General features: G+C 46.3%; 4 protein-coding genes across 12 annotated transcripts; all 4 read right to left on the bottom strand.

The window, feature by feature from the left end:
* Positions 1-96: 96 nt before the first annotated feature.
* On the bottom strand, positions 97-3,498 carry LOC133114068 (far upstream element-binding protein 1-like). The gene is made up of 6 exons (XM_061223264.1): positions 3,144-3,498; positions 1,437-1,548; positions 1,000-1,059; positions 817-853; positions 519-574; positions 97-221 (listed from the first exon to the last, which is right to left on the bottom strand). Exons 1-6 carry the CDS (start codon positions 3,267-3,269, stop codon positions 97-99), a joined length of 516 nt encoding a protein of 171 aa, XP_061079248.1. The 5' UTR covers positions 3,270-3,498.
* A 1,849-nt stretch (positions 3,499-5,347) lies between these two features.
* slc25a23b (solute carrier family 25 member 23b) lies at positions 5,348-20,649 on the bottom strand. 2 transcript variants are annotated; one of them, XM_061224988.1, is made up of 10 exons: positions 19,588-20,649; positions 14,010-14,136; positions 13,357-13,444; positions 12,954-13,065; positions 12,365-12,523; positions 11,726-11,878; positions 11,387-11,500; positions 10,719-10,886; positions 9,469-9,619; positions 5,348-8,992 (listed from the first exon to the last, which is right to left on the bottom strand). In XM_061224988.1, the coding sequence occupies exons 1-10, from the start codon at positions 19,786-19,788 to the stop codon at positions 8,811-8,813; spliced, it is 1,455 nt and encodes a 484-aa protein (XP_061080972.1). In that variant the 5' UTR covers positions 19,789-20,649; the 3' UTR covers positions 5,348-8,810. The 2 variants fall into 2 exon arrangements, with proteins under 2 accessions (XP_061080972.1, XP_061080973.1); XM_061224989.1 differs by having other exon boundaries at positions 14,010-14,133.
* An 8,520-nt stretch (positions 20,650-29,169) lies between these two features.
* Positions 29,170-34,973, bottom strand: LOC133115099 (methylthioribose-1-phosphate isomerase-like). 2 transcript variants are annotated; one of them, XR_009705598.1, is made up of 7 exons: positions 34,577-34,973; positions 33,188-33,411; positions 32,632-32,801; positions 31,520-31,696; positions 30,257-30,481; positions 29,803-29,998; positions 29,170-29,768 (listed from the first exon to the last, which is right to left on the bottom strand). XR_009705598.1 is itself a non-coding variant. In XM_061224830.1 (6 exons), the coding sequence occupies exons 1-6, from the start codon at positions 34,706-34,708 to the stop codon at positions 29,865-29,867; spliced, it is 1,062 nt and encodes a 353-aa protein (XP_061080814.1). In that variant the 5' UTR covers positions 34,709-34,972; the 3' UTR covers positions 29,170-29,864. The 2 variants fall into 2 exon arrangements, 1 of the variants encoding a protein (XP_061080814.1); XM_061224830.1 differs by having other exon boundaries at positions 29,170-29,998; positions 34,577-34,972.
* Positions 34,974-36,245: 1,272 nt separating this feature from the next.
* LOC133114629 (coiled-coil and C2 domain-containing protein 1A-like) lies at positions 36,246-61,358 on the bottom strand. Of its 7 annotated transcripts, none has more exons than XM_061224173.1 (29): positions 61,163-61,358; positions 59,761-59,847; positions 58,102-58,231; positions 56,415-56,542; positions 55,956-56,153; positions 55,110-55,350; positions 53,765-53,874; positions 53,381-53,453; positions 52,376-52,453; positions 51,974-52,092; positions 51,341-51,413; positions 50,957-51,087; positions 50,718-50,823; positions 50,287-50,459; positions 50,029-50,151; positions 48,757-48,815; positions 45,895-46,011; positions 45,044-45,117; positions 44,004-44,062; positions 43,637-43,688; positions 43,014-43,113; positions 42,395-42,485; positions 42,052-42,183; positions 41,887-41,942; positions 38,759-38,837; positions 38,282-38,408; positions 37,579-37,655; positions 37,434-37,481; positions 36,246-36,443 (listed from the first exon to the last, which is right to left on the bottom strand). In XM_061224173.1, exons 2-29 carry the CDS (start codon positions 59,815-59,817, stop codon positions 36,408-36,410), a joined length of 2,847 nt encoding a protein of 948 aa, XP_061080157.1. In that variant the 5' UTR covers positions 59,818-59,847; positions 61,163-61,358; the 3' UTR covers positions 36,246-36,407. The 7 variants fall into 7 exon arrangements, with proteins under 7 accessions (XP_061080157.1, XP_061080153.1, XP_061080156.1 ...); XM_061224169.1 differs by having other exon boundaries at positions 51,974-52,095; positions 61,163-61,357; XM_061224172.1 differs by lacking the exon at positions 61,163-61,358 and adding an exon at positions 61,025-61,151 and having other exon boundaries at positions 51,974-52,095.
* Between the last annotated feature and the right edge of the window lie 3,163 nt (positions 61,359-64,521).

Genomic DNA, 64,521 nt, shown 5'->3' with positions numbered 1-64,521 from the left:
AGACCCGAGTGTCGCAGTCCGCAGGACAGACGGCTCCCCGTCATTTAGAAACCCCCATCACCCCCGCCCACAATGCAACTGGGCTTTCCCCCCTGTCTAAATGAAGTGGAAAATAAGAAATATGAACTTGCCTCTCCCAGCTCTCTTACCTGGTGCAATCTGGACCTTACAGCCAGAGTCCTGCTGGATCTTGTTGATCTGTTCTCCTCCTCGTCCAATAACTGTGAGGGAATACAGATAACGGTGGATAAAATAAAGTCCCTTTCTCATGAGACAATGGGCAGCATGGGACATGTAGTTTCACTGGAACAGGGGTAATGCCAGGATCAAAACCTGGAGTAAACATACCAATTACCCCTTCAGCACGGTTTTTGTTCTCTGAAGTCGAACATTAACTCCATTTACTGTCAGGGTTTAATTACCACTTAATGAAGGCTAAGCAGCCAGGCTAGATGCCAGGTGCAGTCAAAACAAAGACCTGAATGCTGAAAGGTAGGAGTGAGAGAGTAAATACTCACTGAGTCCAACCATGCCATCGGGAACACTGAACTCCTCTGTGGTGGTTGTTGGCCGACTTCGGGGAGAGGTGGAAGGAGAGATGGAAATCAGTGAACTGAAGTCGACCCTAATGTCACGTAGATTGGAGTGACTGCAGACTGCAGTGGGGGAATGCTCACTCCACTGAAAACAGAAACAAGCCCCTCGCACCTTCCCCTGTCATCCTCCAGATTACACAAAGTACATAACCAAATGAATAAGCTGTCCCGTACTCTATTGTACGCGGTTGTCATGGATCCCAGTGCAGGCAGTGCTTACCTCTGTTGGGCCAGGGCTGCCAGCTGGGCTCCAATGGCTGTGAGGGGAGCAGACAGGAGAGGGGTCAGATTACAGACGCTAGGGAGGCCAGCGACAAACAGCGAGGGAGAGGAGTGGAGGGAGAGGAGGGAAAACTGGGAAGAACAGTGGGAAAACTGACGGGCACAATATGAACACGCTTACACAGAGCGGTGGCAGTGTCCCGGTCACTCTGAGGGGCCATTTTCTTACTGTCTGGCTGTTCTGGAGAGAAACAGGGGGGGGGGGGGGGGGGGCACCAAAAAGAAACAAGTCATTGATACCCTCCAAGTCCCACAAAGTGTACTTTAACACACCTGAGAAGTCATGGCCAAAAAAACCCCCCCCAAAAAATACACAGCACAGCGTTCAGGTCAGTGAGTGCGTGTTGTGTTGTGTTGAGGAGCACAGTGTTCAGGTCAGTGAGTGCGTGTTGTAATGAGGAGCACAGCATTCAGGTCAGTGAGTGCGTGTTGTGTTGTGTTGAGGAGCACAGTGTTCAGGTCAGTGAGTGTGTGTTGTGTTGTGTTGAGGAGCACAGTGTTCAGGTCAGTGAGTGCGTGTTGAGTGTGAAGGGCACAGCGTCCAGGGCGTAGCTTCACCTGCGTCCTCCAGCTGGCGTTTCTGTGCTGTGAAGGGGAAGCTCTCAGCAGGACTGCTGTTATTCATGGGAGGGGGCCCCCCTCCCGCATCACCACCGATCTTCGCCGCGATCTGAGGCGCACACAGACACCGAGGGGAACCATCACCAAAAGCACAGGCGAGAACAAGCCGTGCACTGAACGTCTCGAACACGAAAGAAAAGGAGCCCCTCAAAAGGTTCCCTTGGTGGCCTTCTAGTTCCTGTTCCACGCTCTTCAAGCAACTGCACAATCTCCTCATTCAGAAACTGGAGTGTTGCACTGGTTAAAATCGAACCACAGTCCTGAGAAATCCTGCTTTTCATGGCCTTAACTGAAGATAGCATTTTGAAAAATGGAGGAAATGGAAGAATTAAAAGGCTAAAGAAAGCTCGGATGCTTCCAGTACATCTTAAGCCAGTTAAGGCAAAATATCCACTGGACCAGCTAGCTACCTCAACTAAGACCACCCTGACAAAAACAACTTACCGACACCGACGATCAGTACACGTCTCATTATCAACTAAAGCAATTAGTGACGACAAGGGTAGGAATTTAACCTGACATAACGCAGAAGGAATGCGAGTCCTCGCCTTGCATAAACAGTAACGTCATCAACAATAATAAAACTCGCTGCGCATGCTTTACTACTTTACACTAGACCGCGCGTGGTTGTGGTGCTTTCCAAAGTTCGTTTGGGTTCAAGATCAAAACTTTCCCTTTGTTATATAAATGCAGCTAGCTATTGTAGCTAACTAACTTAAGTGACATGATCAGTCAGATTTTACAGATGTAGTATGTTGCTCAGTGAGATACGCTGTAGGCACAGCATTAGTTAGTTTGCTGCGGCGATATTAGCTATCATTTCAAATAGCTAATCTTGAGTAGACAGCTACTTCAGAGGTGCAATCGCACTCAAGCTAGCAAAAAAAAAAAAAAAAATCCACAAAAACTTCCATTTTCAAGTGTGAATTGACAAGCCGGTGACTAACGGTTAGCTAACGTTACAGCTGGATACGTGTAAACAATCTGTTGTGTACCGATTTGGTAACATTGGTGACATTTATGATCTAATGTTACCATTTTCAGGTTGCTCTTAAAACTGCTCGCTAGCCATGCCTGGCTGATACGCTTTAGCCTTGTCTAATTAATTACAGTCCCTGAGACATTGTCCCGGTAGCTGATGATTGGGAACCGGGAACAGTTAGTCTAGTTAGCTAACGTTAAATGGAGACGCAAATGGCCTGTTGTATTTACACACACCCAGGGTTAGTTAGCTATTGGTTTTCATTTGGTCGCACCACCGAAGCACTGCATGCTAGGCACATCTTGTCCTACGACGTGTAAGTGCTGTGGCTAGCAGCAAGACCCCCAACGCTAGTAAAACTGATGGACATACTGTCATGTCAGCCTGCTAGCTAATTAGCACTGCACAGGCCTCGAGAATCCGTATCAGCTAGCCAGCAAACTTCCCACATAAGGGTTAATGAGGATGCCAAAACTACAATCAATAGAAAACTAGAAACGTGTGATTTTATTGGGGAGATATCAGATAACGTTATACACCAGGAATACATTTTGCCAGCTAGCCATGCACGACGCCGGGTCCATTGATTCAGCTGTCAAACACGTTTTGATTTAACTTTAACGTTAGCCCTAACGTTACTCACACGCCGTCCCCGTCCTCACCTGGCGCGCTCGCTGGACCGCGTCAGCAAAGGCATCTTTCTTTATCCCGCCACCGGCCCCCAAGGCTGATTGGCCACCGAGAGGTGCTCCAGCCCCGGGCGGCGGCACCGTGCTGTATTCCGACATGCTAGCCGTGTTGCGAGCGAAGGCTGTCGAGTCGAAGCAGGCAATTTAGGCCAGGTCGAGGTGCGCAGAAGCGGGAAGACGAAAACGCAAGAGTCGGGGAGGGGCGAGGAGGTTGTGATGGTGGAATGGGGGGCGGGAAGAAAACCCAATGCCTCTTGAGTTTATTTGGGTTTCTCCAGTGGGCGAAGGGTGCAAACTCAAATCCTTTGGTCGGCTTCCACCTTCAGCAACAAGCGTATTCGAGAAAAAACCATTTAAAGCACATTTCAGTTAATGCCACCAACCCACTTACGCTGCTAAAAAGAACCAATCAGATGTTGAGACGTCATCAAAAAACCAATGATTCTGCCTACTACTGATCTTCCTACTACAGAAGTTTCATGTTGATTGACGGGTAATAACGGCGTATAGAAGCGTGAGTCAAGTGCACGGGTTTCACGTTTTGTTGAACATGGATTTTAGGCCGATTTCGCAAAATGTCTTGCCTCGTGAAGAGCATAGCTCTCTGAAGTAACCACACAGGGTGTCACTGACGGTGCGGCTCTGTGGTATTGCATACAGTACTTTAAACAGGGCACAGTAAAACATGATTTTACCCAAAGTGAATTTAATTCAGGGGACTATGGCACTGTAAAATGTTTTATTCCGAAGTGGTGATTTAAATAGCTTCATCACCGCCATCTATTGACCGTATGCCTTGGTGAAATGTATTTTCTCCGCAATATCTTTTTGTTCCCTCTCAATTATTAATGTCAATTTCTATTTTAGGCCTTTCTCATATTTGCAACACATAATTACAATACTAGTATTGGCAATAGATTCTGGAGTGTATCTAAAATGTGAAATGTGAAAAGTCTTAATAGTAACAGACATCCAAGTGAATTCAAAATATCTTTATTTTGAGCAATGTGAGAACAGAATGTAACTCTCAAACAATATAGATACATTGCTTACATTTATAAATGCACATACACATGGAAATGTTTTTAAGTAGAATGACCTTATCCAGGAAACATTCAGTTAATTTGTTAGATTAACTACTATAAGAGCAGGATGACATGCAGCTGATGTTAGTAATCAGATGACAAAAGACCATGACTGTCATGAATTAATAAACATAAATATTATGTGAATAAAGCATATCATGGCAACCAATTCCAGTGCAATAACCACAGCATAACCAGTGGGGGAACCTCAGATCAGACAGTTAAGAGTTAGAGAAATCACCGCCTGGTCCTGAGGAAGAAGACACAGAGCAGCCCTTTAAAATGTGGGCAACAGCACATATGATAGTTCCCACTTGTCTCAAGTGCACCACACGTGGACCGGACCACTGCAGCATTTCTTTAAAAACGATCTGGTACAAAGTCATTGGCTTTTCAGTCCTGGGCTGGGGTGGACTGCTGCCGTTTAGAAACCTTAAAGATAAGCCGGTATTGCACTCTGCACTCATACACTGCAATACCGACTCTGCACTCATACAGACTCTGCACTCATACACTGCAGCACAGGTTCCGAAAACCTTCTGACTTTGCATTGCACGTCATGAGATGAGCGTCATGTCTTGTTAAAATATTGCCTTATGTGGTCAAACACAGACATCATCACGTGACCCCCCCCCCCCCCCCCCTCCCCCCTCTGCTGCATCATTATAGTAAACCATAAGTTAGGTGAAGGTTGTGCTAAAATAAATGCTCCATTTGAACATTTGAATTGGCAGGTGTCGGGTGCCACAACAGAACTTTAGCTAAGTTTCTACCAAAGTATATTTAGATTGAAATTAGCTGCTGCTTTGCTCAAGGTACTGGTTGAGCAGTGTATCTTGGACAGAAAACCAGACTATTTCCTTTCCTTCAATAGGGGCGGGAAATCTCAGTGCATGGCCACCTTTTGTGTGTGTGTGTGTGTGTGTGTGTGTGTGTGTGTGTGAATAGCAGTAATGTAACACATTTGGTATCTTAAAAATCAAGTGACAAAAAAGACTACGCCCTGCTGGTGAGATGCAGACCATGATTGGCAGGGGAGGCTCACCCTGTTGGGGCCGCGTGTTCCAGTGCGTCCACAAAGGGCCAGCGTGGGGGCAGGCGTTTGTTCCAACCAAGCAGAAACATGCACGACTCTACTCATCCAGGCCCTTTGCAAAGACTGTAGCGGTTGATGAGTAGAATCAGGTGTAATAACATAACTGATGGTTGGAATGAAAGCTTTTTGGGTAGGATTGGGCTGGTGTGGGTGCAAGGGCCCATTGGAGGCACCGCTGGAGGGAGCTGCCTCCCTTGTTGACTGAAGAGAAGTGGCGGTGACATGAAGCAGGCCGCATGCTTGTCTCTCTTGAGCAGATAGCGGAAGTTGCCACAGTGTTTCAGTGCGAGTATGAAAGGGCAAAACAGATTGGCGAGGAAACAGGAAAAAAAATCATTCATGAACATTTTTTTTCTGAGCTCACGACAAACCATCACATGAAATGTTAAGAATGATAGCAATTTTGCCCTTATTTAAACCCCCAAAGTGAATGAACTGCTTTTGTAAGCTCAAAAAGGTTTGTGCTTTTGAGCACATGCGTGTGTGTGTGGGGTATACCTGCAAAACATTTTTGGATCATCTACTTAATATTAGTTAAATTTGCTAATTTCAAGAGTAAATGGTCTTTTTTCCCCACATCTTTCTCCCATGTACCCTGTACCCAAGTGGAAGTTCACAGTGAACCATGGTGCACACCACCTGACCTGACTAAAGAACTAAGCAGGAACCACTGCTGTCACCTGGAGAGGGAGACGTCCCCCGAAAACAGATAAAATGTGCCAGTCATACACACCCAAGACAGTCCTGGCAGTCTAAGCAGTTAAAAAGCAAGACTATAATATTTTCTTTTTATTGAAACATGCACCTGTCATGCTGGCAATGCACACTAATATTCAAAAATATAAATCACCTTAAGCAAAACCCCCACCCCCTCCACAAACCCCACCTTCATGCATTCCACTGGCATGCCCCATTCACTGGAGAATAAAGATTAACAACCACGGTTTTCAAAGCAAGCATTCACAGTCCTGATAATATAACATAGATAATTCTCCACCATAAATACTATTCAGTCAGCACAAACATTCATATACATGTTCAAAGTACAGCAGTTCCAATGAAATAAGATAAGAGAATCCAGGAAGATGGATCACTCTCTCACTGAGCCCATTCAAGTCATCAGGTTGTCCTGCCAGAAGTCATTGCTCCCTACATCTTTCTTTTAACTCTCACACACCCTCCCCTACCCCCTTCTTCTCATCATTAATCTATTTTTCACTCATTTTTCCACTCTCCTCCCTGTCCCTCCATGTCTCTTTTCCATAAATGTGGATACATTGTCATTTTTGCTTAATACATTCTGTTGGTCATATTCCAATGCATCACAATGAGCCCATAATTGGCAATAAGAGGTATATTTAGCAATACACCTCGATATAATATTCAATACATCTCTCACTATCCCATGTGTTTCAAGCAACTTTTTGACAATTCTATAGGCCAGTGACATGTCCTGATATCACTGATATGTGTATTTGTGAAGGCTCAAAGTATTAACAGGACAGTCATCCACTATGTTGTCATTCTTCACGTGCCATGGCAAGTGGATCTCCATATATGGGGAAAAATATATTATTTTTGTTGCAAAGGGAGACGTGCCGACTGAATGGCTTTAGTAAACTTTAACAGTACTTTTAAAATTGCTGCAATGTTTTTGGAATTGCAGTTTGTAAATCAGCTTTGCAGCCCGTTATACAAATCAAGTGGTGCAGCTGAACCGGAGTCAATGTCACTATTGTCCTGAACACAGAGCGCCGTCCCACACCGGTGAACAGCTGCAGAGTGGATGTGCACACTTCAGGTATGCCTGAACAACAGTGTTTGCCAATCCCGACAGGCCTGACTACCACAGTGGCGCACGGTCACAGCGGTCCAGCAACGGTCCTACAGTACGGCGATCAGTCTCTCGCTCCGTGCCTCACGCCTTCCAGGCTTCCCAGCCTCACATGCCCGGGGGCGGGGCTGACGGCATGTACACTCGCGGTCAGAGACACAGCTTTGCATTCGCTGAGGCAATTCAGGATGGAGCTTTGTCCGAGATTAATTCAAGTGCCCGGATATGGGATTAAAACCTCAAGCCCTGCGGTTCCAGGTTCTGTTCCTACAAACACCTCGGTGCCACACCTCATCCTCGAAGTCCAGTCGAGTTTGTCCCTCCGGGGCGGACAGGGCAGGGATATTCTCAGGTGGAAGGTTCCAGTCGATGTCAAGGCTGGGAACACCCTGTGTCTGCTGGTGAGAAGCTGAATCTGACGATTCCTCACATACCGACGTGTGTACAAAAGTCACGTGAGGGTGGCAAGTCATCCAGAACTTCAGAATTCTCCCAATGTGTTGTTGTTGTCTGTGTAACTGATGTTCACGCAGCCATTGTCATTGTCATTGTCAACAGGCACAACAGAACCTATTGTAAAATGTTCCACTTTGTTCTCTCAGCCACAAAAAAAAAGAAACATTTCCGACAAAAACAGCCAGAGTCCTATGAAATGACAGATTTCAGTGTCTGCAAAATGTAATAATGCAATCATGCAGTGCATATTCAGTAGTTACCACTTTGCAGGAACAAACACATTCACTTTAAAGAGTGCAAATCCAGCAAACTGGGTTCAGTACATGTTCTGCATGTCATCTCACATCCATTCTGGACCTGAATGAGTCCCCTTGAAATGACATTACGAAGCATATAAAGATGTGCAGCAAATATTAAAATACGTATAAAGTTTTACTAGCTTTATACAGAACCTGTAGTTTCACGGTAATTTCCAAGAATGCATTGTAAAATTATTAATTTTAAAATGAAAACTGTAGATGTACATACTTCATATGAAAGTGTTTTTATATAATTATTTTTATAAAACAATAGGTATTGGGTAGAAACACCTATTTCTACCCAACCAAAATATATGATTTTTTTTTTGGCTTCATCATTCAAAACATCGCAACATATCATGAAGGGATGCTTTGGTTTCAGGTTTCCCTCTAGAGGATCATCATCCACGATTTTGCACACATTAGTTTGAAAATTCACATTTCCTTCGGGCTCAAAGTCAGCTAGAGCACACAGAATTAAGGGTCGTTCTCACCACTTGGCCAGTCGGCAGTTGAAAACGTTTTTGTTCTCTAATTTCTCCTGTACGTGACGATGTCAATAAAGTTAATGTTACCTGTTCCTGAGGTGCAGGGGTAACGACCAGGAACACAGGAAGTGTGTCTTAAGTCTGGCCCACATATTTGTTCTGTTTGGTACAAAAAGAACAAGAAACTACCGCGGATCCATCGATCCTCGGATGACAGCTCAGAAAACGTGTCCCTTTCTCTGTGAACATGCTGCTGGACCAGCCTGCGTTCGTTTCAGGGTACTAGCACAGGGATTGGGCCAGGGTGCGGGAAACCCCCTCCCTCACATTCGCCCATCCCACAGGGGCTCCTCCGCTCTCCTCCTCCTCCTCCTCCTCCTCCCTAAGAGCCCACGCCCAGGGCCCTCTTCATGTGCTCGTACACCACGTAGGAGATGCTGACTGCGGGGATGACCTTGAGGAAGTTGGGGGCGATGCCGCGGTACAGCCCCGGGACGCCCTCCTGGGAGACGATGTGCTTGAACTGGCCCACCATGGAGAGCTTGGGAGCGCCGGCCACAGAGGCTGCGGGGGGGGGGGGTCCAACAGAGGTCACCGCTGGTCACAGCTTCTCCAACACTCACACTGCATCTTTTATTCTGTCTTCTCTCTCCTTCTCTCCTACCATTCTCTATTCCACCCTCCTGCGCTCTCTCTACCTCTCCTTCCCTATCTCTCTCCTGCCCTCTCTCTACCTCCCACCTTCCCTCTCTCTCTCCTGCCCTCTCTCTACTGCCCACATTCCCTATCTCTCTCTCCTGCCCTCTCTCGACCTCCCACCTTCCCTATCTCTCTCTACCTCCCACTTTCCCTCTCTCTCTCTCCTGCCTTCTCTCACTACCTCCACCCATACCTTCCACCTTCCCTTCTCGCCCTTTCTCTCTCCCCTGCTCCATCTCCCTCCCTTCTTCCCGCCTTCTCTGCCCCCTCTCCTACACCCTCCCTCCCTCTCTCCCTCCCCCAGATGGCTCATTTTCCCACGATGCCTCCTGTGCTCTCACCTTGGGCCTGCATGCGGGTCCGGACCAGAGCGAGTGGGTAGCTGGCCAGCTGACCGCAGGTGCTGGACACGGTGCCACAGCCCAGCAGCACCAGAACCCCGGGGTCTGGTGAGCCCACAGAGTACCGCTGCAGCCAGGCATTCTTCAGGGTCTGAGAGAGAGAGAGAGAGAGAGAGAGGGAGAGGGAGGCAGAGAGGGAGAGGGACAGAGGGAGGGAGGGGAGGGAGGGAGGGAAGAGTGGGGGGAGGAGGGGGAGAGAGAGAGAGAGGGAGAGGGACAGAGGGAGGGAGGGGAGAGTGGGGGGAGGAGGGGGAGAGAGAGAGAGAGAGGGAGGCAGAGGGAGAGAGACAGAGGGAGGGAGAGGGAGGGAGGGAGAGAGACAGAGGGAGGGAGGGAGGGAGGGAAGGAGGGAGGGGAGAGTGGGGGGAGGAGGGGGAGAGAGAGAGAGAGGGGGGAGAGGGAGAGGGAGGCAGAGAGGGAGAGAGACAGAGGGAGGGAGGGGAGAGTGGGGGGAGGAGGGGGAGAGAGAGAGAGGGGGGAGGGAGGGAAAGAGGGAGTGATAGAGGGAGGGAGAGGGAGAATGAGAGTGAGAGAGAGGGAGGGCAGGAGGGAGAGAGGGAGGAGGGGAGCAAGGGAGAGAGAGGGAGAGTGAGAGAGGGGGGTAAGGACAGGAAGAAAGAGTAACAAAGTAAACAAAGAGAGAGAGCAAGGCAGAAACATGTTTAAATGAGGACAGTGAAAACCCTGTCTGTGCCTGTGGTGGAGAGAGAGAGCACACAGGCTGTGTTTGCTGTAGTCGGCTCAGGAGGATGCTGTGCACAACTCCAATGAGAAAGCCAGCCTAGTAATTGCAGTCATCTGGAGCACAGCAGTACAGCACACTGACACCCTCAAGCACAATCTGTCCACCATTTTACCCAGGCCTCTGAAGGAACAATGCATGTACTCAGAACATGGGACTCAGAACATTGCCTACAGAGTGAGGAGAAGAAGAAAATGAATAGATAGAAATAACAGTAAAATTAAGTTAAAGAGAAGAGAGTTGCTGTCGGAATCCAAATTGGAGGTTGTTGACTTTCAAGGCTCTCACACTCACACACACACACACACACACACACACACACACTCTCACTCACTCACTCACTCACTCACTCACTCACTCACTCACTCACTCACTCACTCACTCACTCACACTCACTCACACTCACTCACTCACTCACACACACACACACACACACACACACACACACCTCATAGACGGCAAGGTCGATGCCAGCATAGGGGATGATGCCCAGGGTGTTGGGTATGTAGCCTCTGTAGAACGCCAGCACGCCCTCGTTCAGCAGGATCTTCTTGGCGCAGTCGCCCATGCCAGAGAACTGGCCCGTCTTGCGCAGGGTGAGCCGGGTCTTCAGAACCTGGGTCCAAATGGCAAGTCACACCTTTCAGCAGGCCATGGCAAGACTGGTCTCAACCACCAGACGCCCATCTACCTCCCCTTACAGATTTGTTTCCACTAAATATCCGGCAAATTTCTGGCTTGAATTACTGTATATTAACATGTATATTTACGTGTCCTATATTCTTCATAACAATATTTGTTCACACCGTCCTATTTTTCTTCAGTGCCAACACTGGTCTGCTGAACCAAAGGGAGCACAAATCCCCTGAAACGAGTGCCCTTGCTAATTACACCATCTGGACATCTATTAATAGCTTTTTTCCCATAACTAGTATTACATGCACGATCGTGATAGCCATTTGAACTTTGAGTTTAAAAGTGGAAGAACATCCACATGAATGGACAGACTGACACAGGCAGAGAAAGGAAGAGAAGATCGACAGAGGAGGCTGGAGACGAAGCCGCAGGGCATCATGGGACGGGCAGCGGTCGCTGACCCAGGGCGTGAACTCTGACCTCCATGGGGTAGATTATGGTCTGGGCTGTAGCTCCGGCCAGTGACCCCGCGATGAACCTCTCCTGGACTTGAAGGGATGCATTCTCCTTGTTGCCTCTCATCAGCCGTTTAATCTGGGCAGACAGAGAGGGGACGGGGGCGGGCGGGGCGGGGGTGTGAGGGTGTGGATGACGGAGGTGGGGTGAGAAGGTCAAGGCGAGGGAGTGAGTCACGTGGCACGTTGAGGGGGCAGAACATTTCGGGGTGTGGGGGAAGTGACCTAAAGACGAAACACACAGGTGGCACACGGAAGCCGGGGAGAGGGGTGATGGACAGACGGAAGGACAGACTGAACTCACCTGCTCGTAGGCCATGAACTTGATGGCGGACTCCGGGGCGATCTTGAGCACATTGATGCCATTCCCACGCCAGAGGGAGCGCAGCCCTCCCTCCTGCACCATCCGACTCAAACTGGTCCACAGGTTCATCCGGGGGGTCTTTGAGCCGTGGACCTGAGGCACAGCACAGGGGAACAGGGGGTCACAGGTTAACACGGATTACACCATCTGTGCCAGTCAATGTGTCAGGACCAATGTAGCAATTGCACTGTGGCAACTGCCAGGACATGTTCGGCCCTTGAGCAAGGCCCTTAACCCTGCATTGCTCCAGGGGAGGATTGTCTCCTGCTTAGTCTAATCAACTGTACGTCGCTCTGGATAAGAGCGTCTGCCAAATGCCAATAATGTAATGTAATGTAACTAACTAGCTAACTAAGGTACACTTTAGCGGTAGGAAAAGGTGAGCGTTGCTGGGATGAATATCCTGTTCTTGTCATTATGTTACGATATGTTAACTGCACTGAAAACTTTGCCAATAACACAACACTGATTTACTGCAGGCTTGCTGCGCTGATAACCCTGCACTGGTGATAACATTGTCAGATGCCTTGGCACGAGCAGCTCAGCATGCATGTCCACCAGTGACAAACACGCGCTCACCTGTAAGAAGACCTTGAGTCGATCCAGAGGGGCCGTGCCGGTACGCGACACAGCCCCCGCCATCGCCCCCGCCATCAGCTGCCTCCACACCACCCCAGACCTCCTCTCCCGCTCCGAAAACTCGTCTGGAACGGTCAGAAGCTCACCAATGTCGAGCATCTAACAGAGGGAGGCAGACAGACACAATGAGAGAGGTGGGGGGGGGGGGGTGAAGGAGACTTCTAATTTGGCTCATAAATGACTCACAATGGCTCATAAAAAACATCCTAAAATTACTTTAACTTGCAATCGAACAATCTTTAATCGCTGACAATCGAACAATCGCTCGCTGGTTTGACGGTTTTTTTGTTCCAGTTGGAATGAAAATTGCGCCGAAGTTATCGCTTATCGGCAGAATGATTTAGTTTCAGGAAGGAAACATCAAAAATGACCTCATCTTATGATCCAATTCAAGATATTTACTTGGCACAAGTTTCTTGTCCTGGGCAATTAAAACAGCGTTGTTGTGCACACACGGTTAAATAAACCCCACACCAATATGGATAGTTGAGTGGGAATGAGCAGGAATCATACAGGTGTGCAGACTGACCAGAGAATGTTTCCAGAAATGGGCAATGTCCTCCATGTTGTGGATGGGGTTGAACAGGAAGTGATCTCGCCACTCCTTCCAGTCGATGGTCATGGTGCCATCCTTGTCCATGCTGATTGGAGAAACTCGGGAAAGTTAAATAGAGGCAGTACACTGACAATATCCCGATAACAGATTAACATGTACACACAAAACACTGATACACACACGATATGAAACACACACACACGCACACACGCACGCACGCGCACGCACACACACAAACACACGCACGCACGCACGCACGCACACACACACACACACACAAACGCACACACGCACACGCACGCACGCGCATGCACGCGCATGCACGCACATGCACGCACACGCACACGCACACACACGCACACGCACACGCACGCACCTCTGCAGTATTATGGAAGCCTGCTCCACAGATACATCCACTCCCAGATCGTGCAGACACTGCCGGAGTTCCCCCAAATCTATGTGACCTGCAACACAGCCCCAGCAGCAACGTTCATATCAGCACAGCAGGGCTACACTGCTAACGGAGCTATGGGTTCACACACCCGCAGTCCAGTACTAACCAAACACGGGTCTCTATTTGAAACATTCTAATCCTTTAGACACCAGTAAAATCCCTGCAGCATACTGCCAATTTTGACACCTTTTTGAGGAATAGTCACAGAATAATTCTTCATACCATGATAGGTTAGGCTTTGGTTAGCAATGTAATATATCAAAACTTCTCAGAGGTCTTCAGGAGAGGTTAATACATTAAAAAATAAAATATAGTACATGGCGACCTGGTCTCAGATATATTTATGCATATATTTTCCAAACATTCATTTTCCAGAAAAAATGTTATGTTAGTGAAATGTGTGCATTATGCATTAAGTCTGCAGAAGAACTGTAGCAAGTTCTTCAATGTGTTTGGAACAACCAACCAGCTAACTTTCTTTTCAAACTGTGAGTGCACTGTGCTGTATGACCTGTGAACACAGAGCTCTGTGAGTACACTGTGCCGTTAGTATATATATATATATGAACACTGACCATCGTTGTTGTGGTCCAGACTGTGGAACATGAGCCGCAGTTCCTTCTCATGGGCTCGGAGGTATTCAGTGAACTCCTCAAAGTCCAACTGGCCATCTTTGTTTGTGTCTCCCGCCTGTACTATCTGCTGGGGAGGGCAGAGAGATGGGGGGGGGGGGGGGGGGGGGGTGCCACACGATTAGGAAAAGGACAAGACAGGAAGAGGAGAAGAGCAAATGCCACAAAAGGAAAAAAGTGGCTCCAAACCAGCAGAGCCAATCAGGAAATATGCCTGCACCCACATAGACTGCCTCTCTCACTCTCACTCTCACACTCACTCTCTCTCTCTCTCTCTCACACACCCTCACTCTCACTCTCACTCTCAGCTCCACTTATTTGGCAAAATGAATCCTCATCTGGCCTCATTCTCTACATCTTCAGAGGGAGAGATCGCCAAGGCTTTTTCAATAAGGTTAAGCAGACAGCAGATCGTTCTGTTTGAAGTAACACCACCTGCCAAAAGAGACTCCTGTGTGGGTGTCCCACGGTTACAGCAGATATATGCAGAGTAAAAACTGACATAAAAACCTCATGCAGCCCTCCACAGGTCCTGTGAAAATTGCCTTTTTAATTAATGAGTGGATCAATTGCACTAACATGCAGAAATCAAGAAAATATATTTTTCTGCCAGCATGGGGATTGTTTGCAGACTGAGGTATGGATAATGTACCTTCTCTTTAAAAAAAAAATAAACTGCCTGTGAAATCTTTGAATTTCAGATTAAGTTCTCCTGAAGTGGCCACACATACACGTACTGTAAACAAATACTTAAGTCAGTCTTAGCCAGCTGAGAACGTTACCCTTTTAACCAAACAAAAAGCGACTGATAATACCAAAGAGAGCCCCAATGCGCTTCAGGCCGGTTAACAGCCAGGACAATACAGTAATAAGGACGCCTTACTTCACAGGGGAGCAGCCCCAAATAAGGAACACCAGAGCACAGGAAGCCCAGAGCCAAACACACTGTCTACACCGTCTTCCACAGAGACTCAGAGCGGGTTTTACTCTGATCTTCCTCTGCTCCAGCGCTCTTTATTTCGGGCTATTCCCCGTGACGTTGTCCAGGTAAGGAGTCCTTATCATTGAATTTTTTGTATTTCTCAAAACAAGAAACCTTTTCTTCTAAAGAAACACACACATACACACACAGACACAAAGAGGAATGGAAAACAGAAACACCGAAGCTTTCCATCTAAATATGTTAAAGGTCTCTTCACATTTCAGAGGTGAATGCCCTGTAACACCAGGGATCACAAGCTCCTGGAGCCATTGCGTCTGCTGGTTTTTCATACATTTAAGTGCTACATTTCAGTCGTACGTTGGCTAAAGCGTCTGGGCACCTTGTTCCCAAGGCCTACGTAAATAAGAAATCACAGAGTTTTTCAGACAGCCGTTTCACACCGTTACTGAAGGAAACCTGATCCTGGGCCACAGAAACATTATCGGGAGGAGCTGGCATCAGACGCAGTAAAGGGTAGACATTACTACCCACGCATAGACGCACATGCCAGGTAGGATACGACAAATGTCACGGGTCACGGGTCAAGCCAGGAGACACAGCAGGGCAGGCGTGGCCACAGCTCCTCTATTTGAGGTAGGTAATGATCCTAGTTATCATTCAGACACTCATTCAGGGCTCTACGGTGCTGCCATTTTAGGCGCATTGGCTCCTGAAAATTGACGTGTCCCAGCTGGAAAACCGGAATTTAGGATCGCGTACTAACAGGGGTGCATTAGTGTGCACCTAAAATGTTACTGCAGAGCCAAGATATTCCTGCTTCTGTTACTGAGGGAAGAGCCAGGGAAAGATGGGGGCTGGGAAAGGTTACGAGTAATATAGTGAAACTGATATTTCCAAAAAAACAGACTCGACTTTTGTTTTTGTTATGAAGGTCCCCCGTTCCCAAGAAAAAAGGGAATGTTCAGGGGAATTCTGAATACTATTGAAATCTGCAGATTATTTTTAAAATACAAGCCTGATAAAGGCAAGCCTGATTTCCAGTTGATTGTATGAATATCAACTCATCATTTACCTACAGTGAGAGTATCCAGCACTTGGATATCTGCCTGCCAGGAAAAAACACCCGACTAGTTCCGGCCTCTACGACAGGACCTGGCAAGCTGTTCCAAACACTAACAACTTAACTTTACAGTTGACATACTAGGCACTTTCTTTGATCCTGCTGTTGCGTAAGGTTAATAATTACCATTTATAAACTACTCTCAATGTACCATGCCCCTTTCAGCAAGATTGCACTGCCTTGAGTCGGTTAAGAGGTTTGTAAAGGAGTTCCCAATTATTATCATATTACTGAAGACAGAAACAAAAACATGTTCACTCAACTTTATTTCATGTAAATAAAAAGAAAAGAAAACTTTGAAACAAGACCTCCATTTGGAGAGCCAGCTCAGCTTCCTTAATACAAATAATTTAGCAGTCAGTGATATGGCCTCAATTAAACATCTCACTGTGCTGTCTAGTCACTGTGCTGTCCAGTCACTCTACTGGAGATCTCTACTGTACTGTGCTGTGCTGTGCTGTCACTCTGCTGGAGATCTCTACTGTACTGTGCTGTGCTGTCCAGTCACTCTGCTGGAGATCTCTACTGTACTGTACTGTGCTGTGCTGTGCTGTCACTCTGCTGGAGATCTCTACTGTGCTGTGCTGTGACTGCTGGAGATCTCTACTGTACTGTGCTGTGCTGTCACTCTGCTGGAGATCTCTACTGTACTGTGCTGTCACTCTACTGGAGATCTCTACTGTACTGTGCAGTCACTCTGCTGGAGATCTGTACTGTGCAGAAATCCCCACCCGCCTGGGTCAGGCTCTGGCCTTGCTGCAGCAGCACTGGCACAGGCAGGGATGGATGTCAGAGGTTCAGCTCAGTGCACTAGCTTGCAGCCCAATCAGCACTGCAGTAACAGAACAGGCTCCATTAAAGGGATTAAATTGGCCAGCTAATCAATACACTCACTCACAAAGCAACTTGGGCAAGCAGAGGAATAAATAAGACCGACTGCTTCCTCAGCCATCTCTGCCATAGCTGCTTTTCCCTTGCAGTCGTGAGGTAAAATATACTCCGCGACCACTTTATTATTTATTACTTATTTTTTATACTTATTGGTCTTCTGCTGCTGTAGCCTGTCCACATCAAGGTTTGGATGTGTTGTGTGTTCAAAGACGCTCTTCTGCATGCCACTGTAACACATGGCTATTTGAGTTGCGGCCGCCTTACCGTCAGCTTGAGCCATTCTCCTCATAAACAAGGCATTTTCACCCACAGAACAGCTGCTCACTGTGTGTCTTTTTCTTTTCTTTTTTTAACCATTCATCCCACTGTTGTGTGTGAAAATCCCAGGAGATCAGAAGTTTCTGATATACTCAAAGCATCCAGTCTGGTACCAACAATCATTCCACGGTCAAAGTCACTTTGATCACATTTTTCCCCATTCTGCTGTTTGGTCTGAATTGACCGTGTCTGCATGCTTTTATGCATTGAGTCCATGCCTCGTAATTGACTGATTTGATATTTGCAACAATGAGCTGGAGTACAGGCCTATCTAATAAATTGGCCACTAAGGGTAGTTCTTATTGCCATACAACTCCTGCATATAATTATTCATTCACTAACTTTGGCCTGCATGCAAAAATCACTCTGCCTTCTTTTTATAGTGATAGTATGAAGGCATATCCTGATGTGATCTCAAGGGACAGGTATGTGTCAGAACTTAGATAGCTTTGGCCCACATCTTGATAATTACAAGCCAAAAATAAATGTTCTGCAGTGATGAAATACTGGTTCCACAACACACAGGGACAGGATTAAGCTAGCATCAAGCTAATACATTTTTCTTTCCATTGGGAAGAACTGTAGTGTACATTAACATCCGGCCTTCAGTGATTCTGCTATATAATGTCCCGATGCACACCAGAAACAGACTTCACAGCTGCGTCCCACTGTACAAACTGACAATGTTCTGTTAAAAAATAAGAATAATAATAAATACATAATTAATAAATAATAAATACAAGATCTTCAGTCATGTTCACTTCAATCTCCATCTTTTCATACACGGCTTCCTTTAAGTTTCTACTTTATGTTTGAGGAGTGCCAACCCTGCAAGAAAAAGCAATACCAACCTGAAAAACATATTTTTTTATGAATTAGGAAACACTGTTTGATAGTGGTAATTTAGTACATTCAGTCTAGGTTTTGAGACGGTTCAGTCGGTTAATCCCTGCCATGTACAGCATTTAACAGTCATCATCAGACACTTGCTGATTGTCAACAGGTTACCACAACACTTACTCTACAGATGTTATTCATGAAATTATTATATTAAATTACAACACATCCTGTGTGTGTGTTTGTGAGTTAAGGGGAGCAGATGCACGTAATAACAATATAATATTCGCTGAGACCGACAACGGTGCTGTTTTCACCTGGCGATCGAACCCATTCATTAGTGCCGTTGCATCGACATTATAATGTACCACCACCGCAAATTCTTATCAGAACAGAAGTTCCACCATTTTGCCGCTTCTTATCATTACCATTGAACGATTTAACTTATTTATCTTTAAGTACATTCAGATTTTTAATCTTTTTTCTGACACACACTTGTTGAACTGTTGACAGAAACACAGTCCACATTTATTACCCAGTTAATGCAATGGTAAAGCCGTTTTATCCCACCAACGACTTGTGATATTACGATAACAGCTCCACTGCAAGCCCAATTTGGCGCAAAATGATATATCTGTCATAGCTTATATCTAGCATAGTTCCCGCTTCACCTGGGCGGTGGATGTGTCTGCGACTGCGTAGGATAGAGTATTATTTCTGCAAATTGGTTGCGTGTTACAGCATTTGACAACAGAGCACTAAAATATTTACTTTACTTTGCCGAGGTTTCTGTAAATGAACACCAGGGTCAACGGAGAAACCAGCGCTTGCCAGAGTTTTTAGCCTAATGTAGTTCAGTGAAACATTGTGAAACATTAGCTAGCAATAATCTTTTTATCTCATTCTTTTTAGTAGCCGATAGCCAAATTGCAAGGGACATACTGTGAACTTTAGAGACGGAGTAAAACGCTAACCCTGATCCTAACTGTGGCGATGACCTCACTATCAAAAATAGAGCGGCCTTATGCTTGGTTGAGATCACACGGCGGTCTGTGAGCATATCTACAGCACAAACAACGGGCTTATTTACCAGAGAACCAGAGCTCTCCCTTTTGCATCCCAAGTGACTTCAGTTGCAGGCTACTATCAGTAAGATATAGCCTATTGTATTGATTGGGATCAACACAACGTTATTGGACCCCTGAATCTCCGGACAACTGTTCAGCTGACGCAGTGGCGCCCTAGGAGAAGTGTCACCACGCGATTTCACTTTCCCCCCACACCTGAGAATTTAGGCATGATGTAGGGTGATGCTAAGCTACTTAACACCAGGTCAATCGCTGTGTGATGAAAACACCAATGACTGGTTAGCTACACATTTTCGAGTTTTAATTCTGACTATATCGTCTTACCTCCTCCACATTGCCCCGAAGGAAACCCCGAGCCGCCAATCCGGTCCTCAGCTCGTTGACGTCTATCCGCCCGTCCTTATTCAAATCCAGTTGCTCAAACAATTCAGCCCATCGTTTCTCCCGTTCAGGGTCAGCAGCGCCGTTGTCTTGACAGCAAGCCCGCGTCCAACCAAGACAATACCGTGTCCTGGTATCTCCCATGTGAATGCGTGAGTTTTTGAAAATTGTTTTTAAGACAACTGAGATCAGCGAGTACCACTGTAGCCCTATACATGAATGACAGCTGAATGACAGCTGTCACAATCCGGTCAACCCGTGGTGGCACTATCCACAGTAGCACCGAGGTAGGCTAAACGGGCGAAGGAACTGCGAAGTTAGTGGATGCAGAAGTCCGTTTCCACAACAGAACACCCGCTGACCGATCAAGCCGGCTCTTCTTGATTCAGTCCTTTGGAGCTTCGTCGAAGCAAAACCAGCAGGCTACGAAATCATGGAGTAGCCAAGAATTAAAATATCTGGTCCCCTTTCGTGCCTCTGCTGCGAGCGCGAGGTCTAGCTAATCAGGCCAGCATTACATATAGTCACTACACCGCGTGAGGAGAAAAGGAGCTCCCCCATATTAATATTAATCCCCCTATCCGTTACATTGCCCGTGATAATAGCAATAGCTCCACTCCATGAGCTCATGCAGAGGAATCGCCTCTTCCGTCACAAAGTAGCCTTGCCAGTTGTGCTGTTCGGCGAGTTACAGCGCATCGTTACGAATATGACAGTCTGTCATATTTAGGCTACCGCATTACAGTGCACCGATTAAATAAAAAAATGTGCCGGGTGGTAGCTTACTTAAACGAACCGGCGGAAATTCGCGTCTATCCCAAGGAGAAAATGATTTCCGGTAGTGCGCGTTTGACTCTCAATATTTGAAAATGCAGACATTTACAATAGGCTACATCATGTTTCTCCTCATTTTTCTTCCTCATTCCTCATCTTTAAAGATCGCGTCAGCTTCGAAGATGAACAGATAAAATATGTTTATCTCGAGTCTCCACCGCACTGCATGCAGCAGCAAGTGGGCTGGTAGCGTAGCTTCCTAAATCTGCGCTATGCCGTGCGTGTCCAGTAGAGTGCTCGCACTACGCGCAATTACTGCAATATCCTGCTGCTGTGTTGTTGCCTATAGCAGTGCGTGTTTAGGTAATCGTAACCCAAAGTAAAGCGAATTGATTGCAAGAAAATGTAGGCCTATTGAGATTCTTATTTTTTATTGGCGGTAGCCCGTATGGATAGGCTACATTCGAATTCTATTTAACGCAGTTAGGCGACTCTCTTTCTCCACAAATAACTCACACCGACAGCAAAAGAAATCGACATGCCAAAATTAATATGAGCAAATTGATACAATTGATAAATTGTTGATGCTGCAAAAATTTTTTTTTAGAGATTAGACCGTTTTCTTTGTTCATTTGTTGTTATCCCGAACAAGCACAAGTTTCTTCGTGAATCTTACAAGCACTGTCTCCTTAAACTAGTCAATAGTTCATAATGCTTTCTAATTAACGCTTGAAATTTTGTATAGGACATAGCGTATGCTTTGTATCCGATATGCTAAATAAACGGCATTGTAGATGGTGTCCTTGTCAAGTCTTAAGGTAACACGGATCAGACCTACAATCAAGTGAATAACCGTTTGAAAAGAGTGCTTTGTTTGTACAAGGATAAGCACATTTGCTTTCTGCCATTTACACGAGCATACCGTTTGTTTGCAAGTAGCTCGAGGGGCCAGTACCGTAGCCTTCAACCTTCCTACTGGTTTATCATCCTACAGGACCTGCTAATGCAGGAGTAGAGCCGTTTGCTAACCAGTCTAGTAATCCAGTCGCACATGCTCCGAAGAGCCGTTTGAGTGCGTGTGCTCGTCCATGTATACAATGGAAAAATGTAAGCAACCAATTTGAAATGGGTGCAGTTCACCAGTGTTATTATATTAAATTACAACACATCCTGTGTGTGTCTGTGAGTTAAGGGGAGCAGATGCACGTAATAACAATCATCCACTTATTTGGTTTCAACCACCTTGGTTTGCGTGACTCTTCAGCCAGGAGGTAGATCTGTCGACTGGCTGAGTTCATGGGCGGAAGAAACACATGGCAGGACATTTACTGTATGACCCCATGACTTTCCACCTCTGGAAATTAAGAGGGAAGTGATAAAGCACGATATGTAGGACTAGTTCACTGGCTGGTTATAGCCTACCCTGTAATGACAGAAAACTATCCTTCTTCGCACAAGAGTGAATTGCTTCTTATCGCCTAGACGATGGTGAAGATTGAACCATAGAAGATATTGCAGTAGAAGTCAATCGCTATTTAAGTGTAGTTTCCTTAAAAAATGTGAATGTAGACTACTACATGTCAAACATCACAACGACCCAACTACAATTATATGACTGGGGCACGAGAGGTCAGGGTATAGCACCAATATACTGTATTCATGGCGAAACAGTGTTGTTAGGCGCAATGCTTAGGTTGTCGTCAGGTTGGGTGTTTGGGTTACGTACATTTGTGAGCATTCTTTTGGGTCGCGTCAGAAAAAGTTTCGGAGCCCCTGGTGCAGTCTATCTGCTGTGCTGCTGAGGAGAGCGATGAGTGAACGGGGTCACCGGTGCATTGCAGGCCATTCTCTGTCGCAAAGGTGTGGAAACTGCACAGAGTGCTCAAAAGCAAACAGCAATGGTCGTGTCCACTGGTCTCCCTCGACACCTCAGACAATTGTGTCGTTTAATTAATTGTGCTGCGGATGCATTTGGACTATTCGGTGTTTATGCGAGAACACTCGTCCGTTCTGCGCTGCCCTGCCAGTCCCCTGCCACTGAATGCCGGAGTTTTATTGGGTATTAAGGTGTGACACGCTAGGACTGGAAACAACGCAGTCAGCATGCGGAGGATACAGTGACCGCTGGCAGATTACACCGACACTCTGAGGAGACGCTGTAGTTCAGAATGAGCTGAAAATAAGGGGCTATACTTGTCCCGTTCAAAGGTAGAAATGTAGGTATAAAATTAATAAGTATATTAAACTCCAGAAGCTTTGAATGTCTTCATACATAGCCCACATATATGCACAATTTTCACAGAATCATTTGTATGTGAGGTGATAGGTTTGAGCCATTAAGATTAGATTTTTGTAATCCTTATTGACTGTTTTATTCTGATGAAGTTTTTTTTTTTTTTTGGTTTAACATTTTACACACACACACACACACACACACACACACACACACACACACACTACAACAGCCCTCCTACTGTTACGGACAGCTGGTCACATACTGGACTGTTGTTTGAAAGGAAATGACAGGAATCACAGATCAATGTCACCAGCAGCAGTCCAAATGGGGGACAGCAGGAAATATATACTCAGTGAGCATTTTTTAGGTATTTAGACTTATTTTTTCGACCTCTACTGCTGTAGCCTTAGAGTTATGATGCGTTGTGTGTTCAGAGATGCTCTTCTGCATACCACTGTTGTAATGTGTGGTTATTTGCATTCCTGTCACCTTCCTGTCAGCTTTGACCAGTCTGGTCAAAGGCGTTTCTGTCTGCAGAGCTGCTGCTGACTGGATATTTTTTTGTTTTTTTGCACCATTCTTTGCAAACTCTAGAGACTAGTGTGCGTGAAAATCCCAGGAGATCAGCAGTTTCTGAGATATTCAAACCAAATTGTCTGCCACCAACAATAATTCCATGGTCAAGCTCACTTAGACCACATTGTTTCCACATTCTGATGGTTGACGTGAACATTAATTGAAGCTCCTGACCCGTAGCTACATGATTGCATGCATTGCACTGCTGCCACACAATTGGCCGATCAGATAATCGCAAATGTTCAAAAATGTTCCTAATAAAGTGCTCGGTGAGTGTATAATCCTGAATGTTTACGCATAAGATTTATTACACCTCTGACCAGGCTATTTAAACTCTGACTTGTGTGATTATTATGCTGAGATTTGGATGGAAGGCTTTGTGGGACCCAGCTCTTGTGAATCTCACAGAAGCTTTTCAAGTGGAAAGTGGTCGTCAGTGTGTTGCTTTGCCGGCTCAAACTCGATTCCCCAGTGGGAGTAGATTCCCAGCAGTGGATGAAGCAATATATAGCACAGTAACCACACATACCTGTTAAACTGCACGTTGGCAGTGACATTTGTACTTTTGTAATTACACCCAAGTGTTTTACATGTATCTTTCTATTTTTATAATTTCCAATATATTCCTACAGGGCCAGCTCTGAATTATTGGAGTCGATGAAACACTTTTTTGGACATACCTTTAATATGAATATGGTTCTGCCGTCATTGGAAGTGTTATTTATAATATGCTTCCCATGTCCGTTTCTAAAAGTTGGAACTATTTTGAAACAATAATAAAAGACATTGAAAGCCTGATGTTTGTATCAGGTGACCATTTATTTGTGTACGTGTGGCAACAAAACATGTTTGGTTAAAAATGATGGAAATTATCATTAAAATGTAATTCAGTAAGTCATTTATTAATATCTAATACAGACACACTTTTAATTGTCATAATGGAACATTTTAATGAGATGGAAAATAAAATGAATGGCTCACAAAACAGCTGACTTTTCTTTCACTGAAGTAAAGGGTGTGCACGGGGACACACAGACGCACACATTTTCACGTGTGTCCTAACACACAATTAAACGTGTTCAGGGGGACAAAAACACAAACACAAACGTACACAAAATGATACGTGTGTATGCTTGCATAAACACGCACAGAACCACACAGACAGACAGACAGACAGACAGACAGACACACACACACACACACACACAGAACCACACAGACAGACACACACACACACACACACACACACAGAACCACACAGACAGACAGACAGACACACACACACACACAGAACCACACAGACAGACACACACACACATACACACACACACACACACACACACACAGAACCACACAGACAGACACACACACACACACACAGAACCACACAGACAGACACACACACACACACACACACAGAACCACACAGACAGACACACACACACACACACACAGAACCACACAGACAGACACACACACACACACACACACACAATCCCTCGCCTCACTAACTGCTTTGGAAGCTTACGCTCCTCTCATTGCCCCAGCCTCCTGTGGCAGGGGACCGTGCTGTGAGCTGGAGCATCTCCTTGTTTGTGTCCCTGATCCACAGCCTAACAACACGGCCAGTTAATAAACCCTAAGGCAGTACACCCTGTCCTGACTTCCGAGACCCTGGTTATGTGAGGGGGGGAGGGGGGCTGTTTGTGTTACCTGTCTGTCTCAGAACAAACACCCAGTGAGTCCCCCAGCAGAGGAGCATGAGTGAATGGCATCGTGGAGCTGACACTCCACTGATTCAGGCACGTGTAATAATAAAAATAATAAAAATCCAGGTTGGCCATTGCAGTCTTATCTGCTGCTTGTGCTGCTTGGTTTGCTGCAGAGTATTTAACCTGCTCTGGACAACGGTGCCTGCTAAGCAAGTAAGCAATGTTTGTAATATCATGGGGATGGGAGAGGACAAAATGGACAGATTATTAGAGCACCCATATCGCATACAGATCTAAGAGCAGGCCTCAGGCCCCCCAGTGGTGGAATAACCTCCCCGCTACAGTGAGAACAGCAGAGCCATCTCTCACCCACACCCGTTTGAACTGCACCTCAGCTCACTTAATGCTGAGCATTTAGCATTGGGTTTACTCACTGTACCCACACTCAGTTTAGAAGAACATCCCTTAGCCACTTGCTTCCTAATAACACACTACGTTCTGCATATCCTTCATGCGCGTTCTGCAATGTTTAGAGCACATCGATGCACTGTTTAGAACAGCAATGCGTCAATAACAAAAGCCAATGGTCTACATGCTCTCTGTGTTCTGAAAGTCAAAGAAAGCAACCCTTCCCACACCACCATTTGCATCTCCTTATTTTAAATTGCACATGGAAACACTACACCTCCCATGGCATCTTATCTTCATGTTGTCAGATAATGTATTGATCACCACAATAGGTGACTTAAAATGCTCCTATTATAAGTGACTCTGGATCTAGCCGTCTGCTAAATGTGTGAATGTAATCTGATATGATTATCACCCGGGCTACTGAACGGCTCATCCAGGGGGAATGGAGAGCTTTAACGCTCCTGGCCAACACTGGCCATGCAATGCTACAGGGTGTGTGCCATTTCTTTGGCTTCTTTTAAAATGACCATCAATGAGGGGCCCCTGAGAGTTGCGTTTTATTCAGCCAATTTCACATTTGGCTGAAAATAATGCCATCGTTCACCTGGGGTTTGGAAACACGCCTGGCAATCTGTAATGCAGTGCCTGGACAATGGACACAAGCTGTGGACATGTTGGCTGCTGTCTTCACAGCATTGCGAGTGGCCAAGGATGTGCCTGTAGAGACCTGCACAGGCATTGCATTGGCAACATTCTTGCCTTCAAACAACGCTTGGGGGGGAATGCCTGAATTTCGGAGCCATTTACGGTTTTGTATTTGGACCGGGTCGGGTCTCTCAGCAATGACTGGCCCGTGTCCCAGAGCACACAGCAAGGAGCGGGGAAAGACAGTAGATAAATCCAAATCCAGGCTGGAGAGAAGCCCAAGCAAAAACGCATTAAAAATTTTTTTTTTTTTTTCTTGCCGGTCGTTTACCAGGTTGACTGGAGAGCAGCACGACTCTTTAGAAGTACGGGCGACCGAATCCCTGGGTGAATGGCACACACACTCGGGTTGCTCCGGGTGACGTTGACGGTAATACGTACTGACAATCCCTGTACTCAAGACAGCGGAGGCAGGAATATCCCTCCTGAATGCAGGACGCACGCAGCGACAGGACCCCTGAGCACATCACAGGGTCCGCTCCACGCACACTGCATCCTCTTTGTTTTCATTCGTCCGCCATTTTCCCATCGCTCAAACGTACGGGCGCACAATGAAACCTTCAGCGGCACGGTTAGTCTGTCCCGACCACTAGCTCTGCTGGCCCCGTCATATGTCTCCGGCCTGACAAATACATCTGTTTACAGCCACGCTCTATTCTGGGGATAATCTTGAGTGACCAAATATAGCAAATCTCCCCTGTAGTAAGAGTGATTCTCGTTGCATAGGGGGCAGATGGATGATAGGTAAATGAGGGGGGAGGGCATTTAGCCCAGGTTTGTGCGCGGCCGTCGACAAGACAGCGCGCGACTTTAGGGATTAGCAGAGCACCTGGCCCGCGGCTGTGCTGGAGGAGGGACAGCTGTGTCACGGCTGAAGTGTAGGAGGAGCTGTGGTCTGTCACCAGCTTTTAAAAAGGGTGTTTTTAACGCACGGTTTTTCTGGCCTGTGTGGGAAAGAGTCACCTGCACACACTGTGTGTGTGTGTGTGTGTGTGTGTGTAGTGTGTGCAGTGTGTGTGTGTGTGTATTCCTAAAACATAAAGCTGATTTGCAACTTTTGTGGTTCTTGCCTTGGAACAAAAATGGATGTTGAAACCTTCCCCATTTCAAAACAAGTTCCTGTTTTTTGGAACGTACCAGTCTGAGGTGTTTACCAAAAGGCGTTCCTTTTGAATAGCTCCCCTATGGGTCTCAAGGGCAGGTCGGGTAATGAATGCTTTACAGAATATTTACATGTTTTAGGACAGCAAACAGGGTGCCCAAAACTGACCTGTCATTCATAATAATGGTGGAGACTAAACCCATCGCACTAATCCCAGGCGCAAAGCCTCCTGCGATGCACGGCAGAACTACTCCATCAGGTGGCCAGAAACACCAGCACGATGGGGCAGGCATTATAGAGCGGCATGTTTAACAGAATCATATGAAACGCCCTGGGGATCAGTCATGAATCTCACAGTTTAAACACTGGATGTTTATAGAAGGGGGATTTGGACACCCCTGCGTCTTCCGCCCTTAAAAATATTAACATCCAGCGCTCCACACCACTACATTACAATACAGGCCTTTAGCAGACGGTAATATGCAGAGCTACACAGCTTTTGTCTTTTATAGAATTTTATACAGCTGGATATTTAATGATGCAATTCACGCTAAGCACCTTGCTCAAGGGTACAACAGTCCTTTTACAGTCCACTTCCCGAGCCTTTAAGCTGCACTGCCTGCCTTGTTTTTGACACAATGCTGTGGCAGCTTTGTATAAAGAGAAATCAGCAGTATATCACAGAAAGAACAAAACATTCAAAGCTAAGGAACTGGAGTCAGGATAGTGACTAAAGCCACTTATCTTCCCATTAAACTAAACAATCCACTTTGCGCACAGTGGCAGGCAGCCAGTGCATTATAATTCACATTTGTCCTTCATTCCTGGGAACAGTACTTTCTCAAAAACAAAAACATTTGAAAACTGAGGGAGCTCTGCTCACATTTTGATAGGTCTCCACTCACAGTTCTGCTTGTGGTGGGTGCCTGCATGCAGACGGGCACGCTCTGAGACTGCAGCCTGTTATGAGCTCCTTTACCGAAAGGTCAAGGTCTGCGGGGAAAACAAAACACCAGTGAAAGGGGCAGCACGTGCGGAGTGCAGAGCGTAACCTGTGTGTCTGTCTGAGCCCGTATGTCTGTCTCACCCTGTGTTTCTGTCTCACCCAGTGTCTGTCTCACTCTGTGTTTCTGTCTCACCCAGTGTCTGTCTCACTCTGTGTGTCTGTCTCACCCTGTGTCTGTGTCACTCTGTGTGTCTGTCTCACTCTGTCTCACTCTGTGTGTCTGTCTCACTGTCTCACCCTGTGTCTGTCTCACCCTGTGTTTCTGTCTCACCCTGTGTCTGTCTCACTCTGTGTTTCTGTCTCACCCTGTGTCTGTCTCACTCTGTTTTCTGTCTCACTGTCTCATCCTGTGTCTGTCTCACTCTGTGTCTGTCTCACCCTGTGTCTGTCTCACTCTGTGTGTTTGTCTCACTCTGTTTTCTGTCTCATCCTGTGTCTGTCTCACTCTGTGTTTCTGTCTCACCCTGTGTCTGTCTCACTCTGTCTCACTCTGTGTTTCTGTCTCACCCTGTGTCTGTCTCACTCTGTGTTTCTGTCTCACCCTGTGTCTGTCTCACTCTGTCTCACTCTGTGTTTCTGTCTCACCCTGTGTCTGTCTCACTCTGTTTTCTGTCTCACTGTCTCATCCTGTGTCTGTCTCACTCTGTGTGTCTGTCTCACTCTGTGTCTGTCTCACTCTGTGTGTGTGTCTCACTCTGTCTCGCCCTGTGTGTCTGTCTCACTCTGTGTCTGTCTCACTCTGTGTGTCTGTCTCACTCTGTCTCGCCCTGTGTGTGTCTCACTCTGTCTGTCTCACTCTGTCTCGCCCTGTGTGTGTGTCTCTGATCGTGCGGGGGGGCGGGGGAGAGGGCTCATGGCACTCGCTGCTGCGTGTGGGCTGGCGTGCCGCCCGTGAAGGCGGAACGAAGCACAACACGGCAGCGCCACTTCAGCGAGGAACTTCATCTGTGAATGAATCACCCTTCAGTTACAACTCAGTCTATATGAGTCAAGAGGGACTAACTCAACAGAGTAAAAATGTTTATTTAACATAGACATTTTACTGTGTGTACGGTGTAATCGAAGTTATTAATCTAAGTTATTAATATGATAATGATTATGGTCACCTCTCCCCAGGGTTGTAATACATTTACCTGCACACTGGAAATTGAGACTTTAGAAGGAAGTGTTATTTAATCTCCATAAAACTATTCTAACAAGCTTTTCACATCAGTACGAGAAAAAAAAACATTGATATAAAATCAGTATAAAATGGCAAATTTGATGGTTGCTTGTATGGAGCTACTTATTTTAGCCCGCATCTTTTAACATATTTCCTCTGTGTTATTATGTCAGCTGGCAGGCTGTGCTTGCATGTTCTAGACATAAGAAGAAGATTTAGTAACTACTTTTCTGAGCCATTCACAGCTTTGTTGCTTGTAAATAGAACACTTCACCCAGAAAACATTAAATCTAGATGGGGGTTTAAAATTCTCCTGCACCAGAAAGGGAACTGGATGACGGGATTTCTTTTTATTTTCTTTATTTTTTTGACGGGATTTCTGATGGAAAGGGAGAAGAGGGAAGGTGAGAGATACAGTGTCTGTGTGTGTGTGTGTGTGTGTGTGTGTTGATTGGAGGAGGTTATGTCTGGGAGGTTTACTGGAGTGGTGGGCATATATGGTCCATGCAGCTATAGTCTGTGGCAGGCAGGGGGCCCTAGAGGGCAGTGAGGCGCCCGGTCAGCGCAGCCTGCAGCTCAGAGGGGAGGAAGACGCCCAGCTCTGTAATGATGCCCCCTGTGATCAGCTGGTGCGGGGTGACATCGAAGGCTGGGTTCCACACCTCGACACCTGCAGAGAGAGAGAGAGAAAGAGAGTGAGCAAGTACGAGGGAGAGAGAGAGAGGGGGCAGAGAAAGAGTGAGACAGAGAGGAGGCAGAGAGAGAGAGAGAGAGAGAGTGAGAGATATGAGTAGATGCATTCCCAGTCTTAGGTCCTCCTTGATCTGCCCCACTCTCTTCTTCTTCACTCCTTCACGCCGTTTCTCCCCGCCTCCTTTCCCCTGGTCCTCTCTGTCGAACATTTGGCGGGAGAAACTCCAGCCCTTACCTGGAGCAGCGCAGGGCAGGCCGCCGATACTGGTCAGCTCCAGCGGGGGGCGCTCCTCGATCACGATGTGCCTCCCGCTCCGCAGGCTGAGGTCACATGACGTGCTGGGGGCCACCACGTAGAACGGGATCCTGTGGTGCCTCGCCGACACGGCCAGCTGGTAGGTGCCAACCTGGTGGGCGGTGTCTCCGTTGGCGACGACCCTGTCGGCCCCGACAACGACCGCTGCAGACAGAGGGGTCGACACAATCGCTATCGCTATCGCTTTCTCACCCCACTGGCAAATCTTGAAATGAAAAATGAGAAAGGCACACCTCATTCACCTGCTAGAGGTCTCATTGAGCTGTTAAATGGTCCAATCGGGTGTGCCAAAATTATGGTTGGAGTGAAAACCTACGCTCTCTAGGAACAGGGTTGCACAGCCCTGACATAAGCTCTCGCTGGATATGAGCGTCTACTTAATGCCTAACCCGTCTTGTATTGAAGGAATGAGGATATTTTATCCAGGCTTGACAAAGTAAGTGGCGGTGCTTTTCGAATGAGATCAGCATTGCTGCTTCCGCTGTTTCACAGAAGCCACGTCAACCACACACGGCCGACACAGGCTATGACGACACAGGCTGTGTAGGCTCAATACTTTACTGGTATGAATGTTGTTCATCACTGAGTGTTGTTGCTGTCTGAAATATATTCATATTTTCATATTTATAGATACCAATTTATATTTATAGATACTTGCAATACTTTACTGGTATGACTGTTGTTCGTCACTGAGTGTTGTTACTGTTGTGCACTTTAAGGTGAAGCTCATTTTAATCTCCTTGTACACTGTATAATGACAATATAGGCTTTCTGTTCTATTCTATTCTATTCTTTATGCTGTGATGCAGTGAGGGCACGGAGAGGCACACGGGGAGGACCCTGCGTTACAGAGAGCAGGAAGCGCACCTGTGATCTTTCTATTCTATTCTATTCTACCGTTTTCTTTACGCAGTGAGGGCACGGAGAGGCACACAGGGAGGACCCTGCGTTACAGAGAGCAGGAAGCGCACCTGTGATCTTTCTATTCTATTCTATTCTATTCTACCATTTTCTTTACGCAGTGAGGGCACGGAGAGGCACACGGGGAGGACCCTGCGTTACAGAGTGCAGGAAGCGCACCTGTGATCTTTCTATTCTATTCTATTCTACCGTTTTCTTTACGCAGTGAGGGCACGGCGAGGCACACGGGGAGGACCCTGCGTCAGAGTGCAGGAGGCGCACCTGTGATGGCCCTCTGTCTCATGGCGACGGCGGCGGCGCTGTCGGTGATGAGGGTGGCGGGAAGGCCCTCGCTGGCGGCCTCGTGCGCGGTCAGACGGGCGCCCTCTCCCCCCGGCCGCGTTTCGGTGCAGTAGACCCGCTTCAGCCGCCCCAGGGCCTGCAGCGACCGCACCACGCCTGCCGGGCGACAGAGGAACGACGGTCACGCGGCCGCGCGCAGAGGGGAGAGCGCCACGCGTCACAGAGAGACGCCGTCGTGCGGCTCGGTCTCGCCACGCTCTCCTTCCGATCACAAGACCGCTCGCCGCTGTGAATCTGCGGAAATCTGCGGCACCGTGAGTTTAGCACCCTACCACTGCGCTGGGAAGAGTTTGTGACACTGTTCGAGTGTGGGAAGACAGTTAACATTAGTCACATCATGAACAGATGGTTTGCTGTTTTCACAACGCCTGGCAAACAGTTATTAGCATACTGGCAAACAGTATGCGTCGTCAAAGCATTTTAAAATATAAAATGGCAAGACATCATTTCTAAAAAGAACATGTAATTCGCCTTTGATAACCGAGATGTCACTCCTCTTCACTGACTTTTAATTTATTTAAGTTGACTATTATGTTCTGCCGGGTTCGTAATACATTTACCTGCTCACTGGAAAATGAAAACTTGGGAGAAAGTGCTATTTTATCTCCATAAAACAATTCTATTAAGCTTTTCATATGAGAAAAAACATTCAAATATACACTCAATATACACAAGCACTTTATTAGGAACATTTTTACTTTATTACACCTACTTATTCATGCGATTACCTAATTGTGTGGCAGCAGTGCAATGCAAACAATCATGTATATTTATATTTATATGAAAGAACAGTGCTTTGATTACAAGAGTGAATACAATAACCAAAAAACAACTTGTGTAGACTTTGTATACACAACTACATTACATTACATTATTGGCATTTGGCAGACGCTCTTATCCAGAGCGACGTACAACAAAGTGCATACCCATAACCAGGGACTACTGTCTCTCTCCTCCTTTCCCCTCTCTCTTCCTGCTCTCTCTGTCTCTCCCTCATGTCATTTCTCCCTCTCTCTCCATCCCTCTCTCACCCAGCGCGGTGCCATATCCCGCTGTTGCCAGGGACCCTGTGTTGCCGTGCGTGAGGACGGTGACCGAGTCTCGGGGAACCCCAGACAGGATGTGCTGCGCCCCGTAGTTCCCCATCTTCTGGTTGTCCTCGACATCCCGCTCCAGCATGGCCTCGATCCAGCCAATCACGCTGCGAGGCACACAAACAAGCCATAATGCTGGGACAGGTTATGTCATAATGCTGCACTGGACTTAGTCAGCACTGATACTGAACTTCTCATAAGATCATCTTCACAAAAGAAGGGAAGTTGTGTGTTAAATTATGACACCTCTTCACTCCTGGTCTCCCTCCAGTTAAATTCAGTTAAATGTTTTGCTGGTAGGACAACCAAAGCAGTGTTACAAAAGCTTATATAAATTGCGAAAAGTATATTAACACCAGTAACTAAGACCATGCTAAGTGACAGATAGATATGCCTAAACAACATTACTGCAACAGCAATAATAATTATTGCCATTATTATGATAATAAGGTGATAATACAGGTGAGTGAAATAATAAATGAGCAAAGTGTACCTCTCCCTCAGCTCTTCTGCTGTCCTCTGTGTGCTCTCTCTCTCTGTGAACTCCAGCAGGTCTCTGGCCGCCCGGGCCAGATTCACGGCCGTGGGCCGGGCGGAGGCCAGGTGGGCCAGGGACTTCCGTAAGAAGCACAGCAGGCCGTCGCCTCCGATCCCGGCCCGGAGCTCCACGGCCAGACTCAGACACCCCACGATGGAGATGGCTGGAGCCCCACTCACCTGGGACAAGGGGTTAAAGCGCTCTGTGATGCCTCGACTGGGGGCCTGGCCAAATCATAGAAACAAGCTACATGGGGGGGTGGGGGGGGTGCAGGGTAGTCCATCCTGTTAAAGGTGGGCCCTACGGTCTGGTATCAAACCTGCAGGACAACAGGTGTGTTTCAGTTGGCCATGAGTGTTTCATTGCACAACAGCGACCTCTATCGGGAAATTGCTGTTTGTCTGCACATGAAGCATGAGAGCATCTTCCTCTGGCTCATGAACTGCAGTGTGATAATGAGGGGCAGCTGAAATTGTGTGCTTGGAAGGTGTCTGTGCTCAGCGAATGTTGCAACAATAAACGCTGATGATAAACACAATTAATTCAAATGTTTTGCGTTTGAATGCGGTATTTTTGTGCAGTCCAGTTAGTCTCAGACATACAAAATGCATTGGTTTCATAACGGAGCGAATTTCCGCAGCGACACTTCACACAAATGCGTTACAGAACCGTAGCCGGCCAATCCAAGTTGTGCAAATGCGCATTTTAGCATGGCTTATCACTTTAAGGTCAGTAACTTCATTGTTGACTGAAGTTTTCTTCTATCGACACTCCGTCCGTGACGAAACCGACCGAGGATCAGTACAGGAGATCCGCTAACACACAATGGAGTCAAAGAAGTACAAAAGGCGGGGCTATTTTCTTTCTGAAATTACAACAGTCTAGTCCGCTAAGTATTAAAAATCAGTACCTTCAGAAAGGCAAGGAGTTTCTTGGCTTATGCCGTTAGGATTATTAATAATTTAGCCACGATTGTAGCCCCATTCGTCAGTAGCCTACACGTCTCTCGTTCATGCGTAAATAATACAAATCAACACATTTTATTGCCATTATTATGGTATGTAGGCTACAGGTAGGTAACCATAGAGACACTCGCATGCGCAAGCAGACGTCCGCATATAAGTAGACATACATAATGCACAATAATCATGCAAAGCTGAGCCAATGCTGGGATATTCACGTATGCTCATTGCGCAAAGATAGACTCAGTGTACCTATTCAAACAAAGGCAACCGACATTAACCCAGGAATGTGAGATGGAAATGTGGGTCAATAAAGGCGTTTCGCTGAAGCGTTCTAGGCTATATCCAGTGATACACTGCGGTACTGCGATACACGTCTTACCTTCATGGACCGAATCGCTTCATACGCGTCCTGGACAGAGCGGATCTCCTCAAGAACACTCTGGTGCGGCAGCAGCCGCTGGTTAAGAATTTGCAGGGACCCGGGCCGATATCGGATCGCTTCCAGCGTCATGGCCCGTGAATGACACGCAGCGTACAGCTTGCAACCCACTACCCACAAACGGGCACAATATCAGCAGTCCTTCTTCAGCTGATTTAACGATGAACAAGAGTTGACGAGGACGAAGCGGTCATAGAAAACAACGAAGTACAGATTGTCACTTTGACACATCGAGACACCACGTGCCTTCTTTATGCCACGCCCACTTCCTCGCCGTTTCATCCGTTCTTCAGTAGTCGGATGCCAGCGCCGTCCCCTTTGTTCATGAATTTAACTTGGAAACGACTTTACATCTTTACTGTAGCCTCGCAACAACAGGCTACTGGTGGAACAGGGAAACAAGACTCACCTGTGTGTATATTGGATATTCAAGGACCCAGGATATAAAACCCTTCATCACTTACGCATTTTTATTCGGTCAACCTCATATAGTTAAATGCAAAAGTATTGGGGCAGTTGTGTCCAATTGGTTGTCTCCCCTCTGTACTCATCAACTTTGCAGTTCTAATAAAACAATGACTTTGTGCAAAATTTGCATCTGCATTTATTGTTTTTTTTAAACAGACATTGACCTCTACACAATACTATATTTGGACACTGGCAACACAGGGCACATCATTTTTGTTATTTTATTAAGTTAGTTTGTCTCACATTTAATAAGAATATACAATAACCATATCATATATGGCAGTGTTAAAAACACTTGGTCAGTACAGGACAGCGTTTAAAACAAAAGAATCCACAAGAAAACGGTTTAATAGGTTGCCTGCACGGATATCCTGCTACTGTAAGAATGAAAAGGTAAGGTTTTTTTTAAGAGAATGAAGGCACTGATGTGGCACCTCTCGATAACTGTTCCCATGACCTACACTCACTTGAGTTTTATATTTCTCAACCAACTGCCACCATCTAAATAAAACGCGTTGTCACAGAGGGAACATCGATCAATATTTACATTCAATAACTGGCTTGATATAGTAAGGCGTATTATAGGTTAAGCCAACTAGCAGCTGTTTATGAGTGCCATTTGCTGGACTAAATAGTAGGTTTCAGCTTCGATCATAATTAACACATATTCCGAAATACTTAAATCTGCTGTCTGCAATTTCAGACTTTGCAGTGCCAAGCCAGAATGAATCAGCGCATCTGCCTAAAAATCGAGTGTCACTGTCAGCATTAAACAAAAAAAATGTATACTATGGCGACAGGTTATATTATAACATAATCACAACATAATATTGGCAACATGGTTGTTGTGCCAGACCAATGCACGATCCGATCCAAACACAAGGAAGCATTATCTCCTTGTATTATCCACTGTATTCACTGAAAGCTTCCTGCCAAGATACTCAATACAGAGATTATTGACTCCAGCCCCCCCCCCCCCCATATACACATACAAGTAACAACAAAAGCAGGGGACCCCCCCCCCCTCCCCACAACATACTCCCTCTGTTTTCTTTCATTAATACCCCTTACTGTGGTTATTGGGGTACCTGCAAACTGAAATGCTCGACTTGAAATGTTTTGTGCTCCCCTCAGCTTCAAAACTGTGTGAATTTTTATGTTTATATACTGATGCCATAATGGATGCTTGTGCCCCTCCCCTTGAACCAGTGCTCCAGAACAGGTGGAAGGACTTTGTGTTAGTGTAGCCTGGGAGCGGCTACCTCCTGCCTCCCCCATCTCCTCTCCACCCTCTTCCCCCTCCTCATCCCAGCCTGCCCCTCCTCTTCAAGCCCTCCATCTAAAACCAAGTGAGTTCAACAAAATATCAATCACATTTTGTACCAAAAAGATGAAGAACTAAGAAAAAATGCAGTCCGAAATGTCACTCAATTGCAGACACAATAATGTTCTTATCTAGACTCAAAACTGGGCCTTCAGTCCTCCGAAGAGTAGGTGTTTCGGAATGTTTTTTTTGTTTTTTTTCAGTGTTCTAGAACTCAATTGCTTTCAATTACCAGCAGTGACTGTGACATCATCAGCATTAGAATGTTCAGTTAAGAACATTCTAATCATACTCTGTCGCCTTAAAGGGTTAAGAGTATCAGGTTTTTTTTTATTTTGGCAGGTCTATGGAATTCTGCTTTAAGCTCAGCATTACAACCCACTGACAGTAGTTAATGATCACAAAGTCTTCTCAAGCACCATTTGGGGTTGATGGGATTATTTAAAGATAAGCTTTTAGAACATTAACACTCAGAGCCCACTCCCATGTACCTGCTATGTGTTAAGTGTGAAGGCCAGTCTATAGTTAGGCGATGCAACATCATTGCCGCCAGCGATTATTACATTTGATGGCGGGTCGTAATGACTTTTGGTTTATACCAGAGTAACGGATGATTTCTCCTCACAGCTATCATTGTTGTGCCCATTGCTCAGACCTAAATTGGATTGAACTTTGACCCCATGGCTGGCTCAGTTGTCATGACAACATTATAGAACGTTCTCATTTCCAGTATTTATCTGTAGCAGAGCGTTTACACTTTTTATGAGCGACAGTGTTCAAAATCGATGTCGAGCAATAACGGAATGCCGGTGACAATGCAGTGATATCCATCGGCCAATCTTACATCACTGAACTAAACTGGCCTCAACATCAGGGCAAAGTGACAGTCATGACATCACAGTGATTCAATGTCATAGTGATGCAAAATTACTACGGCGCAACATCACAATGGCACGACATCACAATGGTGTGACATCATTTGAATGGTCATGGAATGATCCTTACCTCGCTCTCCACCATCTCCAGCCTTCTGAGGGTGTCCTGAGCAGCCCCCTGCACAGAGGGGAGGAACACGCACAGTGTGAGGAATAAAAGCACCAGCACAGTCCCGCGGACTACACGGGGGTCACGGTCAGAGGCCGATACCCACCGCGTCCCCCTGGAGGGAGAGTCTCTTCACGGTCTCCCCGAGACCCTCGACGAGCTGACAGAGAACACCGCCATAGTCTGAGAGACACAGAGACAGAGGGAAGGAGGAAGAGTGAGAGAGGGAGGAGAGAAGGCAGAGGTGAGAGAAAGAGGGATGGAGAAAGAGATAGGAGACAGGCAGAAAGAAAGGGTGGGAGAGTGATGGAGGCGGGAAGGGAGAGAGGGAGGAAAAGAGGGAGGGGGGGAAAGAGAGGGAAGGAAAGGGAGAGGTCAGATTAAGGATAGTTTTCAAGCTTCAAACACTAGTGACAGATTTTTAAGAAACGCCAGACATGAAAGGGAGCTGTAGGAGGAAATTGAGGGAAACACAGAATGGGAACCCATCTCAGGATTCACCGGACGACTGCGGTGTCAAATACACGCCACTGGTCCATTCACAAGGCCAAAGGGCGACCCAGAATGGACACAGCAGGCCGAAAGAGGGGGAGCCGGTGGGGTGGATTGTGGAGGTGGACGTGTTACTGAGAGCAGCACGGGGCACGTGGATTTTGAGGCCGGAAGAACAGAAGTTGGAGGTTAGGATAAAGAGTCTGGAAGCGGATGTAGGCTGACAGGGAGGTGCGGCAGGGTGGTGGTGTGTTGAGTTGGGAGAGGGGGGAGGAGGAGGAGGAGGAGGAGGAGAGAGACGTCAGCGACAGCCCCACCTGAGAGGAGAGCGGGCGTGGCCCGGTCCAGCTGGCCGCTCTGCCACTGCAGACGGCGGACCAGCTCGCGGTGCTGCTGCAGCAGGTCCAGGGGAGGGTCCCTCTCACCGCGCCTGCAGTCCAGGATCTACGGGGAGGTGTCACAGGCACGGCTGACACGTCGAGAAAAAACAACCATAAACACTGACCTGCTTGGAAACACCGAGAAATTACTTTTCCCACGCTGCACCTGAAACATGAGCAGATCCTGTCATTTCACCCGAGTCGTATCCACAGAAGATCTTCCACATAAAACTGCCTCTCACACACCGACAACTGCCTGTTCTGATAGGGCACCCGCACACACATACACACGCACACACACGCACACACACACTCTCACACACCGACAACTGCTTCTTCTGATAGGGTACCCGCACACACATACATACACGCACGCACACACACACACACACACACACACACAATAAAACAGACCTTATTCTCCAGAGCCTCTTTATCGTGAGCCAGCAGATTAACGCTGTAAAGCTTGAACCGAGGAGGAGGAGGAGGGGGGCTGAGAGGAAGAAGGGCACAGTACACTTAGACATTTCCCTTAACATTACACAAAACAGAACTTGACTTTACACAGTACTGACCCGTGGCTCTACTTTACACAGTACTGATCCTGGGGCTCTACTTTACACAGTACTGATCCTGGGGCTCTACTTTACACAGTACTGATCCTGGGGCTCTACTTTACACAGTACTGATCCTGGGGCTCTACTTTACACAGTACTGATCCTGGGGCTCTACTTTACACAGTACTGACCCTGGGGCTTTACTTTACACAGTACTGATCCTGGGGCTCTACTTTACACAGTACTGACCCTGGGGCTTTACTTTACACAGTACTGATCCTGGGGCTCTACTTTACACAGTACTGACCCTGGGGCTTTACTTTACACAGTACTGATCCTGGGGCTCTACTTTACACAGTACTGACCCTGGGGCTCTACTTTACACAGTACTGACCCTGGGGTTCTACTTTACACAGTACTGACCCTGGGGTTCTACTTTACACAGTACTGACCCAGGGGCTGTACTTTACACAGTACTGACCCTGGGGATTTCAGGGCACTACCCTCAGGCAGGTCATTCTTACTCATGGTTGCTGAGCAGAATCACTCTTCAGCAATCTGAGATCCATAAAAGGTGTTACATTACAGTAATTATTACTATTACTACTTTAAAAAATTGTTACAATTCTTCCTGGCATTAATAATTCACATTATTATCACCAGAGTATAATATATAATATAATGTATTATTGTTATTAGGTCTTGATGTGACACCACTGCAAGTATTTCTCTCTTCCTGTTTTACTGAGAATGCACGTTTAACATTTACTGAGAAAACTACAGGTGTTGCACAGCACCCTTAGTGCCAGTCTCCCTCAGACATCATTCTGGCCGTACTGCAGATCAAACTCCACGAGCCACACATCTAAAATCAGTAATGGATTTATTAAAATATAAATATGTAACTGTGTGAAACAATAAAAAATAAAAAAAAGAGGAATATGCACCAATTTCAAAATCACATTTGAAAGACGTATGTTTTGTCATAATTATATGTGCAAAATACGTCGCTCACATAACGAAGAAAATAAGCCATTCAGCACTCACCAGTCCACAAATAGTTTTATACATTATATGTATACATTTTAAAATAAAAATATAGACTCCCTGAGCACTTTATTAGGTAGACCTAATAACAGGAATGCAAATAACCACACATTACAGTGGTATGCAGAAGAGCATCTCGGAACACACAACGCGCCAAACTTAAGTGGATAGGCTACAGCAGCAGAAGAAAAAAATAAGACGACTAATAAGTCGAATAAATACCTAATAAAGTGCTCACTGAGTGTGTATATATATAGACATAACGAAAGACAAATACACAATTTTTCAGGTCACAATGCAATGCACATGCAATGCAGAACGCAATATAAAAATGCACATACAGTACTGTGCAAAAGTCTTAGGCACCTGTATAACATTCTGTACAGATACGATTCTTTCAAAAATAATTAAATGAAAGGTCCTAAATAAACATACTATACATTTTACATTACATTTTAGTAATTTGGCAGAATAGTTAAAAACTGGATCAAATCAATATTTTTTGTGACCACCAGTGTTAAAACTGCATCACTTCACTGAGATATAGAACTGCAGGACAGCATTGGCTAAGACAATCAGTGTCCAAGCATGTAGGAGAACTTGCCACAGTTCTTCTGCAGACTTTGGTTGGCTCCTTGCTTCTGATCTCAGACAGCCTTGATCAAGTTTTGATGCAAAAAGTAGTAAATTGCTTACAGCGATATGTTACTTTTAAAAATTGAATACAAAAATGTCTCTGTAAAACTAAATCTTTTGGAAAATGAATATTTGGAAATCTCAAATGTGTTCTTTTATACTTTTATACACACACACAAAAATAAACATATATATAATAAAGTCTAGAGTGCCTAAGACTTCTGCACAGTACTGTATATTGACCTCTTGGCTCAGCGAACACAATGATGATACAATCAAATTCAGTCTGGTAAAAAGAGCAGCTTCTATTTGCTCATACCCATCCTTCACTGCACGGTTATTGTAGTGACGACAGGCTAATTCCCCCACCACCCCCGCCAACAGATTAAATCCAGTTTCTGGATCCTGTAGTCCTGAACACACATAATCAGTAGAGGTGTGTAATAAATCCTTGTTTCCTTGACTCCCGTTTTTTTGGGTGCAATCTCAGAGACCTTCTGATCTACATTTTTGACAGGGACCCCGTCCCGTTTGCTTCTCCCCTGTCTCTCTGTGTAAAGTCTCTGGAAGGGACAGGGAGTGGTCCGGTTTGGGCCCGGCCGATTGCTGGGCAGGGGTGCACAGGGCGGGTTCTGGTTGGTTTTTGGCAGAGTCACATTGAGGGCGGTCAGTGGAGAGTGCAGATCGACGATCTGTAAGGCAATCAGACAGAGAACCGACCAGACACAAGGCGGGAGGTTATCGTTTTCTCTCTTTCCCCTCTGTCCCTCTTTCCTGCTGATGTTTTCACTCTCCTCCTCTCGCTATTCTCACCTCTCACCCGAGGCGACAATTTTAAGATTCCCCCGAAACACTTTCCATTCCAATACACCAGACTGAATTTGAAGCTGTTACGCAGAACGAGAGCGAGAGAGAGAGAAATAGAGGGAGAGAGAGGACGGGGAAGAGAAGGAAGGGAAGGAGAGAGGGAAAGGAACAGAGAGGGTAAGCAAGGGAAAGAGTGAATGGTCGAAAGCGCAAACAAGAGGGAGGGAGAGGAGAAGTAACAAGGCGGCAAATGATTAAGAAGTGGAGAAACTCACAGCCACTCGTTCACAGAGGTAAAGGAAGAGAACGGAAGCGCTAGGCTAATTTTGTCTTCATCAATGCACAAAATATAGCTCTTACTACAGGGAGGGCAGGGGAAAGGAGAAACAAGCACATGCATTCGTGTCCGAACCCCACACAAACACTGACGCATATCAGTGGACAGAAACAAGCAGTAAATATCCGGTACGGACAAGCAGACAGACAATCGCTGACCTGGCACTGACGTTTTTCACAGTCTCGGCCTGCGGTTTGGGGTTCGGTACTGCCACCTGCAGGACAGAGTCACCCATTACCACGGCCTTGAACAGGGAACGGGGTACGTTATCATAATGGCAACAGGAAGTGACATCATCCAGTGGCGTCCCGGGCTGGCCTCACCGTGGGCATGGAGAGGGGGTCCAGGACCAGCCAGCGCTCTGTGACAGCGTGCACCTGGGGCCCCCCCAAGGGCTCCCGAATTTTCACCACTACCTCCAAGTGCCCCCCTGTGGGCTTTCGGCCATCCAGCACCTGTTTCAGAGAGTACACACATGAAAACACACACACACACACACACACACACACACACACGCGTATACAACCACATACACGGACATGCAGACACAAAAATTGTGATCTTGGAGGTTGTGTGTACGTGCGTACATGTATGTGAATGAACCAGAATGTGAGTGAGTGCGCACGTGTGTGTGTGTATGTATGTGTGTGTGTGAGTGTCTCTCACCTCTATCAGCTGTCTGACCTCGCACTCTTTCTCCAGGGATTCCAGCTTAATTTGAGCGCTGCCCACCACCTTCTCTGTCTTAAATAGCCCACTGTGGAGAGAGGCCGAGTCACTCATGTGCTCACACACACACACACACCCTCACACGTGTACACACGCACACACACACACGCACAAACGCACACCTGCGCACACACACACACACACACCCCCACACGTGTACACACACACACGCACACACACACACACACACACACACGCGCACAAACGCACACAAACGTGCACACACACAAACGCACACGCACGCACACACACAAATGTACACCTGCGCGCACACACACACACACACACACACCCCCACACGTGCGCGCACACACACACAAACGCACATGTGCACACACACACGCATGCACACACACGCACACACACGCACGCACACACACACACACACACACACCCCCACACGTGTACACACACACACGCACGCACACACAAACGCACACAAATGCTCACGTAAAAACACACAAGCACAAGCGCACACAAACACACACGTGCACACACACACAAGCGGACACAAACGCACACACACAGGCACACACACAAGTGCACACATCCTCACCCCTTGTGTATGACCTCAAACTTGATGCCCCTGGATTGAAGGACCCTCTTTAAACTCCGATGACCTCGACTGATGGAGAGTTTAAAGTGCTCCTTAAACTCTGCCAGAGGGAGGGAGAGAAAGAGAGGGAGAGGGAGAGAGATAGAGATAGAGAGAGAGGGAGGGAGAAGAAGGCCAGGAAAGACTTTACACAGGACTCCACTTTGCACAGTCAGTAAATAGATCATTGTGTAAACTGATCAATGTCAGTGTGTTATTCCTGCATCTAAAGGTGAGTGTGTCACAGCATGTGTATGTGTGTGAGTGTGTGTGCGTGAGTGTGTGTGTGTGTGTGCGTGTGCGTGTGTGTGTGTGTGTGCGTGAGTGTGAGTGTGTGCGTGAGTGTGTGTGTGTGTGTGTGTGTGTGTGCGTGTGTGTGTGTGTGTGTGAGTGTGTGTGCATGTGTGTGTGTGCGTGTGTGTGTGTGTGTGTGTGTGCGTGAGTGTGTGTGTGTGTGTGTGTGTGTGTGTGTGTGTGTGTGTGTGTGTGTGTGTGCGTGTGTGTGTGGGTTTGGTATGTTAGTATATGCCGTGCAGTCAGTGCGTTTCAGAGCTTCAGGGCTTCAGGGCACGGTGAGCTGATACCTGGACTGTTGCTGTTTTTCACAAAACGGGTTTTATCCTTCTGTGCTTCTTCCTAGGGACACACACACACACGCACAGGTCAGTAACGGCACTATCTCACACACACCACACACACACACACACACTCACACAAGCACACACACACACTCACACACGCACACACACACACACAAGCACACGCACACACACACACACACACACACACACACAAGCACAAGCACAAGCACAAGCACACACACACACACAAGCACACACACGAATAGATGAAAACAGAAAATGTACCTTGGTCTATAATAAAAAACGAACCCAAAAATAATCAGTGTATGGGGACAGTGTGTGCGTGTGTGTGCGTGTGTCAGCGTCTTACCGAGCTGGGGAACGGAAACTCAAAACGCACACTGGTGTCCATCGCCTTAAGGGAAACCCCTGAACACAGACAAACAAACAAACATTTACATTTACATTGACTTACTATGACTTAATTTAGCACGTGCAAAACCTTTCACTGCACACAAAACCAATAACACAACCAACGACTGGTGCAAAACAAATGCCATGGCTAATCATTGGGCAGGTTATTGGCTTTGTACGTGCTAAAGGTTTTAGTATATTAGGTCCTTAGTCGTTTAACAGATTCTCTTATTCAACTTGCTCAGATTCCATTTACACTTAATTGAGGCAGGTTAATTAAGTCTCAGAGAGACTTAAGCAGGGAAAAAAACTGGTCACCTTTGAGCTGCAAGCCCAGGCAAATATATCTAAGCACACATACATGTTAGATGGACAGACATACAGACACAAGCACACATACATGTTAGATGGACAGACATACAGACACAAGTACACACACGTTAGATGGACAGACATACAGACACAAGCACATATACATGTTAGATGGACAGACATACAGACACAAGCACACATACATGTTAGATGGACAGACATACAGACACAAGCACACGTACATGTTAGATGGACAGCCATACAGACACAAGCACACATGTTCGATGGACAGACATACAGACACAAGCACACATACATGTTAGATGAACAGACATACAGACACAATCACACACACATGTTAGATGGACAGACATACAGACACAAGCACACATGTTAGATGGACAGACATACAGACACAAGCACACACACGTGTTAGATGAACAGACATACAGACACAAGCACACATGTTAGATGGACAGACATACAGACACAAGCACACACACGTTAGATGGACAGACATACAGACACAAGCACACACACGTTAGATGAACAGACATACAGACACAAGCACACATGTTAGATGGACAGACATACAGACACAAGCACACACACACGTTAGATGGACAGACATGCAGACACAAGCACACACACGTTAGATGGACAGACATGCAGACACAGAGGCACCTGAAGGGGCCGGGAGGTTGATGCCCTTCATTACGGACAGTATCATGTCACTGCTGGTCAGACTGGGAAGGATCCTGTACACCAGAGACAAAAGAGTGAGATGTCTGCTTTATTGCAATCCTTGTATTGTTGCATTATGTTTATTGTTTTTGTTAATATTATGATTGCTTATAACACTTTGGCAATATGTACTGAAAAACATGTCACGCCAATAAAGCATTTTGAAATATGTTCTACTGATAGCCTCACTGATTGAGAAAACATGCCAGTGAGCTTTCAGATCCTCTACAGTAGCTGGTTGGTGCCTTTCATGGCAGCAATCGCCGTTGGTGTGTGAATGTGTGTATGAATGGGTGAATGAGAAGCCAAGATCAAATCTTCAAGTCTTCAGTGATGAGTGACTCTCAGTGAATAATGTTATATCTACCATCTATGCTTATTGTCTTAGTGAATAATGCTTTATTTCTCTCCATTATTTTGGGCAAAGGCCAGAGCAGACTGGCTGATCATTACTGATTCGATGCCACTTGTGTGTATTGACTGAACTGAGTTGTATCTATTGAATCAAATCAATAATGACTGCCTCATCATTGCCACCAATCATGATTTGATTTGTTGTGTATTGAACAAACTGACATGTATTCATTGAATTGATATGGTGAGCGCCAGAACTGAACAGAACTGAATGTCAATCATGACTGAACAGAATCATGTGTCTTCGCAAACTGTCGCATATTGACTAAACAGAATCCCATTGATTGAATAACCAGTGTTTGCATATTGGCCGAAATGAATCAGAATCAGTGACTCAGCAGACCCCATTTTGTCTGTGTCTGCGGGGCTCTGCGTACTTCACGGTGCTGAAGGTGCGCTCCTCAGTGTGGAATTTGGGGACGGGGTAGCCCTTGCCATGGGCCTGCTTCAGCACCGCCAGGTTGTGCATGCACTCCTCCGCCAGCTTCTCGAACCTGAGCAGAGAGACACGCCACCGCTCATCAACTTCAACAAATTCATCCCCCTCCCCTCCGATCTCCAGACACTACATCCCTCCACATATTTTCTAGTTTACCTACTACATACATTAAACCTTTAGGCCAGTGGAGGATGGGCATGTCCCTATAGCCAGGTTCCTCCTGAGATTTCTTCCCATCGGGGAGTTTTTTTCTCACCTCTGTTTGAGGGTTTTTCTCGTTTAGCTCATATGCTATTGGCTGCTTAGGGCTGATGTCATTAATTCTCTCCTGTGTTATTAAAGCGCTATAAAAAAATTAATTGAGTTGAATTGACGCTCAGAGTATGGTTTGACCTGGTCTGCTGCTCCATCAAACTCCCCACTATAGAGTCCCACATAGTCTTAATCATCACTGATCTTTGCAGTGGCCTGTCCAGATGTTACAGTCAGGTCCATAAATATTGGAACATCGACACAATTCTCATCTTTTTGGCTCTATACACCACCACAATGGATTTGAAATGAAACAAACAAGATGTGCTTTAACTGCAGACTTTCAGCTTTAATTTGAGGGTATTTACATCCAAATCAGGTGAATGGTGTAGGAATTACAACAGTTTCTATATGTGCCTCCCACTTTTTAAGGGACCAAAAGTAATGGGACAAACTAACAATCATAAATCAAACTTTCACTTTTTAATACTTGGTTGCAAATCCTTTGCAGTCAATTACAGCCTGAAGTCTGGAACGCATAGACATCACCAGACGCTGGGTTTCATCCCTGGTGATGGTCTGCCAGGCCTCTACTGCAACTGTCTTCAGTTCCTGCTTGTTCTTGGGGCATTTTCCCTTCAGTTTTGTCTTCAGCAAGTGAAATGCATGTTCAATCGGATTCAGGTCAGGTGATTGACTTGGCCATTGCATAACATTCCACTTCTTTGCCTTAAAAAACTCTTTGGTTGCTTTCGCAGTATGCTTCGGATCATTGTCCATCTGCACTGTGAAGCGCCGTCCAATGCGTTCTGAAGCATTTGGCTGCATATGAGCAGATAATATTGCCCTAAACACTTCAGAATTCATCCTGCTGCTTTTGTCAGCAGTCACATCATCAATAAATACAAGGGAACCAGTTCCATTGGCAGCCATACATGCCCACGCCATGACACTACCACCACCATGCTTCACCGATGAGGTGGTATGTTTTGCATCATGAGCAGTTCCTTTCCTTCTCCATACTCTTCTCTTCCCATCATTCTGGTACAAGTTGATCTTTGTCTCATCTGTCCATAGGATGTTGTTCCAGAACTGTAAAGGCTTTTTTAGATGTTGTTTGGCAAACTCTAATCTGGTCTTCCTGTTTTTGAGGCTCACCAATGGTTTACATCTTGTGGTGAACCCTCTGTATTCACTCTGGTGAAGTCTTCTCTTGATTGTTGACTTTGACACACATACACCTACCTCCTGGAGAGTGTTCTTGATCTGGCCAACTGTTGTGAAGGGGTTTTTCTTCACCAGGGAAAGAATTCTTCTGTCATCCACCACAGTTGTTTTCCGTGGTCTTCCGGGTCTTTTGGTGTTGCTGAGCTCACCGGTGCGTTCTTTCTTTTTAAGAATGTTCCAAACAGTTGATTTGGCCACACCTAATGTTTTTGATTTCTCTCTGATGGGTTTGTTTTGATTTTTCAGCCTAATGATGGCTTGCTTCACTGATAGTGACAGCTCATTGGATCTCATATTGAGAGTTGACAGCAACAGATTCCAAATGCAAATAGCACACTTGAAATGAACTCTAGACCTTTTATCTGCTCCTTGTAAATGAGATAATGAGGGAATAACACACACCTGACCATGGAACAGCTGAGCAGCCAATTGTCCCATTACTTTTGGTCCCTTAAAAAGTGGGAGGCACATATAGAAACCGTTGTAATTCCTACATCGTTCACCTGATTTGGATGTAAATACCCTCAAATTAAAGCTTAAAGTCTGCAGTTAAAGCATATCTTGTTCGTTTCATTTCAAATCCATTGTGGTGGTGTATAGAGCCAAAAAGATGAGAATTGTGTCGATGTCCCAATATTTATGGACCTGACTGTATATCTGATATATTGATATTTCCCGCATACATCATCCGACACTAAAACATTAATATATAGGCCAACATCATATTCCGGTGAGCTCCCATCTAATTGAACAAGAGCGAGTCCTTGTGGTCAACTGAGTGCCTTGCATCCACCAGCACCAGCTGTGCATGCTGGGAACTCCTCCAACTGAAAGACCACGCAGTTCAGCCAGAGGAACCGTTTAGTGTGAAAAGAGGGGGCAGCTGGCCCCACACTCTCCCCCCCAAAAAAAATAAAATCAAAATGTACTTATATAGTCCCAGGATGGCATGTAGGAAGAAACCTCGGAAAGTAACCAAACGCATTAGCGGGTGGTGGATCACAGCGTGGGTTCCTTAAAAAGGTGACGGTGAAACCAATTTTCAGTCCATCTCATCAACTGGCCAAATTACACTGAGTAGTCCACATTGGGGGAAGAAAGGGTGTGGATCTGTAGCACTGATCTAGGGAACTGGGTTTTTACTCTTATGTACTTATCTACACTTTTCTACACTTAGCAACGTGATCAGCCTGTACTACTCCAGTGAAATCCAGCTGCATAAAACGATTGCGTGATATCTGTGTGCATTCAGTCCCCACTAAGGGGCCTGAACATCAGCTTCCCATCAGCTATCTACTGCTTTAATTAAGCCAGGACTCACCTGACAGTCTCAGCAACATTGCCCATGTGGGTGAACTGCTGGGAGTAGCCAAGGCACTTCTATGGGACAAAGAGCAGAGCATTGTGAGCGGTGGGGCCTGCTCTACGAATGGGGGTCAAAAGGTAGTTAAAATGGCGGCATCAATAACAGCGTGAATGAAAAAGACCCTTCGATTTAGACCCTTGAGAAAAGAGCGGGTGACAGGCAGGGTGGAGAATTCACGTTAGCACATGCGAATGCAGATTTGCCTGCGCGCTCTAGGAAGCGTTGAGCCAAAAACTAAATGAAACCGTAAAGGGAACAACAGGGCTCTTGCAAAACGTGCAAGCTTAATTTACACATCAAACACAACCTCTCCGTTTCATCACCATAAAATCCAGGGGAAAATGGAGCTACAAAAGAGATTAAAAATGGGACAATGTTGCCGATCTCACTTTTTTTAATATTGTGAGGATCACCATGGAAACCCTTCATATGAGAAGGGAAGGGACAGAGATTTGAAGGTAATAATGAAGCCTGGAGTGGCAGAGTGAGCGTGTGAGGATGATCACAGTGTAGAGTGAGTGTGAGGATGATCACAGTGCAGAGTGTGTGTGAGGATGATCACAGTGGTAGAGTGTGTGTGTGAGGATGATCACAGTGGTAGAGTGTGTGTGAGGATGATCACAGTGGCAGAGTGAGTGTGAGGATGATCACAGTGCAGAGTGTGTGTGAGGATGATCACAGTGCAGAGTGTGTGTGAGGATGATCACAGTGGCAGAGTGAGCGTGTGAGGATGATCACAGTGGCAGAGTGAGTGTGAGGATGATCACAGTGGCAGAGTGTGTGTGAGGATGATCACAGTGGCAGAGTGTGTGTGAGGATGATCACAGTGGCAGAGTGTGTGTGAGGATGATCACAGTGCAGAGTGTGTGTGAGGATGATCACAGTGCAGAGTGTGTGTGAGGATGATCACAGTGCAGAGTGTGTGTGAGGATGATCACAGTGCAGAGTGTGTGTGAGGATGATCACAGTGGCAGAGTGAGTGTGAGGATGATCACAGTGCAGAGTGAAAGCAGGGTGAAAAGCGGATGAAAGCAGGGTAAAAAGCAGGTGAAAACAGGGTAAAAAGCAGGGTGAAAAGCGAGTGGAAGCAGGGTGAAAAGCGGGTGGAAGCAGGGTGAAAGTAGGGTACAAGCAGGGTTAAAGCGGGTGAAAGCAGGTGAAAGCAGGGTAAAAGCAGGGTAAAAGCGGGTGAAAAGCGGGTGAAAAGCGGGTGAAAAGCAGAGGGACCTCGTGCTGCTGTCGGAGGAGCTCCACCAGCTGGTTGTACTGCTCAGAGGTGTGGGGTGACACCGCTGGGCCACTGGACTGAGGCAGAGAATAACCATCCTCTGCCACTGGAGCACTGGGGACCTGCAGAGAGAGAGGGAGAGAGAGAGGGAGGGAGGGGGACAGAAGGGAGAAGGGAGAGGGAGAGAGAGAGAATTAGGCCTTCCACACAGGCCAGGCCCTGCTGGAGATGCTCCCCTCTCTACCTCAGGCGGTTACCTTGGAGATGTCGACGGGCAGCCCGGCCTTGGCTGCGGTGATCATGGGATCCAGGCCCTTGGCGTGGCGGAGGTGGAGGGCGGCGCCCTGCATGTCGTTCAGCTGCTTGGAGCGCAGAGCGGCGCGCACAAACTGCTGCCTCCGCGCCAGCAGGAAGTCCAGCTGCTGCTGGGCTGAGCGGCCAATCACAACGCGCCCGGGACCACAGAGTTAGACACGCGTCGGCATGGCGATATCAATCCACAGGACATACAAAAGGTAGCTAAAGCGGCCAGTATTTCACTAGTGTGAACCAGGGCTATCAGACAGCAGCACTCTAGCAAAAGCCCAGTCTAATGAATACACAATAACACTCCATGATCCATACTAAACAAGCTAAAATAACAGCTGGTTCTCACATAAAGATTGGTGCCAGCACACACCACACTGACCTTTGGAGCCTTGGCGGGGGGCTGGGGGGGTGCCAGGGGCCCTCAGATTTGGGGATGAAGGAGCGGAGGTTTTGGCAGCACGTTGCGAAACCGGTTTCACCGACGGCTTTTTGGAAGAGGCGGAAAACAAGAGAAGAACCGTAGCAAGACTGAGTTTCACGAGGGTCAGGATTCCTCCCTGTTCATCATCTTTCTAAAATGCTCCACACAAAATCTCACACACACACAGCACCTCCTACCTTTGGCACTTCCTCTCCTTGCTCCTCCCATTCCTCCTCCTCTGCATCCCGATTGGCCAACTTCACAGCAGCCTCTACCACCCCAGTCAAGTTCTGTTCAGTGCCCTCTGACCCCGGAAGGGGCGGGCACCCTGAGAGGGGAAGAGGAATGACAGACATGTAAACAGACACAGGTACAGACGCACAGAGACTGGTTCAAATGGACAGACATGTAAACAGACACAGGTACAGACGCACAGAGACTGGTTCAAATGGACAGACAGGTTGGTAAACAGACACAGGTACAGACGCACAGAGACTGGTTCAAATGGACAGACATGTAAACAGACACAGGTACAGACGCACAGAGACTGGTTCAAATGGACAGACAGAGAGGCAGTTTACCAGGAGGGACAGGAAGTTCGGACAGATTGACTGGCCGCCCAGCTTTGTGAGATCGGATGGCGTCTTGGTATTGCTGTGAGAGAGAGAGAGAGAGAGAGAGAGAGATGAATGGAGAATAGTGTTAACTGACACAAAGGACATATCAATAGACTTTAAAAAAAGAGACAAGATGAGTAGGAAGGTCAATATAAGTACGACAAACAATGACAGTGAGAGAAAGAAAGAATGCTCGAGAAACGAACGAAGAACAGGAAATAGCTTCTCAGCTCAGAGCCCAGGGCTCAAATGTGTGTTGACTGCCACCAACCACAACGAATGCATTCTGCTAACAGGCGCCATTTTGTGGAAACTTTTCCTGTGAACATCACCGACTTTTTTATGTGTGTCACATGCCTGGATCTCTCTCACTGGTCTGCATTCAACCAAAATTTGTCCTCAACTTTTATTTTCAAGTAAAGGCAAGATGTATCCTTCACAAATTCACTTTGTGTTAGTGATCGATGAACTTGTTAAAAACTGTGCTTTTAATTGTGAGTGAAGTTACGGACAAATGTTGATTGAATAACAGCCGGTGTTGGAAGTCAGAACCAGCGCACCCCACTGAAGGTCAGAGGTTACCCCGGCAATGGTTACCTTGACGATGCGCATGTGCATGCGGGTCTTGCGCTCATCCCCCTTGCTCTTGGCCTCCTCCGCGGCCCCCCTGTATCTCTGCATCCTCTGCTGCAGGGCTTCAGACACACTGCGGGGGGCTGCTGTAGAGAAGCGAACATGAGAACACACACACCACACACACACACACACACACACACACACACCACAGAACCCCCCCCACACACACACACACGCAAACAAAAAGACACATATATACACACCCCAGAACGAACACACACACACACACACACACAAACACATACATACACACACAGCTCAGAACCCACACACACACACACACACACACACCTCAGGACCCACACACAGACACTCACACACAAACTCGCACTCGCAGGACTGCTGCTGAAATTATGCCATTACCAGAATTGGCCACAGGTGGCGCTGCACACAGGGAGGCAGTGGTTTGGGTCTGCATCTGCCTTTCCACCACCACATCTCCTGCAAAGGGAAGAGGTAAAAACAGAGATAAAGAGATGCAGAAGGTAATGAGAAAAGTTAGTCATTAGCATGGCGCTCGTTAGCCTTGCCACACACCTCCACCTCAGCCTCCTCAACCCCTGAACTGTAATACCATAGAGAGGCACAAACACACACCTCAGCCTCCTCAACCCCTGAACTGTAATACCATACAGAGGCACAAACACACACCTCAGCCTCTTCAACCCCTAAACTGTAATACCATACAGAGGCACAAACACACACCTCAGCCTCTTCAACCCCTGAACTGTAATACCATACAGAGGCACAAACACACACCTCAGCCTCTTCAACCCCTTAACTGTAATACCATACAGAGGCACAAACACACACCTCAGCCTCTTCAACCCCGGAACTGTAATAGCATACAGAGGCACAAACACACACCACAGCCTCTTCAACCCCTGAACTGTAATACCATACAGAGGCACAAACACACACCTCAGCCTCTTCAACCCCTGAACTGTAATACCTCAGAGGGGCACGTCAGTCTGCAGATCAGCGTTTAAACTGTCACAAAGATTCTCCTACCGTCACTCGCCTCACACAGCTGTTTCCTGAACACTTGAGAGGAGACCTGACCTCAGTCCCCCAGGACAAGGCTTATTAAAAGCTGTTTATTTTTAAACCTGTGCCTACACAGGAGGAGCCAGCACTGGCTTGCAGCGACACGCAAAAGGCTCATTTTTCAAAAGTTTTCGGCATTACGCTGGACGGCGTTTATGCAAACAGCCGGTCATGGATCTTAAAGGGCTCTGAAACAGTGAAAGGTGAGGGCTTCACCTCTGGATGCAAGCTCTGCATAAACGTAGCAAACTGTCACGCACACGTGTGAACACGATCGAGGAAAATGGGACGCAGAGGCGCGGTGTAATTGCAGCAGCTCACCAGGAGGGGGAGGTAGGGTGCTGATGTCCACCGAGTCTCCTCTGTCAACTGCCTCTAGCACTGTGTGCAATTTCTGTGAGAGAGAGAGAGAGAGAGAGAGAGAGAGAGAGAGAGAGAGAGAGAGAGAGAGACAAAGGAGGCGAAAACCATTAACTTGACTTATGACCTTCATTAGTAAGTCTATTATGCTATATACTACAAAAACAATCCATCAGATGAGATAGGATCTCAGCTTCAGCGGCCAGCTAGAGTGCTCGGTGATGGTATTTGTCCATAGAGCCAAGAGAATTTACTGCAATGACCCAAATCTAGACTGGGGTGACTCTGGTGACCCTGTGCGAGTGTTATTTACTGCATTTACAGTCTGTGACACGGTGGCGGTACCTTGGCTATCAGGTAGTGCTGTTTGGCCATTCCCAGGTCTCCACGCTGTTTAGCCTGAACAGCTGCCACTTTGTACTCTTTCTGCCTGGCCAGCACCATGTCCTTCATGACTGTAAAAACACACACACACACACACACACATCACACACATACACACACACACACACACACACACACACATCACACACATACACATATACACACACACACACACACACACACACATACACACACACACACATATACACACACACACACACACACACACACACACAGACACATACACACACACACACACACATACACACATACATACACACACACAGACACATACACACATACATACACGCACACAGACACATACACACATACATACATACATACATACACACACACACACACACACACACAGACACATACACACACACACACATACACACACACACACATCATACACACCATACACACACATTTACACACATACACACAACATACACACCATACATACATACACACATACACATACATACATACATACACACACACACACATCACACAAACATACACACAAGCGCACGCACGCACAAACACACACACAAATAAACACACGCGCACTGTAGATCACTCTCAGGTTCATCATACGTTCATTTGCACCTTAATAGGAAACCATAATGCCCTGAGTCTAAGGAGAGCAATTACCCTTCACACCTCCAGAACCAGCGTTTTGAGATCAATTCTAAATCTTTGGCAATTTGTAATTTGGGGTGAAAAATAAATCATAAATAGGTGAACCCCCAGTGGCTACAGTTATATTACAGAAATATATACAGAAAGGTTAGCTGACCAAACACAACGCCAAGGACTGGCTGATCAGCCTGGTAATAAACTGGGGTCAGTAAGAACTGCACTGGATAAGCGCTGTCAGTTAGCGCATAACCGGCATTTATGCCACAAACACTGTCTAACCAATGCTGTAACATGATACCATATGCAAATATCTGCCAAGATTGTGTGCCATATCTATGATACATTAATGAGAACTTTGAATCTAATGCTGCAGCTCAACCTACATTATGACAATTAATTTATCTTCCATGCTGTTTTGATGGAATTTCTGTTATAAGCTACATTTGTTTTCCGGTTTTGTTAATGTCCTACGTGGTGTTCTCAAAAGCACCCGGTGTCACTTCCTTAGACCTTTGGAGAGCGCACCACATTAAATACAGTTTCACATTAATTCATTTAAAAACGTGGTTTGAACCACCATTAAACCAGTTTAGTGTGCAAGTATGTGTGTGCCAGTGTGTGTGTGTGTGTGTGTGTATGTATGGGTCCAAAAAATTACCAGAATTCTGAGAATCCCGTTGGCTGTAGTTTTGGGGGGAAGTGCTCTGCAGAGATGGTCTGAGGCTCTGATTGCTTGAGTGCACAGACGCAAGCCCCCGTGCTGGGTGCTCAGATGCTCTGATTGGCTCAGCTGCCTGACTGGCAGACGTGGGTCTGCTGCCTGTGGCAACAGGGGGCGGGATTTCATCCTCGTCGACTGGCTTTCCCATCTTCACCGACGACAACATGGACTGCAGAGTCTGTGAAAGGACTCAATTCAAATCACTCACGAGAGTGAACCCAAGCTACAAATGTTACTGACTCTGCCTACCTGCAGACTGTAATTACACCCAATCATGCACTCCAATCAGAAGTGTCCATTCAGCACCCTCCGCGCTGGCCCGCCTCCATGGTGGCACAACCTCTCATCAATCGGGACCGTAGATTCACAAGCACCTTTCCAAACACTCGTAAACCTCCACCCTCTTTATACTAGACTTCAACATTTTCTACTCAAAGAATAAGAAAGTAAATAACTCTCTCCCTTAATCCCGCAGGGCTTAAAGCATTTGCATGATTAAATTGCCTATCATGCTCTCATGGTGCTTAATTACGATGTAAAATGCACTTTTTTTAAAGTTACTTGGGTTAAAGGAAAATGTTGAATAAGTAAATTGTAAAATTGTAACTAGCCGAGGAATTATGATGGACACGTGTATATTTTTGCCACAGCAAAGTCATAGTTTTGAATCTCAATGGGGAGATGCGCCTTTTGGCACCAGAGGTTTAATAAGCTGGGACACATCCCGTAACCACTGGAGGCCGTGTGCTTCGGGGGGGAAGGTGATCCCCAGGTGCCCCTCACCTTCAGGCCCCGCTCGTACCGCCGGGCTCTGCTGGTCTCCCCCGTGGCCCGGGCGTTTCCCGCCGCCGTCTGGTACATGTCAATCCGCTCCATGAGGCGGGACTTCAGGCCTCCACAGCCAATCACAGAGGAGTTTAAGTGTTGGGTAGGTGTGACCCTCGCTGCTTCATCGTCTTCCAGAACGTTGTTTAGCTCCGCCTACAAATACGGTTTCTCCATTACTAGTTCCTGCGCTTTAATTTTTTTAATTAAATGATAAAAATTGCTAAATGAAATGCTACAATTCTTTCCTGTCAAGCGAACAGAATTGGCAACATATAGCAATTAAGATATTAAAAACACAAAACATCTGACCAACTGTATCTTATCCACAAAAGGGCATTTTCCCCTTGGTCTCATCGTTTCAAAGACCAGCTTGTCACCAGCTCAACATGTCGACTCTCTCGCCCACGTGATTACCAAGAGGTCAGCATCGTTCTCCAGATTCCTCCCTTCATCAACCTCCTGCTCCTCCTCCTCCTCTTCATCATCCAGGTCTTTCATACACAGTGCAGCCATGTGCTCAATATCCTCCATAGAAACTGAGGCTGAAACAAGAATGGAGATATAGCCGTTTTACCAGTACTCCACAAATCCACACCGCTAAAGTCCTCAATCGTTACACTTAGTAACACTTTAGGATAAAGTCTGCGTAATCAGCCATCAATTAATACCTTATTAAACAGTATGTTATTAATCTACGGTACATTACTCCTTTACAGGAGGAGATACTGTGAGCTAATATTCATAACGTTTATTAATGTTCAGCTAGGATTAGAGCAGTCATTTGGGTGTGTGCATCTAGTGCAGTCCATAGGGAGGTCTCCTCTCTAGTCATACAGTATGTAGATGGGGGTTTACTGGTGTCATACGGAATGCAGATGGGGGATCACTGGCGTCATACAGTATGTAGATGGGGATTCACTGGTGTCATACAGTGTGTAGATGGGGGTTCACTGGTGTCATACGGCATGCAGATGGGGGTTCACTGGTGTCATACAGTATGCAGATGGGGGTTTACTGGCGTCATACAGTATGTAGATGGGGGTTCACTGGTGTCATACGGTATGCAGATGGGGGTTCACTGGTGTCATACAGTATGCAGATGGGGGTTTACTGGTGTCATACAGTATGTAGATGGGGGTTCACTGGTGTCATACAGTATGGGGATGGGGGTTCACTGGAGTCATACAGTATGCAGATGGGGGTTCACTGGTGTCATACGGTATGCAGATGGGGGTTCACTGGTGTCATACAGTATGTAGATGGGGGTTCACTGGTGTCATACAGTGTGTAAATGGGGGTTCACTGGTGTCATAGGGTATGGGGATGGGGGTTCACTGGAGTCATACAGTATGCAGATGGGGGTTCACTGGTGTCATACGGTATGCAGATGGGGGTTCACTGGTGTCATACAGTATGTAGATGGGGGTTCACTGGTGTCATACAGTGTGTAGATGGGGGTTCACTGGTGTCATAGGGTATGGGGATGGGGGTTCACTGGTGTCATAGGGTATGCAGATGGAGGTTCACTGGTGTCATAGGGAATGCAGATGGGGATTCACTGGTGTCATACAGTATGTAGATGGGGGTTCACTGGTGTCATACAGTATGTAGATGGGGGTTCACTTGTATCTTAATCTTGATGATGGAGCCCTTATCGTATCTTGTACTCGAGCCTCACTTCTAGTTTTTGATTTGCGACAGCTTTACTCACTATGATTACTATGTGAACAAGACTTGTTCATGGCTATGGATACGAGAGATCTTATAGAAATTGCGTTCTGGTGTTTCAACGACCTCCCTCATGCCCATATCGTTGTGCGTTGTGCGTTGCTTTGGATAAAAGTGTCTGCCAAATGTAATGTAATTCAATGGTTTCAATCCCCGCCATGCCACCGTGATCCCATCTCTACCCATTACCCGCTCTGCTTTCTCCCGATCTGAATAAACTAAATTATATTAAAAAGAAGGGCAGACTGCTACATAAAATAAAAATAAAATAAAATACATCTAAATATGGGACATTAATAAGCTGTGCTGAGCTCAGTGACAGGATGACAGAGCAATGGCCGGATATTCTCAGAGTACACATGAAGCCACTCACCTGCCCCGCCCTTTGTTTCAGACGGTCCCCCTCTTTCTCCAATCAGAGACAAAAGCTCCGCCTCCAGCTCCCGCTCACGCCCCCGAGGGTCCACCTCTCCGTCCAATGACATGTCAAGAAGCAGCCCCATCTGAGGCAGACAGAAAAAGGGGAGGGTGCTATTAAGTATTAAGTATTAGCCAAATTAGCTTTGTTTCAGTGGAATGAGAAAGGCCATAGAGAAGGCATATATAACCTTGTGTACCAGCCGGCAAGTAAATATGACTGACCAACAGCACTGTAGTTGTCAAAATTATTTTAGCTTGCAGCTTATTTTGTCAACTGACCTGTTTGGTTAGTACTTGGTGAATAAAGTAGCGGTAGTGCTTTTTAAAAACTGTGAACAGTCTCCCTATGCACAATATTTGCTGTGCTGCTGCCCCTTTTAAAAAGAGACGCATCAGCTCTGATTAATGCAAACATTAATGAACAAACCCAGGGAGACGCAATACCAGTCTGTGGCTTCTGACCGCTCCCCTCCCAGAATTCAGCAGGCCGCCCTATACACCCCTTTCACAGTAAATACTCACATTACACTGCTGCCTGCCTTTCTATGCCTGCAGTTAGGAAAAAGAGCACAGACTTGTATGCATAATGGTACACAAAAAAGATATACTAAAACTACACTAAACAATGAGCAAAAAAGCATCCATTTCCTGTCATTCAGGAATGAGGGAACGAAAGAAGACCCAAGATACTGATACAGCTCATCCTCCACTTCATTTCAAATGTGTGCTGCGAGAGAAAGAGATAATGAACGAATGAGCTTTATCTAATCAGGAAGTTCAGCCAAAGCTTAATTCTCTTACAGCACAGACCAGGAGAACGCAAGCCGGCATGGGAAGGCAAGGCATGGGGGCCGTGTGGCCAATCAGCTGTAAGCAGAATGAGGAATCGGCTTCTGTCCAAGTACTAACCAGTGCCAGTCCCGCTTAGCTTCAGCCATCCAGCTGCAGGAGGCTAACAGAGGCCGTGGCTAGTGACCACAGAGGCTTGCTTTGTTTTGTCTGTGGCCAATAGGAATAAAGCGCTTCACATCTGCTTAGCAGTTATAGGTGCCAAAAGCCTGCGGGTGGGGCTGCCAGATGCTGTCAATCACCGACGCAGTTGGGCAAATCGAGGGATGTAATTCTGCATAGTAAATGACTATTGATCAATGGATGAGATCAGTCACCAATAACATAAGGTGGATGGAACTATTTTGTGGTTGATGAAGGATGGCTCTCTTGTCCCCATAGGGCTCCATTACATGGCGGTGGGGGCTGGGGGGTTTGCGCGGGTATCTGATATTTCAGCCTCAGCGAGAGAGAGTGTCACACATCACACACAGCTCAACTCAGTCCCAACTCGTCAAAACCATGCGGCTGAGATCCACAAACTGCTCAAAAGCAGCTCAGTTAAATGAGCCAGACAGAGCAGCAATAAGAAATTACACAAACAAACAGTAATAGACTGGCATGATTATTACTTTATTTTTAATGTTCTATCTAATATCTAATATTCTATTCTTTTCAAAACATTTTAAAATCTGAAAGCCAAAAATGTGAGTTCTGAGGGAGTAAATACAGATCAAGACAGAGAGATCCCATTACAGTAAGGTGATATAAAATGGTGCATTACCTGTCTGGGGCCAGATGTTCCTTGGTCCCGGAACGGGGAAGTACGACTACCACTCATGGGGTCAAGTCCAGAAAAAACCCATCAGAACTGCAGACAGAAGATTGCAAAAGTGTTTACCCTACTGTACCAGCTGTCCAGTATAGTTTGCAATGTTATCATCTCTGCTATCCTTCCTATTCATTATTTTTAAAATTATCCGTTTTATTTGGTTTTAATTTGGCGCCCAACCTGGGGTTAAGCATGCGCAATTCACATCTTAATTGGGACTGGCCAACCATCTGCAACCGCAGCAGAACACTGCATCTGAGAGAGTCGACAGCAGCGTAGCCTTCGAAACACGCGGTGTCGCACATCTGCTTCTTTTCTCACCGCTTGACGCGGGGATTCATCGATGTATCACAGCCTGGTGCCCCGAATGCGCCACCTAGCAGTGCTACTATTTAAATGTGCAAAACAACGCCCACAGCTGCAGTTCTGTGTTGGCAACCTGACACAGCAAATGATATGCTTCAAATTAAACGACGTCTAGGCACACAACTAGCCGACTAGTGACAGAGCAAATACTAATTACATGCCTAACAAATAAATTACATGGAATGAATGAATAGACAAAGACATCAAATGATATGAGTTGCATTTGTTTTGAAATGCAACTACAGGCCAGCTGCTCTATTAAACAGGTTTGACTTATGGTAATTAATGGTTTAAACAACAAGTAACCCTCCCCCCTTCTCCGCAAACACACACGCATACACTTAAACTAATGATACTACTACGTCTGATATAATAATAATAATAATAATAATAATAATAATAATAATAATAATAATACAATTTAAAATGTATTATTATTATTATTATTATTATTATTATTATTATTATTATATAGCAATACAAATAAGGACGACCAACAATGATAATACAAAGGAGAACAACAATCACGATTAAAAACAACTGTTATTTGATACACGCCCTTTCTCGTTCGCCTTGCGGGCTATAGATAGAAACAAGTCCAAAATAACAAAACTAGCAGCACGAACACAAACATTCGCAGACTACTAAATCACTGATTAGCTAGCTGAATGCATTTCTTTTAAATATTAATTACTATGCGAAAAGATTTCTTAAATTTCAAAATAGGTGAAATCTTAGATACCTAAGGAGGCGTAGTTATCTAGCTGGCTCGAGTTGCTAACTCGCTTGCTAACACTTGCTCGCTGGTTGTTAGCAATTGCAACTAGCTTGCAACACCCAAGAATTTCACCTGCTGCGGAGGACCTGGATGTAACCACACAATTAGTATCGTCGATGTCCCTGCGTAACTGTGCCTTCAGATGACAGACCTACGCAGTGATTTAAAAACAAAAAATTATTTCTACAAATAAAAAATTTGAAACGTTACCACAACGACCCCCGACTGTAGAAATCACTTCCGGCTTCGCGCTGCGTCTCTAGGGCAACGGGAATTACATTAAAATACTGCGTGGTGTTGCCAAAGAACATAGCATAGCCTGGTGTTGCGTGTTGCGTGTTGCATCCAGACCCGCTGATCGTTGGGCTGAGGCGAGGAGAACCAGCGCAGGATGCCACCCTCTAATTTCGTCCGGTTCCCATCAATATTTTTTGCCCTTCATGCACAAGACAGTTGCAACTGGTGATGAACCCCATGCGCTGTTCCTACAGTGGGCTCAGGAATGTATGAAACCTCTGACTGGCAATGCACAAAAATAGCCTACTTCACCGAGCACTTTATTTGGATAATTTCTACTTTATTACATCTACTTATTCATGCAATTATCTAATCAGCCAATTGTGTGGCAGCAGTGCAATCATGTAGATACGAGTCAGGAGCTTCAGTTAATGTTCACTTCAACCATAAGAATGGGGAAAATATGTGATCTAAGTATCTCAGAAACTGCTGATCTCCTTGGATTTTCACGCACACTAGTGTCAAGAGTTCGCAAAGAATGGTGCAAAAAATCCAGTGAGCTGCAGTTCTGCAGACAGAAATGCCTTGTTAATGAGAGATGTCAGAGGAGAAAGGCCAGACTGGTCAAAGCTGACAGGAAGGTGACAGTAATGCAAATAACCACACATTACATAACAGTGGTATGCAGAAGAGCATCTCTGAACACACAATGCATCATAACTCTAAGTGGATAGGCTACAGCAGTAGAAGTCTAAAAAATAAGTCTACAATTTGTGCAAACCCACCACCCTATAGTATGTATGTTTGATGATAACATAGGCATACATCTCATGACCCGTTGAGGTCAGAACTGTAGAATCTCTCCCCACCTTCAAGCGCAAGCTGAAGACACACCTCTTCAAGCAGCACCTCTCCCCATCCCTCCCTACCTCCCTGTGAACCTTAATTGTTGTCTCTGTGACTTGCTTTGTGTATCGGTATTTTTAGTTGGCTAGGTAAGCAGTGTTTGGATAGTTAACTTTGGTCACTTTTGCTCTGTTTGTTTCTTTGTTCTCAAAAAAAAAAAAAAAAAAAAGGCCCTCGTCCTTATCTTTGTTGTACAGGTAGCAGTTGAAATTGTACTTCCCTCTAGGGTCTTTCAGCGAACTCATCCCTGGTTATGGGTATGCACTTTGTTGTACGTCGCTCTGGATAAGAGCGTCTGCCAAATGCCAATAATGTAATGTAATGTAATGAAAAAGCCTGTCCGCTGGGAGAAGGATCTTAATGAGCAATTCATCTAACCCAAACCCTAAGCCAAGGCAAGTTAATAATTTAGATTAAACATACCAATCTAAAACCATATGACCTGGCATGGCAGAAATCACACAAAACCAATAATAAACCAAGGCCAAGGAAGCCCTAAGACAGCATCCCCGTGCGTAGCTCTGTGCAGTTCAGACAGCACATTTGTAGAATGAACATTGAGACCCCTCCTGCATTCAAAACTACCGTCCGGTATCTCTCCTTCCTGTTCTATCCAAATCCAACCAACTCTCTTCTTTCCTCTCACAGAATAACCTGCTGGACCCCCACCAGTCCGGCTTCAGACCTGGCCACTCGACGAAGACTGTACTCCTCTCTGTCAATGAGTCCCTTCAGGCTGCACTAGCAACCTCTCTGTCCTCTGTCCTGATCCTTCTTGACCTCTCTGCGGCGTTCGACACGGTCAACCACTCCATCCTCTTAGCCTCCCTGGCAACTACAGGGATCTGTGTCACAGCCTTAGAGTGGATCAAATCTTATGTCTCTGGCCGGTCCGCCCAGGTGTTCTGGGCTGGAGGAGTGTCAACCCCTCGCCCCCTTGTTACAGGAGTCCCCCAGGGCTCAGTCCTCGGACCCCTCCTCTTCTCCATCTACACAAGATCCCTTGGCCCCGTTATCTCTGCTCATGGCATCTCCTATCATTGTTATGCCGATGACACCCAACTCTTTCTCTCCTTCCCCCCATCAGACACACAGGTCTCTACCCCTATCTCCGCCTGCCTGAGAGACATCCAGAGCTGGATGGGCAACCACCATCTAAAGCTCAACCCAGGTAAGACGGAGGTAATCTTCACCCCTGCTTTAACCTCTCCCTTCTCTGATTTCTCCATCTCACTAGGGGATACCACAGTGACCTCATCCCCTAGTGCAAGAAACCTTGGAGTGGTGATGGACAACAGGCTATCCTTCTCCGAGATCATCGCTACAGTGACCCAGGCGTGCAGGTTCTTCCTGTACAACATCCGGAGAATCCAACCCTTTCTCACCACCTACTCCACTCAGCTCCTTGTTCAAGCAATGGTCCTGTCCCACCTGGACTATTGCAATTCTTTGCTGGCTGGCCTTCCAGCATCTGCCATCAGACCCCTACAACTGATCCAGAATGCTGCAGCCCATCTGGTATTCAATGTTCCCAGACATTCACATGTCACCCCCCTGCTCCGCAACCTCCACTGGCTGCCTGTTATGGCTCGCATCAAATTTAAAACTTTGGTGCTCGCATACCAGGCAGTTAAAGGATCAGCCCCTGTATATATTCAATCCCTTATCAAGACCTATACACCAACAAGACCCCTCCGTTCTGCCACTTCGTGCCGTCTGGCGCCTCCCCCTCACCACACCTGCACTTCACGCTCACGACTGCTGTCTGTCCTGGTCCCATGGTGGTGGAATGACCTCCCAGTGGATGTCAGAACGGCAGAGTCTCTGACCTCCTTCAAGCGAAGACCCATCTCTTCAGGCTACACCTTTCCCTCCCCAACTCACCACCATGATTAGCTTTAGACTGTAATGGCACTTATCTATAGATTGTATAGATATTGTTACTTGTATAGGTATTGTTCTTTATTGGCTGTTGTATTGTTGTATTCTAGCTGCCAACTGTGGTATGCTAGTTTGAAAGTTGATTTTACTCTTCAAGGGTTCTGATTTTCTGTATGTTTACACTAGGACCCGGAACTGTACTGTCCTCTCAGGTCCTCTTTACACTTGTTCTTGTGTTTGATTTGCACTTTGTTGTACATCGCTCTGGATAAGAGCGTCTGCTAAATGCCATGTAATGTAATGTAATGTAATGTGTGTGTGTGACCGTGCAGCTTGGAGAGCACATTTGTAGAATGAACACGGTTGTGTGTGTGACTGTGCAGTTCAGACAGCACATTTGTAGAATTAACATGATTGTGTGTGTGACTGTGCAGTTCAGACAGCACATTTGTAGAATTAACATGATTGTGTGTGTGACTGGGCAGTCTAGCAGCCGCTTGGTCCCATAGCATTGCATCCACATCCTTGCAGTCTGTTTCTGTGTT

This window comes from Conger conger, chromosome 16 (assembly GCF_963514075.1).
Source record: "Conger conger chromosome 16, fConCon1.1, whole genome shotgun sequence".
NCBI lineage: Eukaryota > Metazoa > Chordata > Actinopteri > Anguilliformes > Congridae > Conger > Conger conger.
The sequence above is the reverse complement of the archived record's forward strand: the minus strand, read 5'-3'. Positions and strand labels throughout refer to the sequence as shown.

Excerpts from the sequence above, each read along its gene's own strand:
- LOC133114068 (XM_061223264.1), bottom strand. The coding sequence starts at position 3,269 with ATGTCGGAATACAGCACGGTGCCGCCGCCCGGGGCTGGAGCACCTCTC. Across the intron at positions 575-816 it reads GCAGCCCTGGCCCAACAGAG|TCGGCCAACAACCACCACAG; the intron begins GTAAGCACTGCC and ends CTCTCCCCGAAG. Across the intron at positions 222-518 it reads CGATGGCATGGTTGGACTCA|TTATTGGACGAGGAGGAGAA; the intron begins GTGAGTATTTAC and ends ATTCCCTCACAG.
- slc25a23b (XM_061224988.1), bottom strand. The coding sequence starts at position 19,788 with ATGGGAGATACCAGGACACGGTATTGTCTTGGTTGGACGCGGGCTTGC. Across the intron at positions 13,445-14,009 it reads TCTGGACCACAACAACGATG|GTCACATAGATTTGGGGGAA; the intron begins GTCAGTGTTCAT and ends GCTGTGTTGCAG. Across the intron at positions 12,524-12,953 it reads ATTTCTGGAAACATTCTCTG|ATGCTCGACATTGGTGAGCT; the intron begins GTCAGTCTGCAC and ends TCCCTCTGTTAG.
- LOC133115099 (XM_061224830.1), bottom strand. The coding sequence starts at position 34,708 with ATGACGCTGGAAGCGATCCGATATCGGCCCGGGTCCCTGCAAATTCTT. Across the intron at positions 32,802-33,187 it reads GCAGAAGAGCTGAGGGAGAG|CGTGATTGGCTGGATCGAGG; the intron begins GTACACTTTGCT and ends TGTGCCTCGCAG. Across the intron at positions 30,482-31,519 it reads GAGACAGAGGGCCATCACAG|CGGTCGTTGTCGGGGCCGAC; the intron begins GTGCGCCTCCTG and ends CTCTGTCTGCAG.
- LOC133114629 (XM_061224169.1), bottom strand. The coding sequence starts at position 59,817 with ATGAGTGGTAGTCGTACTTCCCCGTTCCGGGACCAAGGAACATCTGGC. Across the intron at positions 52,096-52,375 it reads GCCACCTGTGGCCAATTCTG|CAGCCCCCCGCAGTGTGTCT; the intron begins GTAATGGCATAA and ends GCTTCTCTACAG. Across the intron at positions 46,012-48,756 it reads AATGTTGCTGAGACTGTCAG|GTTCGAGAAGCTGGCGGAGG; the intron begins GTGAGTCCTGGC and ends CTCTCTGCTCAG.